The following is a 72,089-nucleotide window of genomic DNA, read 5'->3' on the forward strand; positions in this document are numbered from 1 at the left end:
TTAACAGTCACATGCTGTACTTTGTTAGTTAGGACTTCACTAGAAGCTTCAAACATCGAAACCATGACAGTGCCTGTAGCTCTTTTTACTGTTATTATCACATGTGTAAATCAGCATCAGTCTTACTCAGAACTTCATAACAAGAGAGATTTATTTATAGCACATCACAGTGATCCTGAGTCCAGACAGCACACTGCATTATGGCCGTAAATAAAAGCTTAACCAGTTACTTCACCATTCTCTGCAGGAGCGTGAGCTTAAGACTTAATCTGACCCGCAGAAAACTTAAAACTTAAACTCTGTCATACAGACATAGAAACGAAAAGCCATCCATGTACATTTGACCTGAAGTCTTATGTGACATTGTCAGTCATATGCAGTGCAATGTAAATTGTTACAATTAATACAGGGGATGGACAAAATATCCAGAACACCTCACAACAAGTTGATATGATGTTGAATCTTTTTCAAAGATCCATCAGAGATAATGATTTTACAAATATCATCAATGTCGATGAGACCTGAATGAGCTATAATAAAGGAATCTCTCACGATGACTCTACCCGTGCCGTCTGATGGAGATGATGAGATGGAGAGCATTTAATTTACCTAGTTAAACTTTTACTGAGCGCTCGTTTGTGTGAGGAAAGCCAGAGGGAGAGAGAAACAAAGAGATCATCAGCCCTCATCCATCTGTGCTTTACTAACTATGAATTGTGATACTCCTCCTGTGAACATGTCTCAGATGCACTCTCTTTATCCCTCTGTGAGGTAGGAGTGGTCAGAGAGTTTACTGTGTTTTTGCACTTGCTTAGTGGACTGATCCTGGTGAGGAGCACTGCGGAGTCATCCTGTTTAAGTGCATTTACAATCAAGCAAAAGGTGAGGGATCAAGGATCATCATTTGGAGGAATTACTCTTTGTTAAGTCCTGATCTGGAGGACTTATTCTTAGACCTCGGGCATCTAATCTCACTTGTCACACTTGGGTCGCGAGTTATTGAACATCAAGAAGCTCCAGGACAAGAAGAAACTACCTGACCACTTTTTAAAGCTTTGCATCCATGCAACCATCACTTTTTTCCCCAAATGCTTCCTCCTACCTGGGCCCACATGGGGAGCCCCCTCTGTCACGCACCGGCTTCATCATTCTCTCCATCATCATGGCCATTTTCACCGGTCCGGCCATCATACTCAACGCTACAGTCATAATTGTGTCTCTCATGCACAAGCAGCTGAGGCAGCCGCTCAACTACGCTCTGGTGAACATGGCTGTGGCTGACCTGGGCACAGCCATGACCGGGGGGGTGCTGTCCGTGGTCAACAACGCCCTGGGGTACTTCTCCCTGGGAAGGGCAGGCTGCGTGATGGAGGGCTTTGCAGTGTCCTTGTTCGGTGAGTTAAAAGAGGAGGAGCACAGTAAAGGTTATTAACTGCTCAAATTATTACTGAATTTCAGTACAACATGAATACTCTTCTTCATGTAAAATGTAGTGTCTTTTGTTATAAATGAATTTTTCATTAAACAATCATTTGATAGTGTTCACATCATTTTCATGAAATCATAGAACAATATTTGCACCTCCCTGCTTCTCCCCCCTGACTTTGCTTTCCCTCGCTTGTCTGCAGGCATCACATCTCTGTGCACAGTTGCTCTGATCGCAGTGGAGAGGATGTTTGTTGTGTGTAAGCCGTTGGGGCAGATAACCTTCCAAAAAAAGCACGCCGTTGGAGGTATTGCCTTATCATGGCTGTGGTCCCTCACATGGAACTTACCCCCCCTGTTCGGCTGGGGCAGGTATGAGCTGGAGGGTGTTGGGACGTCCTGCGCGCCGGACTGGCACGGACGAGACCCTCATAACGTCTCCTACATCCTGGCTTACTTTGCAGTGTGCTTTGCTGCTCCCTTTGCCGTTATCTTGGCATCTTACACGAAGCTGATGTGGACATTACACCAGGTGAGCATTTATACATTTGGCTTCATCACATGTCAAAAAACTTTTATTACTGTTACCCCCAAAAGTAAAATAATTTAATTTTCACAAAAAAAATATAAATTATAGAAAGGCAAAATAAATAAATGAATAAAATAAATAAAAAGAATAAGAATAAAAATAAAAATAGAATGAAAATGTGTGTAAATTTGCTTTCCTGTTAATCATCTCAGGACACCTCAGACTTATCTTTTAAATCTTTGGAGGCCACCTGACCCCTATTTGAGAACCACTAGACTAAACTAACTGGATATTTAAAATTAGCTCCACCTTGACCATCTACAACAGGAAAATCCTGCCCACTAGTTGCATCAGTACATTAGTCACACAGAGTATTTTTCTGCAGAATTAGTACATTATATATCTACATTTTAGGCACATTTAATGTTAATGCTTCTGTACTTGAATACATTATTCTACTTGTAATGGAGTATTTTTCACATTTGTTATACTGGCACTTTTTCTTAAATAGTATTTCTTCCAACACTGAGCACAGTGTACAGACATACAGTTTGTGCCTTTTGCTGGTAACCATGGTTCATCTGTAGTCTCTCATTTTCCCTTGATTCACTGTGCATGCAGGAGAAAGAAGTCACAAGGACAGATTAAGGGTCATGAAATGTAACAGTGGCTGTCTGACACTTTCGGACCAGAGACTTTGCAGCTGTGGTAATGAAAAGGCTAATGGACTTCTAACTGCTCACAGGTATCAAAGATGGCCTGTTTGGAAGGTGGTGCAGTAGCTAAAGGAGAGATGAAGGTGGCGTCCATGGTGGTCCTGATGGTCATGACATTTCTGATCAGTTGGTTGCCTTATGCTGGTCTGGCCATGCTGGTGGTCTATAACCCCGAGGTGGATATTCACCCACTGGTGGGCACAGTGCCAGTTTACCTGGCCAAGAGCAGCACTGTGTACAATCCTATCATCTACATCTACCTCAACAAACAGGTACTGTGACACTAGATGCAGATAATAACTGAATTTAAGTCAGATGTGATAAGGAAATGGTCGGAGCGAAGCTTGTTAACAACCAGCTTCAGATTTCTTTGCTGTTTTGGCACAGCAGCACCATCTAGTGGATTGATAGACCTGGTTTTAGGACACATGTACAGCACAGGAACATGCATTTCTGTTGGACTTGGGGCTAAAGACAAATTACTAAACAAACCAAATTTGAATGTAACAATAACTTTTAGTGTTTTGTTGCAAATATGATCACTTTAATGTGCAAATTTCATTTATTCATTATGTGCCTTTTTGTAAAACATTTCTTTATTCACACTGTACTTCAGCCCTCATCCTCAGTATTTAGGAGTACCATATAAACATTTAACAAGTACTTACAAGTATAACACATTCTAATGTATTTTTAAGCAGCTCTAAGGTCATTTTAAGTGTTTATTAATAAACAGCATTTGTCAACTGTGATAACTTCTCCCATAAAGACATATTTCATATTATCACAACTGTGTTAGAAATACATAAATAGAATATTTCTGCTCAAACCTACATTATAGTGCATTAAAAAGTATTTCTTAAATGTTTATAAATTGCTTATACACAGTAAATAAGGTGAAGAAAGTGTCACCATTTTTAAGTTATGAGTTAGTTATGTTTATTTGGCAATATCTTTAACATTATTGTTGAATATTAGTTTCACATTTATTTCCATATTATATAGCACGTATCATTTATATGATATATAAACAATGAACCTTTAAAGAGCTGCTGAATGTTGTCTGAATGTATATGTATATTGCAAACTTTTTCTGCACTGGCTCTTTTTTTTTTCTCTTCAGTTTCGTAAATTCGCAGTGCCCTTCCTGCTGTGTGGGAAAGAGCCCTCGCTGGAGGACGAGGTATCAGAGACGACTGTGGAGACGTCATCCAGCAGAGTGTCGCCCGCCTGAAATGTACACACACCTACAGCCAGTTTACACGTTTGTCACCTTTGACTGTTTGTGAGATGTACTGTGATTTTATTGCTATGAATATTCTTTTATGCCACAGATGAAGACATGGTGGTGAAAACAGAAGGCAAATAAATGAGAACAGTAATTCAGCATAAGTTTATTCAATGATGATCAATAGAAAATAAAATATCAGTATTGATTCAAATAAAGTCAAGGCTAAAATAAAATGAAAAATACAAAAAAATGTATTGATACAAAACCTAGAAGGTTATAGTAAAGCATTTGCTACTAAGAGAAATGATGTTTACTGAATAAAAACATTAAGGAGCAAATATCAAGACTTTCAAGTAGAGAACATTACCATGGGTCTTTCCATACTTTTGTACATATTTTACATTATCTTCTATTTTAATACAGCTTTCAGAACATTAATAGTTGTAATAGTAATTAGATTAATAACAATATGAAGAAAACTAATAGAAATGTTCAAATCAATATGTGTTTCTCTGTAAACTGGTACTTTACCGCTTTATTTTTTTTCTCTACCCGCGAACAGAGAAACAGTGCACCTTGAAAATATTTTTTCAATACTCTTTCATTCCCAGCATTGTAAGGTGAGGTGTAAATGACAAATATAGATTCCACTAAACCATACACACAGTCACAAAAAGTACAAAATTGTCTCACCTTAATACACAAATCTGTTTAGAAAAAGGAGAAACAAAAGCACTATACAGTTACTTGTGCAAAGACAAACAGCTATGTGCTAATATTTAAATACCATTGGTATAGACTGAACCAAATCATTATTTTCTTTTTTCAGGAATCCCTGACATGAGGTAAAAGTAAGTTCTTTTCATCTTTAGTTTAACACAACTTTTAAAAGTGTTTACAAAATAATGCATATCTTCAGTTCATCAGTACTGTAATTGCTACGAATAGTACAATGTGCCTGTTATGTGCATTGGTCCTTTTATGTGAGTCATCAACAAAAGGACTAGAACACATCTTTTTTTTTTTTTTTCTTTTTCTTTTTTTTACTCACAAACAATTCAAAGAGCCCTTTCAATGTGCACACAAAATGGAAAACCTACATTTTCATGACAGTATTCGGTTGAATTAGAGTACAGTACGCACTCGCCAACAAATCAAACACTCATGAACGACAGATCACGTTAACCCTAAATATCCTTGGTGCTAATTCAAACTCTCCATGGTAATGCCTGAAAAAGCCCACCTCAGTTTATTTAGTCCAGTGTCCGTATTGTAATCGACCAATAAATGAAAATCCCTAAAAAGATATTTTGTTGTCTTGTGTTCCAACTTGTGGGCTTCAGTTGCTCCTTTTTATGCATCATGGGATAGTTTTTTTTTTTCCCTTGTAGTCTCATTAATACATATGGGGGGAAAACACAAAGTCCAGGTTCAATCCTTACTAATCCCTTTCAAAGACTCCACTGGGACACTGTGACAGACAGGTAAGTTGAGACAATGATATGTTGTCACCGTTGCCTAACGAGGTATACTGTATGCAGGAACCAGGCAGGCTGAGAGAGAAAGGGGCGGGGGGTTAGTATTGCTTAGCCTCTCTCCAGCATCCTGACACCAGGACACCCTCGGTCCTTCCACCTACAACACACGTCGGACTGTTTCTGACCTTTGGATGTGTGCATGTGTCTCCTGCCGCCGCAGGCTCAGAGGCCTCACACACTACATGAAGGCTAAGATGTGATTGCCAAGATTCAGTACAAAGGTTTGATGGAATTACACCATGATCAACGAGGAGTATGTCATGGAAAATCCCAGCACAAGCTATGAGAAGTATGAATTTATCCCTGTTATTACCATCTGTCATTTTTTCCTTCTTTCAGCAGCAAAAAGGCATTTCAGTAGGGGCTGACGAAACCTAGGTTTGACTCTGAAACCAACTAAAAAAGCAGCATTGTTAATGCACTATGCATTTTAAATTCTTGTGCATGCCCTGCACAAAATATGCAAACAAATGTGTTCATCACATCTATTATAAAATTTCAGCACTGGATCCTTGAGGCCTGCTTTCTAAAAATGCTCCTTTAAAGGGGGCTTAACCTTATGCAACTGGTGTTGGTTTAATGAAGTAACACATATACTCCTATGCTAAGAAATCAAAGCCATTTGCATATCTTGTGCAGTAGTGTCGTCACACAAGCAGAACCTCTTAAAAATGCTGTTTTTATAGGCAAAATAAAGGGTGCATATGAGCAAAAAAATAAAAGGCAAATGAATATCAGAATAATTTACTTAATAAAATAATGCAAGTCTGCTTTTATAGCATAACAGGAGTCACAAGGGTCCATATTGCTGATCTTTTAAATGATACATAATTACAAAATATAGAATATCTCTTTACAAAGTTTCTTTTGTTATATAATACAATTTACAGCATATCAACTATGAAATATTAATCAGGCTATTCTAAAATTTTAAAATAACCTGCCTGCTAGTGCATTTATCACAAATGCTTTTGTCGCTTCAAAAGTACATATCTCAAGTTGAATGATGCTATAAGTAGGACGGTTAGTTCCTGCATAATCTGGTACAACTCTACTGGTGCTCTTCACTTTTTGACTCAGCTGTAGCGAACATTAAACGGTCTGTTCTAACAACAAAGGGATCAAGTTAGACTAACGACTACGGGAGGAGATATGCCTTTCTATGCTTGCATTGAAAACTTGCATGATATGCCAAACCTTAATAAAGTGACCGAGGTAATGACATCGTACATCTGATTGTCATCACCCTTAGAGACCCGCCTGAAAGAGTATCTCACACCTTTGCCAACTGGTCCATCTTACACTGGCATCAATGTCCTCATCTCTGATTGGCTGCAGGCTGAACCTGTATGTCACCTCCAGGTCAAGACCTTTGACAGTCAGTCCCTCTGTGCTCAGCAGGGATGGTATCTGGCTCTGTGCTGTGACCTCCTTTGCTGGCAGGTGGAGAACAATTAAATGAACGGGACTAGTGTGTCTCTCTTCTATATGCCTTTTCTCTTCAGTGTAAAAGGCACTTCTTTTGGTCAGAGCCAACAGATGCATTTCTTTTTTGAATTTTCACAAATTTAGTCTGACAGGGTTCTAATTTGCAGATTTCTCCAGCCACTGCTATAAAGTTGTGATGCAGATCATCTCGTCTGCCAGGTCTTCCTCATAGAGTGCTCTCGGTTCTGTCTCTGGCTCCTCGTCGCTGTAGCTGGCTGCCGTGTCCTGCAGTTCATAGTCCCTTGGAGTCAGAATGGGGAACACGTTGACCCCGTTGACGCTCGGGGCCATCCCTCCGTTCAGCAGGTGACTGGCTGCACTCTCCATCTCATCTATTGTCATCTCACACGCATCTGCTATCTCGTGCTTTGTGGCAGCGACAAACTTGGGGTCCTTGGCGTATCTCCCAAGACCTTCAGATATCAAAACCTGCTCGACAGATTGTGAGGAAAACATATGTTACTGTCGATCTCTGCAATCTTGTGCTACTTATCTTGCTTGTCACATTTTGCTTTGCAGCATAAATTCAAAAATGTGTCTGCGAGAGCAAAGTGTTTGGCCAAGCTGAACACTCACCGCTTCCACAAGGCTGGTGGCACTGCCTCTCTTCTGGTGGTACTGGTTATGGTACTCAGGTGGCACCTGCAGGTGGACAGGCGAGTATGTCCTCTGGGAGAACTCGGGGTCGTCCGTGTACCAGGAGCTCTTGCGCACCGACACTTGGCTGCTAGCAGCGCTCTCCCTGTGTGGGTGGTCCACACGGATGAGAGGGGTGTAGTATGGTGACTGGTCTTTACTGGCCGGGGTGGCAGGGGGAGTGGCCCAGGAGCGGGTGGAGCGGGTCGGGGAGAGGCGGTGGGCTCTGCTGGAGTCCAGGCCTGCTACAGCCATAACCTGATGAGCCAGGAGAGACATGTAAGCCACACAGCAGGCAGTTGTAGTACAGTGAAGTTGTACTGGTCTACGACTAACTACTACTACTACTACTACCGCTCCTGCAGGAGGACGTGTGCACATATATTAGAGGGAAATATGATGCATTTGTTACAATTTAGAGACTGAGGGAAGTAATAAAATAATTTCAAACAAGTCAAAAATGTGTTCAAAACAACGTAAAGGAGCAGACAGTAGACGTGAGACATGTGCCCGTGTTACCTGGTGCTGCATAAGGTGCAGTGGGAGAGCGGTACGCTGATGTGGAAGCTCATCCTGGCTACTTTGTCTGCGCAGACACTCAAAGTTGAAGGATGGCCTCCTGTTACCTGAACAAGTCAGGAGTGGACCAGTGAGTGACCTCATGCAGGAAACTTCGACAGCATGCAACACCGCAAAACACTCAAAGAATATGCAACTGGGTGAGAGGGTAAATCATACAGTGAGTGTTAAATGTATTGGTATGAGTGCATTCAGTAGAGTGACCTTTCGCTGACAAACAAAGCTGTTTTATGGCTACTTTTAACCAAAACTCTATAGTTTTCAGTAGCTTTAAAGCTAGCCTATCGCTAGTAGTTTTAAAAATCGCATTAATTTTATTATATATGTTGATATTTCTTCAATTCTTAAATATAATCATCTGCTTTTGCAAATGAAGCCTTCATATGTAAGTCATGCTGCAGGTTACAAAAAGGTAAGATACCTTGAGGCGTGGCGGGAAGCAGCCGTCTCTTTGGTGATCTCCGCGAATCTCGGTAGAGAGGCTGCTCGTCATCATCATAGTAACTGTCTGGGTGATGGTAACCTTTGGGAGTCTCATACTCCGTGTCACTGTTCTGATACCTGAAGACATATAGAAAAAAAAGCTATTTCTATATGTTTCCTATTCTGAGGAGAGAACAACTGCACATAAGATACATGAGCTGAAACGCAGGTCAGAAAGATTAACACCTGTCCCCTGACAGCATACTGTCGTCTTCATAAAACTCCTCCCCGCTGTAATACTCCCCAGAGAAGCGATCTTCATCAAACTCCTCCTCTCTGCGGATGGTGGGGTGGCGTCCATCCACTCCATGGGACCTGATGAGAGGTCAGGGCAAAGGGGTCAGAGCCTGCACACTGCTGCTGTTCAGAGGGGTAACTGGAATAGGGCCATGCACTGCCATGCAGACGCAAGCCTCCAGGGGGCAGCGATGCAACTGAACACCCTTATAAATATTAACCACAGCCAAACCAAGACAACAGGCAACAAGTCTCAGGTGGAGGAGCATCACTCTGTCATCCAATCATCTCCTCCACTTTGAGGTCCTTCATTAGATTAATTAAAACACAAATTGTTTCCGTTCAGGAATCGTGGAGTGAAATAAGCGTAGAACTAGCAGCGACGAGTCGTGCGATCTTAAAAAAACATTCTCAAACATTTGTTTGTTTTTGAGCGTCTGGGTCCTTCTTCAAAGCAAGCACGTCACTTTGACACATGCATAAAGCAGGGCTGCTCTCAGCAATATGCTGGCCACTAACATTTATGTTGTTTCTCCTTTTACTTTAAAGCATTGACACAACTGCATCACAACAGAGGCAGCTGGTAACCTGACGAATGACTGGCCAGCATATAGCACATAACACTGACTTATCAAGGATGCAACCATTCACCGATCCAAAACCAAGTCAAAATGAAACAAATAAATGTGAAAATAAAGTCCTTTTTTTTTTTTGCTGTTGAGACAGACAGCTGGAGCCAAACCTAGAAAAACAACATACCTAACATAGGTCTCATAGTAGCGCCTTCTGTCCAAGAAAGCAGAGGGATGGTTGAGAGAAAGCATTTTGGTTAGGAAGGAGAAAGGGAGGAGACAACACAGAGAAAAGGGCGGAGAAAGTGTGACATATATATCATACAGTATATGAATCATATACAGCATTCTCATATATATGTATGAGGAGGAGAGAGTGTGATGGCGGATGTTGACTCCAGTGTTGGCTGACAATTCCATTTTCTGTTTTTATGATAAGAACCAAACTAAAAATCATTTCTCTTTTGCAAAGTGGCAGCAATGAAATTGTCCTCCAAACTTATTGAGCACTAAAGAAAAACAGGCCCAACACTGGAGCGGCTGACTAAACAGAGCATGGGAAATCAGGAGATAAGGATACGATTGGTCACTTATGAAATTAACTGTCAGTATCAGAGCAGGCTTGTGATCCATTATGGAGTGAAGTGTTTACAATATAGGCTCATGAAGCGGGAAGGTTTGATAAGAAGCTGGCTCCTGCATGTGGGGAAAAATATTTATGCAACAGATATACATCCACAGGTCTTCTCATTGCTGCAAGCAGTCAATGTGTAGAAGCTAATACCAGTGTTTTTTTTTAAATTTCCTCAGTTATGTGCTGTCACACAACCTAAGATAGCTGCATGAAAGGAGAAGAGTGCAACAAGAAATGCATTTAAATAATTCTCCAATTGTTTTTGTTTTTTTCTGTGTGCTGAAGTTTCAGCCAAACAACTAAAGGGAAAAACAGCTTACTTGCTGTCAGATGTTATTATTGTGTGGTATTCTCTACATTTTATGAGGTATTTATATCTAAACTATGTATCTCTTCACAAAAATTATGAGAAAACCTCGCTTAACAGGAAAAAACACAGCCAAGTAGTCCTGGGTGTTAATTCAAAATAACCACTCATCATGTTTGCATAATATACAGCATGTATCTTGAATAATTTCTACATTTAGCAAGTTCAGGAACAAGCATACACCACCAAACATGTGCTCAGAGATCTCACTCCACATCTATTATTTGAACCATTTCTGCAGCAGATCAAAATGCCGATAATCAGCGTGTGGATACCTTTGACCTTGGGGTGTTCGGGGTTTGTCGTAGTCGTAGTAGGAGCTGCGAAGACCTGGGTAACCATTGGGAGGTGCGTGTTCATAGTAACGATGATGTCCTCCATTGGGCAGACTGGAGACGTTGGCATTGTTGAGGTTGATGTTGGTGGATTTGGGAGACTTGCCGTAGGAGTTGTGGTGGCGGTGGTGATGGTGGTGGTGGTGGTGATGGTGGTTGGGGTGGGACATTGCGTTGGCTCGAGACAGGCGTCCCACCGGCTGCTCCATATGGGCGTAGTGAGGTGGCGGCTGCACCTGCAGAGGTCGCTGCGTGGCATTGGTCTGATGGCCGTTGGATCGGCGATGACCACCGTTCATGAGATGGTTACCGAAGAGTCCGCCGTTACGCTGTGGAGGAAGGCTCAAAGTAAAACCACCAGGGCTTCTACTTGTTACAAAGCAACAGAATAAACATGCTATTGATGTTAAGTCTGGGCAAAAAGAAGTTCAGAAGCAGGTTTCATGGCACATGACGTGAGCAAAATGAATGTATTGTTTGTAGTTTGTTGAAATTGAAATGGCGGAAAAACAAAGGAAGCCAAAACGAACAAAAAGCTACATATTGTAGCAATATATAGAGACAGTACATGTACGGCATATTTAGCTGATTAATATTTCCTTTAGCTTTATTATATGCACATTAACATTGAAACACCAATAAGTAACTTTACAAGCACAATATTTGAATTTTGCCACAAACATTCCTCCTGTCATGTAGAATTAAATCAGTTACCCTATAAATTTCCTCGTCTTCCTCTGGAATAAAGTCTACTAGCTCGTCATCTTGCAGATCACATGATATCGCTCGGCGAATTTCGGGCCCAATATCATGCAGCGTGCGAAGGCCAGCCTGTAACCATGACAATAAGAGGGCTAAACGCTACAGCGGGGACCTTCATCTTACAACTCACAATGGGAAATCTGACATCACACAATCACAACCATCACACATACTGGGCATACACACACCTGTGCTGGAATATGCTGACATTTACAGTACTGACGGACTGTGAGAGATGAGAACGCACAGACAGACAAATGTGCTCTCCTGAAAGCGACCTGCTGTGAGTCTCACTCAGCTGAAATGTCTTGTGTAGCATCCAGCTGCGCTTTGTCTCACATATGCTACAGTGAGTTCGGCAAAGAACTACTTTTCTTGCTTTCCTTTGCTTTGTGGGTGTACTTAACCAAATTAGCACAACATACACAAAAACGTCTCTACAATGAACTGTAAGCTGGTCGTGTTTGCTGTCTGACAGTGATATATGGGGATATATTGTCGCCATATATCGTACATCATAAGGTAACAGAAATGGCGACAAGCTTTGCATGTGAATTTCATGAGTCGATGAGTGAATCGGGATGCACAGAAAACACGTGAAATGAAGGCTGGAGACGATGGCACACGCTTAACATCAACGTCTATGATACTTAAAGACGCAGAGACACGAATAACAAGTTCACACATCGGAAACATATAAACCACAGATTCATACTGTACACCAAGATCATGAACGTCCTGCTGGATCATAAACCATAACATTAGCACACTTAATGATATTTGAATGAAATGCACAAAGACACATTTTAAAGACTTGACTCAACAAAATTACAATGCTCATAAATCCACGTTTTCACACAATGCTGAACAATCTCTCTCCTCTCTCTCATAAATAACACACAAACACTGCGAGACTCACCTGCAAGGCGATCGCTGTGTTGTTCTGGGAGGGGTGAGCACCCACCAGGCCTTCCTCTTTACGTTTCTTGAATTTCCTAAAGTAGTCCTGTATCAGGAAGGTGGCATAGAACTTCCCCACGGTTACCTCATCATCTGAGTGAACAGACCACACAAATGCTTCCTGTGTCAGCAGGTCACTACACACAGCACCCTGGGAGAGAGAGGGAGAGGCTCTTCTCCTCCCTCGTCCATTCTCCTTAAAAAATGTGGGTCCATCACCTTAGGACTGCAGACAAGTGAGGCACGCTTCAACCCCAATCAGTCAAAATGATTTATATCAGAATTATATACATCCATCTTGATGGTGTATATACTGTACCTCAATCTGCACGACCTGAGATCCTTCGCTGTGTTTCAGAAAGAGCAGAAAATCAAATATTTGCTACAATATCTTCCTGTTGTGTTTGTGTATTTCTACATCCACAGAGCTTTAGATGATAAAAGCGAGATGTTCGACATTATATGTATGTTTGATTTTAAATTGGATGCATTCAGTTGGAGGATTACACGTTAAAACACTTAGACTGTGACCCATTAAAAGGGAGAGTAGTTGCTGCAGTAACTTCTCTGTCCCTTCTTCCTTAATGTTGGCATACTGATGAAGAGGACAGACTGAGCAGAGTTACGCTCAAAGAGACCACAAATAAACACACAGTATGATTAACAAACACTGCTACATTTCAATTGGCAGTGTGTAATTAGCAATGACATACAGGCTGCAAAACAGAGAGATTTATATAAGATTTATCATAAACAACTACCATTAATTTACCTTTGAGACACTTTCTTATTTTGTTCCAATTCTTTTTTAGATTTTTTTCTTGGGAGGCAGGCGATGTATGCACCAAATTATCTTTATAAATGTCTGACAATGCCATTTAATTTACTGCTTTAGCACATGCAAGCAAGCAGATCTACAGTATGCATCATACATGTCAGTATGTTTGCAGAAATTCACTTGTTTGTGCTCATGTATGCCTTTCTGTCATATGATGTGTGCTAGCCCATGAATACTGTATGCTGCATGTATTTTTGTCCCATTTTGGATTTTTTTTGGTTTTCTTTGAAGAGTGTTTGCAAGAGTGTGTGAGAATCATTCTGAAGCAGGGGTCTGAATCACTTTGAACAAGCACGCCGGGGACAGAGATCGGAGAGAGAGGCAACACTAGTTCCATGCCACCACCCTAAAACAGAACTGCTTCAGAATATTCTGAAGTGCCTTAGAGTTTTAGATACAGAGACATAAAAGTGTGAGAAGAATAAGCTGTGGAAGCTCAAGCAGTGAGAAAAGGACAGAGATTAAGGCGACAGAGAGAGTCAGAGAAATGAGAGAGACAGATAAAGGAGGAAATAGACAGAGAGATTAGTGAGAAAGACAGAGCATGCACTTGCACAGTGGTCTATATGGCCATGCAAGCCCAAAGCCCAGCGGACAGTCATTGGCCTCCATCAGCATCCAGGGCAGGAGGAGAGGAGTGTGGACCAAACACACATGGATAAGAAACACACTGCTGAGGGGGCAACCAGGAGAACATGAGCAGAGCAGAAACAGCACGATACAGCTTTACTTGTGTGTGAGAACTGATGTGTGTGAGTGAGTTCTTATTTAAGGATATAGTTATGAAAGAGCAGTTTGGAGCTTCCTGTAATTTTATGCAAACAGCATGTGGGCAGCATATGGTGTGTGTGTGATTCTGTGCAAGCTGCTCTAGCTCGGTTTTTGTGTGTCAAACTGTAACAGAAGGACTAGGAGGTGTATGTGATTTCATTGATAGACACGGGCCGATTCCACTAACCACCAGCAGGGGGCACCACTTGATCCAGCAGCTTCATGCTGGTTCTCTTCCAGATTTTCTTGATGACAGCTCGCAGCTCTTCATTGGCTTGCTCTAGATTACCTGCACCACAGGGGATCAAACGTCCCTCAGAAAGCAGCACTCCAGTTCACAGCCATTTTAAATCCATGCAGGCTCATAATTACAGGTAACAGAGAAAGTTCAGTGAATGCATCAGCAGAATATTATATGTGTTTTTTCTGGAGCAGTACAGTGAAGATCATACCTTCTGTTTTGATCTTCAGGGCAGTGCGCACCAGTGCAAACAAAGTGGCGTTAAACATGACTGTGCCGTCACTGTTCAGAGGCATGTTCATGGCTACCAGCCTCTGAAAGAAGAGAGCAGATAGAGGCCTTTAACACGGCAGAACAGGCCGGATCGATGATCAGTACTTCCGTGTGATAATGTGTATCCGTGTGTTAATAAGATAATAAAAGAAGGGAGGAGAAGAGACCTTGCAAGCGACTCTGTGAGGGCACAGTTTGCCGAAGCCGAGAGGAGGCTGGATACGACGAAGAAGTGTCACAACATCCAGATGTTTAATTCTGCCCCTGTATGAGACAAAAACAGATGTAAGACGCTAACTGCGAATGTACTCACTGACAAATGACAGCACAGAAACATAAACGTGGAACACTTCCCGATACTGTGTGTAATAAAGCACGTACTTCGCCTCTGGATCGTACTCTGACCAAATCCTCTTGAATTCATCGAGGTGGTGTGGACCAAGAATGGACCAATCACGTGTCAGATAGTCAAAGTTGTCCATGATGACGGCCACAAACAAATTGATAATCTGGAGGGGTTAGGGAAAATGGTTAAATTACATACATGTGCTTGGCATCGTCATATCAAACACAGTCACTCAACACATTACTACAGTGCTTTAGGCTGTGGCGGTTCTGGGGAGGGGCCAACAGGGGCCAGTGCCCCTGTAGCACTGATTCTGGACCCCCCCTGTGGCCCCCCCTCCGAACGTAGATTATACAGTAGCGCCGAGTCGCCGACGTCAAAGGTGGAACTAAGTGCGTGGCTTAACATTCTAGTCGGACCCTTTAGTGCGCTGCACCACTGAAAAAAAATGAGCGCGAACATGTGAAGCAGTCCGAAGATTACCACAACGACGAACGATCTTACACTGTCAAGGTAAGACTTCTGGTAAAGAAATGTTGTTTGCTAACTTTATGAATTATAATAGCATCCTGCCAGAACACCAGGTGTTAATGTCATCTTAAGGTGATTGTATGGTTCTAGCTGACGTTAGTTACTATCCTTAACGTACGTTATCAACAAAACCAAGCAAGCCCGCAACAGTAGGGTTGCTGAAGTGTAATTCCTCTTAATTGCTATTTGTCTGTAGTGAAAAATGAGTACAGTACAGCTCGTACAGCTCATTGAGCCATACAAAGAAGTTTTTTTTTGAGCTCTACAGACTCTGTAAAATAGCTGTCGCAATCCCAGTAAGCACTGCTGCTTGTGAACGGAGTTTTTCCACATTAAAGCTTGTGAAAACCTACCTCAGATCCACTATGAATGACGACAGATTAAGCAATCTGGGTGTACTTAGCATCGAGTCTAGGAGGGCAAAAGCACTGAATCTTGACTCATTTGTTGATCGGTTTGCCAGAAATCACCAAAACCACAGAATACAGTTGCTGTAATAGTAGGGCAGCTTAAGACTATCCCACAAGATCTGCAACTATATGAATCTCTTATCAGCACTTAATTCAGTAATACTGTGACTATTATACTGTTTTTCATCATCACTGTAACGTTATGACTGCAATGGTTTAACAAGTTTTATGAAAATAAAAAGTCAAATAAGATTTCGAATCTTTGTCTTTTTTGCCGCGGGTTTAATGTGCCCCTCTATCAAAACCCCTGGCCCCAGCCAGGCCCCCTCAGTGAAATTGGTCTAGAACCGCCACTGGCTTTAGGGATGCTGGTGTGCAGAAAGGTGTAGAAGCTAATATCAAACATTATAATGTAAATAACTAGTAGAAAACCAAATACTGTTTGATTTTTGCGTGTACCAAGAAGGCGCAGAGCATGTAGAAGGTGATGAAGTAAACTATTGCAAATCCACTGCCACATGTCATCTCCTCCCCGGGGTTGTAGTCAGACTCTGGGTCACAAAGTTTCCCTGGCATACAGGCCAACATGATCTCCTGCCACGCCTCTCCGGTGGCACATCTGCAGAACAGACAGCCATGACGGACACAGATGAATCACTCCACAAGAAACCCACAAAAACTAGAAAAACAGTGAGTCAGTTTCCTAAAATGCTGCACACCTGAAGAGAAGGAGCACAGCCTGAGGAAAGGTCTGGAAGTTGTTGTTTCTGTTGATGTGCGTGCCGTCCACCATGGCAACCTTTCCGAACACCTGAAGCACAAACATTACCCACGTGAATTTAATTGTTTAACCTCACCAATATGATTAAGATGGGGGAAAAATATTTTCTGTCTTTCTGTTTCTATTTAGCTCCCAACCTGCATGCCAATGACAGCGTAGATGAAGAACAGCATGGCTATCAGAAGAGCAACATATGGCAGAGCCTTCAGGCAAAAAGAGAGGAAAGAAAGTAGATTAACATGAGCGACTTTAATATTTCCCTCAGTCGCTGATCAAATGATTGTGCTACGCCTCACCTGGAAGGACTTGATGAAAGTCCAGAGCAGGGTGCGAATGCCCTCCCCTCTGCTGAGGAGCTTGACCAACCGCATGACTCGGAACAGACGAAAGAAGGTGATGGAGATGCGAGCGCTGTCCTCCGTGTTCTGTGGAGAAACAGCCAAGAGTCAGAGGACAGGAGAGCAGCAGTGCAGTGGGTAGTGAACACAGAGCATCTGGCTGTGCTTTACAGGATGATGAGGTCTGAACTGAGACCCAGGAGCCAGATACATATGGGCTGAAAGAGCAGCACTGCATCTTTTACATATGAAAAACTACATGTTAGAGCACTGAATTGGAGCAGAGATTAGTTCTCTGGTGACATCTATTAGATGTTCAAAGTGCAGTTTTTTTATACAGCATATACAAGGCTGTAGATTTTAGACAATTTTTGGTAAAAACATAACCAGAGTCTCTAAAGCAGTGTAGCTACAGCTGATATGTTTCTCTTAGTCTGCGTCCAAAGCACTGTCAGGAGCCCTGTCACTGTACAGACCTACAGGGGAGGAAGCAAGGAGGCAAGCATGCTGGAGAAAACCTTGCCATACTTGACAGGACACATCTGCACAAGCATGGCACCCTCAGTCCAGAGTCACTGCATGCGGAGTCACAGTGGGGCCAACCCGAACGGGTCAGCCAGGAGGTTCACAGGTCAGAGCTGGGTGACCTGATCCCAGGGGTCATCCATGGGTCGCTACCCCACGCAAGAATGGTGGCAGAGACCATGTAGCAGTGTCAACAGCACAAACGTGAGGAGCGGCCCTAAACCGCTCCCACCTAACAGGACACACAGCGTCACGTTTGAGTGACACACTCTCCTTAGAAATAACTCCAAACGTTTAGGAAAATGAAAAGTAAATTTTGTGGATATGCGCCAAATGGTCAAACAAAAGACATGGAAGAAAAGAACTACAGAGAATGGAGACCTTACCATGAGAAAATAAATGAAATAGAAATAAGCAGTAGATCGTAGGAGATGTAGACAACAGAAACATACTAAACAAGGAAATGCAGATCTAAATATGGCATGGCCCTAAGGGGGGTGGGGGCGCGGAGCATCTTACCCCCATCTCATCCACCTGAGGAGTCTCCGTTGGCTTTAAAATCAAAGACCTGTATTAATGACTTGCACAGAGCCGGCAGGTCTCACACACACTGGGCCAAACACGTGACATTACATTTGAAAAGTCTCAGTCAAGACGTAGACACAACAAAGTCACTACTCTTGTCGTTGACAGGACAAAACTGCCTTATCGGATCACTATGACAAAGACAGACATTCATGTATCACTGTCTATGTACACTTAGTATAATGACAGACATCAAACATTATCTTAACACTTTAAAAGACTGCCACACAACAGGTTTACAGCTTAACATTCTCCATGTACGACTTAACAATTGCATGTCAGACTGACGAACAACATGGAATTACTCAATTACTTAGCAACATGTAAGACTGGCACACAACTTTATCACTCCCCCGGTGTGATGGTCATTACTGATGGGATTGAATGGATTGTATGGTTGAGACGTCTTTGCTGAGATTTAGACAGTGTTAATGAGAAGTTAACTGACTGACGTAACAAATGTTATGAATTCATGTCATGATAAAAGCGCCGTCTGCTATTCTGACACAGCCTTGACTCACAGGCAATTATTTGTTTTAGACTTCGGATTCAGGCAAGTACACATCAACATATGAAAATCATACATCGTGTGCATCATTAACGGCACCCATCAAAGGACTGGAGTACACAAGACAGCTGCAATCTCACTCCCCTCTGGGTTGCAATGATTTGACGTAAACCAAGTATTTTGAAAACGATTAATTTTTTTCTGTGGTTGAAATGAAAATGCTTGAAAGGATCGAGGATCACAAAATTATTTGATAGCCGCTCACACAAACCCACACCCATACACAGTTTTTGTCTGCAATTCAGGTTATTAAGAATAAATCGTAGCAGTATTCAGTGAGCATTTGAACACAGAGAAAGTCCAGGTGCAAAATAAAATAGAAACATCAATCATAGTGGTGGTGGTGGTTAGGCAGGACCTGTATAATGATAATGCGATTTTTTGCAAAAAGAATGAGATTAACTCAGCACTCATATCAGAAGGCTCAGCACTGAAAACAAAGAGATACTCCAGACAGACATGGCTTCATTCAAATCCCTCAGCACAATACTTGACAAACCGTCAGTATGAAGTGCAGAATGAGCAGAAATGATAAAAATGTAGAACTGGCTTGAGGAGGTTCTTTAGGTAATCCTGGCCACAGCGCAGATGGAGCATGCGTTGGGCATTGCCACGTTGCTGGGGAAGCACTGCACGCACACGCAAGACATTTGGATGATGAGGAGCCATAGGTGAACTCATAGCAATGCAGCAACTCATGCATGTCAGTAGTGCCCTGCAACAAAACTGCCATAGCAGGGCGCTCTCACAGTCCGGTGCAGAAAGAGGTGAATGGACGACAGAAGAGGAGTCAGAAAGACAGAGAGGGAGAGGAGGAAACCAGAGAACAGAGACCAATACTCGGATAGAAAATAAAGCCAGACAGATTGAGTTGCACTGAAACAGGAGGAAGAGGAGGAGGAGGAGGAGGAGGAGGAGGAGGAGAGGCAGAGAGGTGCAAAGAGGGAGAGAGTAGAGCGTTACTGTTGGAGTGTTCATGCACCTGACTGGAGTCTACACACCTGCTCTACACATGAGCTCCATTCTGAGCTTTAAGAGCTCACTACAGGAAGACAGAACAAAACACAGAGACAATCACTCACAGAGACACAAACACAAGATCATCAAAGAACCTCAAACTCAGCTGCATTAAACCACCATCAGTGTGAATGTACAAAAATACGGACTAATTCAATGGCTTCTGATCCATTGATCAATTCTTACCTGCTGGAGACTGTTTAATTTGAGGACTGTAACTGAAGCCTAAGTTTTAGCCGCTGAGCAAGCGTCTGTTTCTATCAAGTTCACACCATGACTTATCTGTTTACCTAATATCGATGCATTAAATCAACCATCTGCAAAGCTGCACAACTACACAACTTTAAGGAAAGTAAAAGATGACATTTATCTCTTTTTGTTGAAAAACATCACCATTTTCGGCTTTTCAAGCACTGGTTGAGTTTCACAGATTCTATATTAATATTGTCCTTAATGTTGTGTAGGATGGACGTTTCCAAGCTCTGAGCTCCAGGGCCATTCTGTCTGGAGGTAAAGATCGAGGGGTATGGCAAGAGAGAAATGGCAAACTTCACAAGGCTCTATGGAAAAAACTGACCGGCGGGGAATGGAGCGGGTGGCCAAGCGCCATCTGTGAGAGGCGGGACATGGAAAGGATGTTAGGGAATGAGATGAATGACTGACGCCTCCAAGCATGCATTAGGAGAGGTCACAGTGGCCAGATGAGAAGCCAAACAATCACACAGCTCATGAGTGGAATGGCAAGCAAGCCATTAAATTAAAATGCAAGCCCGTTGTAGATCAGCTCTAACAAAAGATTAAATGATCAAAGTTCAATATCTGATCTGGAACAGCAGCAGTGACCACATGCAATGCAGACCACAAATAAATGGAAATGACAGATGGAAGGTGCCTCACAAGAACCACTATTAAAGCCCTTGTGAAATCAACATCATGTCCCCAACATTCACAACACACACATACATTCATACAGACAGCACACCTTAAAGTACAAACTGTACACACGTAAAACACACATGCATAACAACAATAACCACCACCGCATGTTTTAAACAAAGTTAGTGCTTGTTTATACACTCATGCAGACACACGATTTGGAACACAAACTGAGAAAACACAGAAAACATGAAATATAACTCCAGAAAAACAGCACTGCAGCTCAGACACGAGAGCACTCAGGAGGGGGAAGGTGGGGCAGGCTGAGTCGTTGGTACACTGCCCCTCTAACAAGCACCATCATCGCCATAAGCGTCCTTCAGAAGCATGAAATTTGGTCTCATAGCCTCACTGGTGTTTGTTTGTAGCTTGGACTAAAAATCTGACGATCTTTACCATTTTCATAGCAGTTAAACTCAACGCACAGCTCAACATTTTGACACCTTTGTTTAAGGTGTTTTTGTGAGGAGCCCAGCCATAAAGAGGGGAATGTTTTTGGAGTTGGTTGAGGAAGAAGTAATCCACTATTTATGGAGCCTTGACATGAATCATCTAAGTGACTGACTGACTTGAATCAACACTGAAATAAGCTTTCAATTAAAATTAAATCTATGTGTTGCTGCAAAATCTTTTTTTTTTTTTTTTTGACTCAATAAAACAGTTTATTTTTGAAGCCACTGTAAAGGGGTCCCGAAGATAAAGTTGTTATACACAACAGGTTACACACAGAAAACATTTTTGTTCATTGCCATACTTGCCTCTACAAGTTTCTATGGGAACAGAACGAACAAGAGTAAGAATTAGACAACCACATCATAAATCAGCCTGCTCTGAACCAAATACAGGCCACAGTTCACAAAGACACGTGACAGACTCCTGTTTTTGACACGCATGTCCAAGGGTTAACAATCAGCATGTTCATCAGAAAACTTTGTCATGATTCCTGCAACAGACGGCACTGCAACACATCGACGATAAAACATTGAGCAGCAGCAGAGATCCTACAAGACAGACCAGTCGATTAACTCAGTGTATTGTGGATGTAGCAGTAATAAGAACAGGACATCAATGAAGGTCAAACTGAAGCTTTGCAGAATGAGCCAATGGCACTTAAACAACCATCAATGCCACTGCAGAAAATAACGCATGCTCGGTATCACAGTAAATATGGAAGCTCTGAGCGGAAACACTAAGTCTAAAGGGTCATCGGATGATTAAAGGAATAAGAAAATTAGGTTTGTTTTTAATTTAATTTAATTGTTTTTAACAGAAAAAAATGGTTGGTTGATCTGCTCCCAACTCTTGTTAAGGCCAAGTAGACTGCTTCATTTTCAGGGTCCTCAAAACAAAACGGTTGGGAACCACTGCATCAAATCATAACAAATAATTCTGGCAGTTGCCATGTGGCTTTCCTGTAAGGCTTCAGTTCAACTTGGGAGGCAGAAAAAAGTAGTACTTACATTCACTTCAGTGATAGCGATATCGACGACGCTACCAACAACAATTAAGGCATCAAATGTGTTCCAAGCATCAGCGAAATAGTGCTGTTAATGCATGGAGTTACATGTGAGGGTAAAGATGGTAATGAAAGAGAGAGACCATGAAGATGATCAGGGAAGAGTGGAAGGTGAGGAGGGAACGAGCCAAAGGATTAGATGAAATGGCAGGGTCAGGGGAGGACAAAAAGAGAGAAAAAAGGAGATTAAGTGTTAAGAGAGATCAGACAAAAGGCCAGAAATCTGAGTCCTGCCAAGGAAACCTGCAGTAAGCGCCGAGGTGGCCTGAACAGAGAGAGGTCGGAGAGCAGCGGGCGGCTCAATGTAGCCGAGCTTACTTACATCGATCTCACTGAGAACAATGTCTACTATGCTGCCAATCACAACCAGGGCGTCGAACACATTCCAGGCATCCCCAAAATAGCCCTGAGTGAGGTGGAGCGAGTGGTGGGCGAGTGGGACGTGAGATCAGCACAAACAAGGAGTCTTTATTCTTACAATGAATTACATGTAGACTTATTCTGGTCATTGAAAACACACAGGGCTGCTTCAGGGCTTATGATCATAGGGCATCCGTTTATACAGACTGTTGTTGAGGATCTCTTAATGCTAATCTTACATGCAAAAGCTCTGCTGCCAAGATTACGACAGACAGACTATTTTAGTACAAAAAAAGAACAAAAGTCAGCACTGCACCCCACACTCTGTGTCTTACTAGCATCCTGTCCTTCTTCTCAACACACAGCTGTTGGACACGCAGCGCAGTTGAAAGGAAAATGGAAAAACGGTGACTGACTGAATCCACTGCTCCTTTCTCAAACATTCAAGCAATAGCAACATTTTGTGAAATCCACTTATTTGAACGTTGGATGAGAGCATTGATACCACTCTCACATCCGTCCACTAAATATGAAGCTACAGCAAGAAGGTGGTTAGCCTAGCTTAGCATGAAGACTGGGATCAGGCTGAGCTAGCTAGCCCGGCTTTGTCAAAAGGTAATCAAATCCATAAAGACAGCACATTGTGGTTTTACATGGTTCCATGCAGGACCAGTAATGTTCACCTATCACCGCCACAGAACCTCACTAATTAACACACTGTGACCTCCTGGAAAACATTTCACCTTTGGAGAGAGCCAGGCTCGCTGTTTCCCCTTGTCTTTGTTAAGCTAAGCTAACTGTAGTTTAATAAAAATCATTAGTGTTCTTGAAGTATTTCTTTAATACAGTAAATAAAACTGTATAAAACGTATGTCAAAGTAGAACATCTGTGTGTGGTTTTCAGTGTTGAGCCTCTATTTGAGTGAGTGGATGTTTGGTTGTCTGTGAAGACGTCTGTGGGGAGACTCACCCTGGGTTTGAAAGCGATGAGTTTGAGAACCATTTCCACAGTGAAGACAGCAGTGAAGACCATATTAAGAATATCCATTACATAGTTAAAGAGCGCTGACTGGCCGTAGTGCTACAACATGGAGATAAAGAGGAAAGGTTAAAGGAAACCAAAGAAAATGGAGCTGCTATTATTTTGATGTGACTTTACCACTAGATGGTATACCATTTATAAAAATAACATTTTTGGAGACCACTCATCTATACTGATGAACATATGTTTAAGTACATCATTGCCATTAGACCTATAACCTGTAAGTATATTTGATCTTCACTTTTGTGTCAAATTACAGTACTAATGCAGAATATCCTTGCAGCCAAGCGTAATCTCATTCTTTTGAACGGACCAAGAGTGTGACCTTTTACCTGCACAGCCAGGCAGAGTGTGTTGAGCATGATGAGCACAAACATGATGTACTCAAACCCAGTGGAGTTCACCACATACCAGAACTTGTACTGGTACGGGTTCTTAGGGATGTACCTCCTCAGTGGACGTGCCTTAAGAGCGTACTCCACACACTGACGCTGCACAGAAATACACAAAAGGACTTTTAATGCTCCCTTAAACACAGACCTGAATACAAACTAGACTATTTAAAGCAGCCACAATTAGCTTTTCTATGGAACAAGACATTTTCAGTGCTTAATGTAGCATATTATATCAGCACGTTTAAAAGTTCTCCTTAAGTTCTTTTTAGTTCTTGACCTAACAAACACACACGCACACACACACACACACACACACACACACACACACACACACACACACACACACACACACACACACACACACAGATTCTGTGAACCTGCTGACTCTGACCTGGTTCTTGTCCAGTTCACAGTTTTTGTACTCTTTCTCTCCTTGTTCCTGAAATGTGACGATCACAAAACCTACAAAGATGTTCATCATAAAGAAAGCAATGATGATGATGTAGATGATGAAGAAGATGGAAATCTCCACACGGTAGTTGTAAATGGGGCCGAGGTTCTCCCTGTTGGAGTCGATTGCCTTGTAAAGTAACCTGAGAAGAGCAGAAAACAGAAAGAGAGCATGTGACCCTGGTTCTCCACATTTTGTTTGGTTCTCTCAGTGCACTTTGAGTTTTGAGCTTTTATTTTCCAACCTTTTCATATGCTGCTGATAACACTGAGATCTGACTTTAACACAGGGATTAAGAAGTCTGAATCTTACGCAGGCCAGCCTTCAAAGGTGGACACAGTGAACAGAGCCATCATAGCCATGAGGACATTGTCGAAGTTGAAATCACTGTTGTGCCACACTCGTTTGTGGATGGTTGGCTGGTTCACATCTCCATCCTTATACAGAATGTAGGTGCCCCTATGAGATGACATGTTGCATGGAGGTTAAGACTGAAATAGGATGATAACCGCGAGTAGTTTTGCTGTGAAGGAACAAATCGACTAAAACTAACTTGCACTCCTCTGGGCTGGACTTGGCTTCATCAGTGCAGCGATAAAACTTTCCCTGCGGAGGAAAACCAAACATCAATGACACATACTTTAAAACTCTGGCTTCATGTGTGATCCTGAGTTTTTTCCTCCTCGCTGCTCTGACCTTAAACAGCTGCACCCCTATGCAGGCGAACATGAACTGGAGCAGGGTGGTGACAATCATGATGTTCCCGATAGTTCTGATGGCCACAAACACACACTGCACCACGTGCTGTAACGCAGACATACAAATGTTAACACATTGTGGTATCCACACTAATCAGTCTAAGATTGTGGTTATTATTGTGGACAAGCTGCAGCATGGCTGTGTGATGAGGTCTCACCTTCAGGCCTTTGGCTCGGTTGATGGCCCTCAGGGGTCGAAGAACACGAAGAACCCTCAGAATCTTCACCACCGAGATGGCCGAGGACCTGAACATCGAACACAAACGTAACTGAGAAATGATGTTTGCTTTGAACTTTTCCAGGAGCATAGGAACTGTTTCCGGAATTTTCCTTGCTTTTCAACTAGAAGCAACCAGTAACTAAATTTAGCTTTCTGCGGTAGTTCTTTAGGCCAAAAAGAGTTCCTGAATGGAGTTAGTACTTTCTGATGGCCCTGGAACTTGTGACTGCTATACCTTGTTTACAGCTCTATTCACACAACAAGAAAGTACTGGATGCTGCTAGAATCAATACCAGGACAAGAGTGGGCCATTTCCTGCAAAGTGTACTGAAAAAAACTGTGTTTTCGGCATCCTCACTAATCTCAAAAGAAAGAGATAAAGAGAGACTGAGTGGATGAAAGAGAGGGAGGGAGCAGTGATCAGGAGAACAAAGAGACAAAGTACTACACCACAGATAAACAACCATAACACACTCAGCAGATTGTCTACAATCGGAAGCAAAAGTTCTGTGGTTTTCTATCCCCTTCTCCACCTCGGCACACCTCCTTTGCATCAATTCATGACATCCAATCAAGCATCAGAGTGCTGCAAAGACTCTGCACCCATTTTTTTTTTAATCTACTACCAAGCTAATTTGCCTAAATTTCATGGTTTTCATGGTTTTTACTCACTGGATGCCAAAGGAAACGAGCGAAACTCCCACCACCAGCAGGTCCAGGAGGTTAAAGTAATTCCTGCAGAATGCTCCTTTATGAAGGAAGGCTCCGTATGTCGTCATCTGAAGAGAGGACAGAGGAAGTTAGAGGAGCAAATGGCAAAGAAAAAAACACGTATCTCATCCACACTGGACAAACACAAATACAGTTACACTCGCACTCCACACTTCAGAGGGCACAGTAACACAGACGGTACAAACATGTTAAGCAGGTGAAACGTTACTCTCACGTACAACACTCTCCACCTTGCACACGCGCACACGTCTCCACACTCTTTTAGATCACTCTGATTCGGGGTGGCGAGCTCAGAGCAGTGAGGCTAGATCTACCGTCGCCACCCCCACGGCCCTTAACTACATGAATGTAGTAGTAAGTCATTCATTTCACAATCTACTATGGGATGAGGCAATAAATCATGCATTTTGTTGCCATGATGTCAGGGATATTTACTACCTGCAAGAGCTCTATTATAGTGATTGGAAAGTTGAAATGGCCTTACTGTCACATTCATGTGGACCGTCATCTTAAAGCACATTCCATTATGTTCTTTAATAGTTCAGAATAAGGGGAAGCAGCTCCCAATTAAAACTTCAGAGTTCAGCAGGCAGAGAAGAAAAACCAGCCAAAATAACTCTTCTTCAAATAATAAAAGTAAAGGATTCATTTTCCGAGTGCATGTAAATGTGGAGCCTCGCAGGGAGACGGAGAGAGGCGAGTGCTAAGTACGAGCACTGGAGAATTTGGCGTAAAACAGCGATGGGCTTGGCAGATGTTTGCCACAAATGGCTCCAGCCACAACTCCACATTTCCATGCACTCAGTCAGGGAAAGCAGACTGAACCATGCTCGGCAGGAACATGGTTGGTTTTGCCCCCTCTTTTATGGATAATCTGAAGAGCAGTCAGTACGAGAGGCATGGAGTTAGCTTTGACTGGAGTTGACTTTTCGTCTTCGAACACCTCCCTGAAGGTGACCTCAAACCCAACTTCAGCCAATGCCTTGACAATGTTTGAACAGCCCATTAAATTGTGTTGCATTGCACGAGGGGTTGCATCATGTTTTACATATCTGCATCATCAAAATCATTTCAGCGATGACTGCCCGAATGACGTGACACCCATGTGAGTATAATGTAATGCTGATGTGATGTTTCCTTCCCCCAACATGAGTTCTTCGATTAGTGTAATTTGAGCAAATCTTGTGTTTGTGTTGCAGTGTGTGCAAAGAAGCAACTCCAATATTTAGCTTTTTTTAAAAGAGGTGCCATGAAGAAAAAGTAAATAAGAGAAAGGAAACAAACAAGCCAGGTTGTACTGAGTGGCAGGTGACACACAAGGAGAGAATGCAGCAAGGCTCTCGTTGTCATTTAAGGGGTTACCTTCAATATGATCTCAAATGTAAACATACTAGTGAAGACATAATCTGCATAGCCTAGGACCTGGAAGGCAACGAGACGTTTGGAGTGTTATTGGGGTGAGGTTAGTCACAGCACGGACACGGGACACAGGGCATTTACCTTCAAAACGATCTCAACAGTAAAGATAGCCGTGAAAGCATAGTCAAAGTAACCAAGTATCTGCAAAAAGCAACGTAGATGTTTAACAAAGACAGTTCATCGTGCAGCTTCATACATCATATGTAAGCAAGATGAATGAAAAAAAAAAATACAAAAAAACATTTGAAGCATTTTCTGGAGAGAGTTTGTTAAACACAAGTAAACACAGTACATTTTGATTACTTGCAAAAAGTATCCACTGATTAGTTCATGAAATGCAAGGTGACTTTACGCCATCATTTCTTCTGCAGCATATATCACAAATTAACTAAAATCAGTACAATGCACAGAAAATGAAACACAAAGATCCCTGAAGATCCCTGAATTTGTTGCTTTACAGCACTGTACCAGTGTTTTTCCCTGTTTAAGCTCAGAAACTCTAAATTGCATATCCTTAACATTACTGTCAAAAATAGTGCACCACAAGTTCAAACCTGGCAGACAGCAGGGGAGGTGTGCAGACGCCTTACACTAGCTTGACACAAAGTACATCACAGCTTACATAATCATATCCTTTTGTGTGGCAAACGAGCTAATGGAGTCAACATCTTTAAAAACTCTCCTTTATGGTGCATTTAAAGGAAATCTGACATCTGCGATTTGTGAGTCAGCTGCTGAAAAGCATTGCATTCATAAGCTCTGATGCTGGAAAAAACAATTCCGAGAGACAAACAACACTGTCAAAAAGATAATGTGAATTTGGTACTGTGGTTTCTTGGATTTAAAAGGTTGCTGTTGAGTAAGTAACCCCTAAATCAGGAAGGGTGGAACAGAAGAGCCTGAGCAGGGTCACCTGATGTCATCATTAACTTTGGACAGCCCATATCTTCAAGCATTCATCCAGGTGTCCTGACAGGAACAGTCTTTGTCCTGGTGATTACACTTGAATGTATGTTTTTGAAAATAAACTCGGAGTAATCTTTCTGAAATGTGTTGAACGGTGAGAATTGATGACATAGACGCAGTAAAAGGAAAAGAAACTCCAGATTTTCCCTTTGCCCTCTCTATATTGTAAAGGAGAACAGGAGCAGTGGACAAAAAGTCTCAGCAGAGAAATGACAAACTCTGTCACTTGTAGGAAGATTGGTAGAGTTCAGACTCACAGACACAATGAATAAATGCCTCTATCATGCCGGTAAAATGATATTATTGACATCTCTCTGAAAATAAATCAAATCCTTAAACAATGGTGCTGTGAGGAACTGATCTCATGAAGCTGTTTGTCTTGCTATATCAAATAATTTTAATTCATTTAAGTGTTACTGAAATATAAAAGTCAGGTGGTGTATGCCTTTGAAAACTGTCAATAACAATGTTAAGTATGCAAGTTAAAATAAATGGGCTGAAACATGCAAAAACACCAGTATGCTCATTTAAAGGTACAAAAGAATTATAACACACACAAAACTACACAGCAAAGTGATACAAAATAATGTCTCTTCACCCACTTATCTTTGCTAGTTAGAATCCAAAATCACATTTCTATTGAAGGTTTATACACTTACAATATTGCGAGCTGAGAGGTTTCGGATAGGATCCTCAGCAGCCAGTGAGACAGAGCTGAGCATGATGAACACCAGGATGAGGTTGGTGAATATGTGATGATTGATGAGTCTGTGGCAAAACACACGCAACCTGGAAGACAAAGGAAATACAAAATCACCAGAGAACATCAATGTGTTATGAACCTGTGCGTATACGTGCTGTGCAGTGTGCTTCATACGGGTTTGTGCTGCTGAAGATGAAGAAGGCACTTCCCTCTGGGATAGGCGTGATCTTCTCCTTCTTTACCAGCTCAGAGATGACTGGCCGAGGCCCTGATGGAACTTCTGGATCCTCCTCCTCCGCCGCAGTGTCGTCATTTTCCTCCTCTTCCTCCTTACAGACCAGCAGAAAAAGTGTCAGTGAAGAGTAAACTCCTCAATCTGTAGAGATAAGCTACTGTAAGATGCTCGAGGATACCTTGTCATCTTTCTCGTCATCCTTTTTGTCCCTGCAATGAACAGAGATAGACTTATTAATGATAAGGTTTGAACATACAACCGAGCATGCAAAGCTCTAACATTTAAAATGACATTTGTCATAGAAGGAGATAAAGCTGTCACCCTTTCTTATCTCCTTCGTCTGTGTTGAGAGACTCTGCATCTGCCAAGTTGTCCACAGCGATAGCCAAGAAGACGTTCAGGAGGATATCTGAGCAAAGTGTTCAGTGAAGGTCAACCCTCTCTGTAAAAGCACTGCATTTCAGGTTATACACATCCAATGATAAATGCAGGCTGCAGGCAATGTTTGTATCAGTGACACAGGATACAGTTTCCACAGATGAAGAGGATGATGAAGTAAAAGCACACGATCATCCCAGAAGACGAAGGGCCTCCGTATGCCATGATCCCATCATACATAACAGCGTTCCAGTCCTCTCCAGTCAGGATCTAAAATCCAACACCATAGTTACTTTGAGGGAGATGCATCAACAGCAGTGTGTCAAGCTTAATGATTATAGAGGGGATGTGGTGACAACATTTTTTCACACGGTACGACCCTCCCAGTCCCTGCTGAGCGGCCCCAATAAACCTGTTACAGCTGCTGCAAATGGGTGGAGACACTGGGAGATGAATGTGTTCGATGAAAGAAGGACAAAAGTCACATTTCCTGACACGTATATCTTAGACCCCCTTTACACCTCACACTAAAAATGTGTCTTGTATCATTTATGTAGGCCCAAAATAGCCACAAAAATAACAAAATTAAAAAAAAGATGGCAGCCATCCATGAAGCTGTGCTATTGTTTGGACTTCAGTTGCTTTTTGAAGCAGGGGAAGAAGCCATCTTCCACAGCTGGAATGCCGACGACTTAATTTCACGGTTGAGAAATCAAGCGCCCCCTGGTGGACAAACTATGTAATGGTGACCTCAAGCCTAGTTTGGCATTTCTGTGTTACAATTTTGCATCACTTATCGGCCGAAACTGATGTATCTGTAGTAAGTTAATGTCGACAGATATATCAACCAATACATCAGCCTGGCTGATTTCTCTCCTCTTTAACCTTCAACAGTCTGTAAAACCTCGTACCATGAATCCCTCTAAATCCATCTGTGCTAATGATTGTACAGCTTTTTTCTATTTATCTGTATTTTCTGTGTATTTTCCACCAACAAACAAACACTGAATGTTGTGATGGTGGTGTGCAGTTATAGCAGAATCTGAACTGCACATCAGACTGTACATAAATACCTGAAAGACAGTGAGAAGGGCTTGGGGAAAGTTGTCGAAGGTACTCCTCTTGGTCTGGGTCTCGTCAAAGTTGAACTTTCCACCAAACACCTGCATGCCCAGCAGGGAGAAGATGATGATGAAGAGAAAGAGCAACAGCAGCAGGGAGGCGATGGACTTCATGGAGTTGAGCAGAGATGCCACCAGGTTACTGAGAGACTGCCAGTGACTATAAAGAAAGACGGAGCAGAAGAGGGAAGGAGAGACAGGTGATTCATTGAACACTACCCATACACTCGACACGCTCACACAAACGCAGCACGAGAGCAGTCTTACCGCGTGACCTTGAAGATCCTCAGCAGGCGGACACAGCGGAACACAGAGATACCGAGGGGAGACATGATCTCCAGCTCGACCAGAATGGTTTCAGTGATTCCTCCGCACACCACAAAGCAGTCAAAGCGGTTGAACAGTGAAACAAAGTAGGCCTGCAGCCCGAGACTGTACATCTTCACCAACATTTCACACGTGAACAGGGCGAGCAGCACCTTGTTTGCCACATCTGAAAAACAGATAAATAACATTAAAATACACAAATGGTGTTGTACTTTAGTACAATATGAGGTGCTTTATGCTACTTTATAGTTTTACTCTACTTGGAGGTTAACATTGTTAATATTAATACAAAATATAAACCAACTTAAAGATTATGATACATTATTATTGCTTTATAACAAGCTTTACATCAAACTAATGTGAGCACTAATGCATCAGTGACTATCATCTAATAGTAAAAGATATATGTTTCTGAAATTGACTTAGGAGACTTCTGACTTCTGAAAAAGTTGTTATATTAAGCATATTTTGATGCTAATACTTTTATACTTTTACTTAAGTACGATATTGAATGCAGAACTTTTCTTGTAACAGAGCATTTCTACAATGTAGCATTGCTCCTCTTACACAGACGATATACATAATACATTTTTATCAGTATTCATGAGAAAACAGTGGAAATGCTCAAAGAATCCATCATCATGACATGCAATATTAAGAAATCCTTTAAAGTTTTGTTTCTCCTTGGCTCATGGTTGAAACTGACACCTAAATTCATTGAAATCTGTTCACTAATGAAAGAGACAAATGAAGCAATTAATCAAAATGTGTTTGTTTTTTTTTAAAGACTTTGATGTGTGCTGTAGTGCCGTTCGTACCCTGCACTTGTGTCAGCCACAGAGGCTGGTTGTAGTGCTCTGATGATATGGTGAGAGTGTTGAGGAACACCAGGATGATGACCAGCCAATAGAAAGGCACCGATTTGACAGCCAGCCGGCACTTCCTGCGGCAGAACCTGTTCCAGCGGCGCCAGCGCCGACTGCAGGAGGAGAGTGCAACGTCAGTGCGAATAGTAACGCTAGTGTCACTCACTTTGCCTATAAAACGATGCAGAAGAACACAGCATTGGATCACATAGATTATAGTGTCTAAACAATAGAATACATACATCTCCTGAGTGTTTCTTTAAGAGAATCACTACGGCTTCCATGAATAATAAGGATGCAGAGGAGTGAGCGAGAACGGCCACAAGGGAACTGCATCAATACATTTTTGCAAGTCACACAGTACAGTAAATGAGCTAAAAAATACTGCGTAAGACTATTCTCCAAAAATATCTTACGGTACATGCTGACTTTATAAAAGCTGTTGATTTATCATCCCTGGAACAGTCTCATTAAAATGCAGCCAAAAAAAAAAAAAAAAAAAGAAAGCCAAGCACTTACAAATAAAAATCTGTATAATCTGATGCAGGTACGAACCCTATAGGAATAAGCTATATGCACCATGCAGAGACACAGACCCACAAATATACTGACCTGAACTTTGACTTTGAAATTTTTTGACTGAAAGAAAGAAGAAGTAGCCAAAGTTTACAAAATGCAGGTTGTAGCTGAGATGTGTAAGGAGCATTGACTGGTTAGTGGGGTTAATGATGACAAAATCAGAAGTGTCCAACTGTAGAAGCAGCAGCATTGCAGGGTAGGAAGACAATAGAAACATGTGAGCTGCTTTAACCGTTTGACCGTTTGTCTTTTACTACAAACCAGATAAGAAAGTAAGACTCAGAGGATGAAATGTGGCGACGGCTGTTTGTGCTGAGAGCCGACGATGTGAGAGACTGACAGACTGAACTCTGCAGCGACGGTCACACCAGAAGGGACAGCAATCTGATGTACTGAAATTTCAAGTAATAACATAATAATTGTCGTGCAAAGTGCTGTACGTTCTCACCACAGAGGTCCACAGCACGGCGTCTTTTCATCCTCCCCGTTCTGATTCTCCGTGTTCACGGATTCTGTTTCGCTGGCTGGAACGCTCGCTGCAGCGGCAAATAGAGCAGACATTTACCAAAAGACAATAATGATCACGTGCACTTTGCAGTGGCACAAGTTTCTTCAGGTGAAACACAGCGCAGTGTATCCCAGTGAAGGGGGGAAGAAGTGTGAAAATAAATAAACTGGAGACCCCCTGCATCACATCAGAGCAATTCTGACAGGCATTTCTTCAAAACAAGAAAAGAAGATACCCAAAAGGTGAAGGTTTAAAAGGATTACACTCATACACTATCACAACTATTGTGTTATGATTTTTAAAAAAAGAAAACTGTTGTCTTTTTCTCCTCCAAAGTCCCAATGCAGCTACAAAACTTTCGACCTCACAGAAAGGAAGGAGCTAAGCGCTGTGGCTCTGCATCACTGTCATCATTAGTATCGTTTACCAAGTGCTGAAAGGGAGCTGACACGGGACAGGCGAGTGGACAGCTGCTCTACGAGGGCTGACTGATGCAGACAATGAGGAGCAGGGGGAAGAAGGGAGCAGGCCGAGGAGGACAGAGCTCTTAAAGCTGTCTCTGAAATGCTACACTCAGAGTACTGGCAGCGCTTTGGAACGACTGTGCGCGCAGACAGATGATGATTAACTGTGTGAAATGTCTCAGTGCTTTAACTGCTATGAAGGAGCGCGGTGTGCGCTGCTGCTTAGCTTACGAAGACGTGTTGGCTTTGATTCCTGAGTGGTCGGACAGCTCTGAAAATAGTGCTGACTGCTGGAGTAGTGATCTGGGTTTAGCCCTGTTTCCTATATTCATACTGAGCCCCTGCTTTTGAAATGGGACATGGGAAGGAAGCGAGGCGTGCCTGCTATCAAATGCAGCTGTATTTCTGTTCCGTATCAGACTCTTATAATGGGCAAATTATAGGCTTTTTTAGTAGGAGCCAGTAGACTGCAGAAAAAGAACAAAACGGGGGAAAAAAAGAGAATACAAGAACTGAAAAAGGCTGTGAGGCTCAAACAAGACGGGTTAAACACAATAGTAAAGCACAAAGTGATGAGGTATTACATTAGGCTGCACACATTAATGCACAGAGACGCACGCACACACACACACAGACTCACTCAACTGGAATTTCGAGGCCACTGCTGCTCACCTTTTTGATCAATTTCCTGGTTTTAAGTCAATCTATGCACCAATAACATATTTTGTGAAGAAAAGACCAATGATTCTTCACTCTTCATTCTTCAAATTGATCCATTCATTTGCGTGTTTGTGTGTTTTTTGCTCACAAGAAGGAATGCAAGGCTGCAGCATGTTGATTAAAAACAACAATGAGAATCCTCTGGCACTTTGACGTACATGTTGCAATGATTTAGAGCATTTTTCTTATTTGTGTTTAGGTTATTTGACGTTTCCTTTCACTTTCACTCTGTAAGGTATGTTTTTTATCTATGGCATATGTTTTATACTCATAGTACTTCATGTATTTTAACATGTTCTCTGGTCCTGTTGCACTATGAGCTCACTGGGGTAAGTTCTTGACAACGTTTGTAGAAACAATACAGCTAACTCTTAATTTGAGCATCAAACACTCACAGTCACTGACACACACACACACACACACACACACACACACACACACACACACACACACACACACACACACACACACACACACACACACGTAAGAGCTAGAAAACACTGGAGGGAAAACCACAGGATTTACCATGAGTGTCGGACGACTGGCTGAACCACCCAAACCTTCCTTTCTTCTTCTCAGTAAGGTCAGCCAGAGTCACCCCTTCATGTGTAATGCATGCAAGTACATGCATTCAGACACAACAGCACAGCAGAGGGACATGGGGAGGGGCGGGGGGGGGGGCGAGAATGGGCTGCTATCAAAATGGGTCAGAGCAGACAAGCACCACAGGACAACAACAGTATTCAAAAATATCAATATCCAACAATGACAAGAGCAGCAGGAGCCACAGGGGCTGCAGACACTGAGGAGGGCAGAAGAACAACACAGAGAGCTGTTAGTCACTGGAAGCGCCTGCAGGTGACGAGGCCCTGTACTAACATGTTACGGTGCAAATTGACGTATTTGCATGTTAACATGTTGGTAGGGGCTCATGTATCGTAGACAGACACCAAAAGCCAGCATGGATGTCGAAGAAAAGCAGTATGGACCTGCTTCGTCGTAACACAGCACCTCCACAGCTTTAACTACGAGCCTCTCACTAAATGTTTGCTGTAATGACAACTGGACTAAACGTCTTTATACACAAAGGAAAAGACAGGTGGGAGAGACAAAAGTAAATGGACAGAGTACATTAAACATGAGGGGAGATCGTAATGAGCAGACCAGAGATCCTACACTCAGACTATTAGGCGAAGCAGCCGCAGTTTCTCTGTTCTGTGTCGTGAGTGCTGCTTATATAAAGAGGATTTGGATTATGAGTTTTTCTACTGCTCAAGTAATATATGTTTTGTTTTTTTTTTTTTTTACCTTTTACTCTTCTCTGAGAAATTCTTGTGGTGCTCACAGCATGCTCCACTTCCATCAGTGACATACATTGGGCGTGAAGATAAAAACTGTGTGTACAGCTCTGCGTCAAAACCCCTTTCATGTGTTCACATTGATCTCTTACCTCTGAGTTAATATGTCTGCATGTAGGTATGTACCTAAGGGTTCATGTGTGCATTACATCTGCGTATGAACAAGAACGTCTCATTGACTGCAACACAAATATTGTCAATATTTTTGCATCATTATGGGAAAATTCCACCATCAATCGCTATTAAACTGTCAATCTACCATGTTCAATACATCCTGAGTAATTTTGCAATTACTGTCGCGTAACTGACCTTTACTTCATGGCCACGTTTGATCAACCTGCTTCGTCTACTTCTGCTTCAGTTAGTGATTTCCAATGTTTTCCAGAAATCTCAATCAGACCCACAGAAGATTTGCACAAATTGCTTTATGGACTACTGATCCTACTGTTGGCTTAGAAGGCTGACCTCTCCTCTTCGTGCTGCCTTATTGTTAAAAGTTGATGCAAAATTGTCGGGAAATTTTGATGTTTTAGATTGTTGGCTCGTTTTTCTTTATTAATCGCCTCTGTATCTGTGCCAGATATGTCTCATGATTGACGAGTTATGTGGGACAATAAGAAAAATAGAGCTCTTTACCCCCAAATGAACACATAAATGCAAGGAAAAGCACCCATTCTGTTTTAAACAGTGCTATGGGATAAATATTTCTCTCCTCCAGAGAGAAAAGATCTTGTAGCTAATCCGCTGTGTTCTCTTTTTTTAAAAACTCCCACTATGACACATTATAGATTTTTGGAGTTCAACCTCTTTCATATCTTGATTATATAAACACAGGCCTAATTATAGTTGCAGAAATCACAACCCCCTCAAGCCAACAATAGTGCTCACTGCTGGATACTTTTCTTAATGTGGCAGGCACAGATTCGATCATTTTGCTGTATCAAAGGGTGCATGTGATGCCAGCGCAGCACTACTCTTAACTGCACGGCGGTGGGAGTGGGAGACGGTGCTTACGGTTGCGCTTGCTCTCCTCATCGGCCTCATCCTCATTGTCGGGGTCGATGTCTTCAGCCTGAGTGATCCAGTCCAAGTAACCCTTCAGATCCTCCTCCAGCTGCTGCTTCTCACGCAGCTTCTGGAAGTCCCCGCGAGCTTTGGCCTTCTCTCGCTCCTTGGAGAACTCTCTGGGTTTGCAGAAACACACGAGGAGAAAACACACAAACACATTGAAATATAAAGGAGGGCATAAATGACCAAAAACACACAGAAAGAGAAACTTACGCTCACAGCATACAACGAACAGATTTTTTCACACGAAATGGAAATAATACAAAATAACCTCACACAATAGGACATCTGTCACGAGCCTGAATAAAAACATCCTGTGTGTGTATTTCCTGTGTATCCTCTTTGTCATTGCGTCCTACATATTCACATGCTTCAATCACAGCCTCTCAGTGCCTCGTGTTTTTGTGAACCCTAGCCACTGGAGGGAGATGTACACCTCTGAAAGACAACAGCGCTATATTTAGAGCCGACAGTACAGTAGCTCATCCTTCAGGCGAGCATCTTAATCATACACAAAAGGCAATTTAGGTAGACAGATGGTTTCAAGAGACATGCAACATTTGCGCAGCGTCTAAATTCATAGATCATATACAAGAACGACTGTGGAAAGTACAATACGTATTCAAGAGACAGGAGGTAAATATATTCAGTGCACGGTGGGATATGGTCATTACTGAGAAAAAAATGTGTTTTATCTGTGATAAGGAAAAGGTTACAGCACAAAAACAAAGACACTTGATGGTGAGAGGGCAATTTGTAAAGCTGCATTTAGAAAGTCAATGCAGATAATAAAATATGTCGATTTAAAGGAGCCGACAGGACTGCAAGACCGTGTGAGTTGATGATTGGGTTAACCTTGTTGGCTTTTTTCTTAAAACCAGGCTTTGCTTGCTGGTCAACCATCCAGAGTTAATTCTGGTGTAATACCCCACCCCCACTCCACAGAGCTGGGAAAGCAAAGTGGGGTTTGAGAGAGCTTAGGAGCGCAGAGGGAGTGAAGGGCGAGGAATAAGATTAATTTCTCTCTCAGGAGGTTGGGTGGGTTGAGGATGGGGTGGTAGAGGAAACGCTCACTTTGCAGTTGCCGTGGAAAGGACGTGACAGTTTGACGCCAACAGAGGTCAGAGAACACCTGAGAGAGAATATACATTTATCTCGAACGCAGAACAGCCAATTGTGGGTTTAATGTCTCAATATTTTTGTATAAAGATTGTCAGGATCTGTGCTTTTAAGTGGCTTACATCCCAGCAATCTGCAGTGAATATACTCATTTAAACACTACTTCGAAAACATAGTAATTGCAGTAATTCCACACGTCACTGCATACAAGCTTTGCACACTGCAGACCAAAACCACCGCACAAGTTGCCTCTTACCCACTTAGCACACCCAACACAAGGTTTAACACGAAAAAGGAGCCCAGTATGATCAGGCTAACAAAATAAATCCAAGGCGTTTCCCATCCGATGGCGTCGTTGACCTACAGGAGCCAAAAACAGCCGGTTAACGGGCAGAAACACATACAAAAACAGAGAACCTCCGGCCTGAAACCAAGCAGGAGGTCTCTGTCTGCAAAGAGAGGAGGGTGCTTACCCGCTCAACACACCCAAAACCAGGTTAAGCACGAAAAAGGAGCCGAAGATCACAAGACTGACAAAGTACACCCATGGAAGCTCAAAGCCCATAGCATCGTTCATCTGGAGGAACAAGCATCACCACAGAGGAAGGGGAGGAGTGGGAAGAGAGGAAGAAAAGAGCGAAAGAAACTATTAAAGGCAGAAACTGTCAGAAAAGAAGAGCAGCACAAAAGTTAGACAAAAAGAAAAACAGAGATCTTGTAGGAATACTAAAATGCCAAGACTGCATCGTGTTGTTATTGTGAGTTGTTGAATACATTCAATCATTTAGTCAATCAATCATATCAGAGTGATAAGAGCTGCTCGAGGAAATTATCAGCAGCTTCATCATCCAAACGTCAGTCACATTATAGCTGTGCGTCTGATCTGAGGAGACATCTAAGCTGAAGGCGTGTGACGGTCCCAGGAGACCAAACTGGGAGGGCAGAGCGAGAGTGCTCACCCAGTACAGCACGTCTGTCCAGCCCTCCATGGTGATGCACTGAAACACTGTCAGCATGGCAAACAGGAAGTTGTCAAAGTTGGTGATGCCACCGTTGGGACCTTGCCAGCCTTCCCTGCACTCGCTGCCGTTGATGGGGCATTGGCGCCCGTGCCCTGAGATCGCACATGGAGCTGGTTCCTCCTCTGCTATCCCATCTACACAGAGAGAGGGAAAAAAACTGTTTGTGATCATCAAAATGTGCTAAAAATGACTGAATTTGAAGTAATACATGATTTGAAAGGATTCTAAAACTAGATCCTCAGCAGCTTCATCAGGCCCCAGTCACCTTATATCTGGCCTGCAAATGACTTTCTTTACTTTCTCCCATTTTGATTTTAGAGTAGGGATTGGTTTTCTATCAAATACTACGAAATCAGTTGATAAAAATGGCATTTTGTTTCACATTTAGCATTTATGCTACGTTTAACTGTGGAACCTGTCAGCATGAACACTAGCTAGCACCTTACACTGTCTGAAGCTGAAGGAAAGAAAGGTTGACCTGGAGGACAAACAGTTTCGTGAATCGTGACTGCCTCCATTCTCATGTACGAGGAGAAAGCTGCTGTTCCTCCTGAAAACATTCTCAGTTGCTGTTACTCTGATAAACATGCAGAGCAGTGCCATGTATGAGGGGGGAAGGGGAACAACAAACACTGATATTTATTATTTTTTTAAGCAGCCCCCGAGAGAGCAACCTGGCCAGTAGCCACCAGGTAATTTGATGAGACTTGCCATCAAATAAACAGTCATCATCTTTCTTATGTCTAAATTGTTGACTGGAAATACACAGATCCTATTTTATTCCCCATTTGAGACAAAGAGATTTAAATACAATCCTGTTAACCTGTACTAATGGTACTACTACTACTACTAATAATAATAAAGTACAGCAGTTTTAAAATCAGGCTACTTTGTACACTAAAAAAGTGCTTGTTACAGTAGTGAAAATAGCTGACTTGGTATTATATGTAAAGCAGGAAATGAAGAGGACGTTACCTGTGCCAGGAATATAGCAGGTTGCGTGCATTTTACCGATGAAAAGCTCCAGGCCGATAATAGCATAGATGATGATGACAAACAAGACCAGGAGGGCAATGTGAAGGAGAGGGACCATGGCTTTAATGATGGAGTTCAACACCACCTGTAAACCTAAGCAAGGAGGAAAATAAACACATTATATGACACTTGGTTGTAAAGGTGTGCGTGTGAATGCCCGGTGAGAAAATACAGCTGCAAACGTCAGCTGCTACCAGTCTCTAACCCTGTTCTTACAACAAACATTAACTCCTGTGTCCAGTCGAGTGGTTATCCCTGCACGATCCTGACTGTCCAAATATAGTTAAAGATGCAGGTAAGTGGGCAACACCCACACTCAGTTAATGAGTAATCATGATTATTTTACATCTGTTGGACATACAGTATATAAGTCATGATGGCTCACATAATGACAGACTGATGACAAAATATAATTCACTATAAATTTCTTAATTAAACACAGATGTGTGTAAAGTAGCCTGCTGATGCCAGACTCATATTTCAGTACATCCAGAACCGCATATAGTTCATAAATGTGCCAGAAGTGTTTACTCTGAGTATGTTTGCTTTTATCGCACCCAGAGCTCATGTCTCCAGGGCACTGATGTAGATGTTGCATAGATGTTTTTGAAAAACAGTCCTCAGGGACGGCACACAGACCATCTGGACTCGTCATGTGTAACCCTCCAACATATTATTCACTGGGACTAATAAGGGCTGAGACCGTTATACAACATATGCAGAAAGTAAGTGTTAAATCGAATGTACCAGGGTGTGCTGGGTTAGCATGGGTTAGCATGGGCTAGCATGGGTGTTGGTATGTGGAGCTCAGCAGTTGGCGCTACTTACTGGGTACTCCTGAGACCAGCCGCAGGGGTCGCAGCACACGGAAGGCTCGAAGGGCTTTAACATCAAATCCACCTGGCTTACCCCCATGCCCGTGCATTGACGGATGGCTACTTTCTCCGTCGCCTTCTACCTTCTCCTCTTTGGTCAAAAGCTCCAAGACAACACTGAAGAGTCTGTCAGAAACAACGAAGATCATCATCATTCTGGTAGTTGGCAGCGTTAGGTTATAAAGAGTCCATCACGTTGAGCCTGCACGCTCCATATGTGTTAGTAAGTCATGATACTGACCACTTTATTCAAACAATAACTCAATCACTTCAAAAATGGCCTTAAAAGTCAAAATCTATCATTTATGGTCAGATTTATCGTATGTGGCATTTATAACTCTTTTTGAGCTGAGAGTGCTTCTATTCTGCCTCAAAGTACAATTTAACTGTGAAACTATAACATAATATGTGTCATCAGTTTACTTTACAGCCACCCACAAACCATACTGACATCACCAGGGTACAGTTAGAATAATAAGTCTACACGCACTGTATATTGAACACAATGCACCATTAATGTTAATAGATGGTTTATAAGCTGGTCACTGCAGACTGGTTATTACTTTTCAATATAAAGCCAGAGGCAAAGCTGAGAGTCACCTCATCCCTCTGCCTCAATGCCCAGTTACAACTATGCAAACCGTCCATATGTATACAGCAGATGAATGCAACACAAGAAGTGTTTCCTACTGTAATCCCAAAGTGAAATCAGCAGTGAACGAATGTTTCACCATGAGAGAGGACACTCCATTACAGTCAGTCAGACATTCCTCACCTAGCCATGAGGGGAAATCATGTCGACACATCACATCAAAGCTGTGGACCAAAACCAGTGAATGAAGCTGCCGTTAGGGGCTGGAAGGAGCTCTGAGGGCCGATAAGCGCAGTCTGCTCAGACTTATGTTATACTGAGTCACAGCTGTAAGACTGACCGCCTGCCACTGGGGTTTCATTACTCATCCAGTCGTGTTCAAAAGAAAACCATCTTTCCCATATCGAAAGCTTTTTACTGAAAAAACCTGAGGAGAACCACCTTCATGAAAGCAGTTTTTCACCAGTCAAGCTGGATAAACTCGATGTGTCTCCTCCTCGAAGGAATCGCACAACTGGTTTTAACTGTTTGAGCTCATTTACTACAAATCACATGTTCTTTACAGTCATTCTTCAAACCATGCTGCTGTGTTTCAGAAATGTGGACGTGATGTGCCGTATAAAAATTAATTAGCAGACGCCTGAAACTCTTCCAACTCAAAATATATAAAACTGTGCAACATATATTCCAAAATGTTCATGCATTTGTTGAGGTGAACCTGCTAAGAAACATATTTACATATCCAGCAGCCACAAGGCAACATTTGCATTCATTTGTACTCGTGTCTCTGGCTACCTGCTGAATGTAAATCACTATCTTTATGGCTCTGTTTTGGTCTCCACCGACTCCCTGAGGGAAATAACTGGCACCTCAGCTGCTAAATGCTCCAACTTTGTCTGTGAGCTAAAACAATGAGCTGAAGGACACTAAAACACCCCCTAAAGCTGAGGGGGACTGCTGATGGGGGTGATAATTCAAAACAAATGTACCCTTTCATTTTACACATGCCCATTTAACCCACTGTTAATTCAAAAATATTTATCAGTGCAGCTTTAAGAATACATTATTTGCAGTTTAAGAGCTTTAAACACTGGCAAAAGTCCCCTATGTCATAATTATTCACCTCTAACTACCCTCAGAATTGTGTCTGAAATTCACCAAATGTTCTTTTCCATGACCTTACTGTTACCTTTTTCTTTGTTGCAAAGCTAATTTACATTTCTGACACCCACGTCCTTCTAATAACAATGATCTTTTTAATACATTTCCCCCCGCTTGTTTTTGACTTTTTTGACTTCATCAGATAAAAGAAAAGAGGCTTTTTACTGTAACATTGTACCTTCTGAACCTTAGATATTTTTCTTGCATTTCAACACTTGACGGAATGAAAAAATACATTCCAGCCCTCAACAGAGAACAGCTGAATTTTTTTGCGACCATAACCTTTTTGTAACCTCTATTAAATCATGACGTCTATACATACGAGACATATTGAACATATTGAAGTGAACTGAACTTTCACCTTCAACGAAAATTTACTATATAGCCCTCGCAGATCAATATTGACGCAGCTATATTTTGACATCAGAGGCTGGCAGTATTATTTTAGTGTGGCAGTTCAGTGATTTAGCAGCAACAGTCACTCTTCATAGCAGGAGCAGCCGTCTTTGCATTTGACTGCATGGCAGATCAACCCTGCATGCTGCATACAGACAGAGATCTGACCCAGCTACCCACTGGACTGTGTGTGTTAGAGGAGAGAAAGAGGGAGGAGAGAGAGAGGAAGGAAGAAAAGAGGAGCTGCGATAAGGATGAAGATAACGCGAGGAGAGTGTGCAGGAGATAGGAATGAGGGCAGAGTGAGGTGGGGAAGTGTAAAGCATGAAGTACAACCATTTGAGAGATCAAAATGGAAGGGAGAAGCATAAGAACGAGCTGCGGAGACAAAGCAGAGCAGGATGAGAGAGTGTGAGCAAAAGACAAGACACTGAGAGGAGAGGAGAGGGAAATATGGGAGGGAGTGTTGGAGAAGAGATGAAGTATGGAGAGATGGTGACTCACTCCAGTGGTGGTAAAGCTCTGATTTATTCTCTGTGTCTTTTCTGGGTCATATATTGTGGGTGTATGAGGGTCTCGATTAGCACTTGGCCGCTTGGAGCAGAGGCTTAAGCAACTTTAACTTTAACACTGACAGCCTCTCTCAGAAACACTGTAAACTGCAACTGTCAAACTGAGATCAAAGTGCAAATCCAGACCCCAAACTGAAATAACAAAACCTCATGACGCGGTCTGTTTGGATCAGCTGACGAGATGCCCACTAGAGCAGGTCTAATCAAATGCATCATACACTATGTTTAAGTCAAATAAATCAATTGAAATAACTGAACCACAGGACTCACCCAATGACGACAATGACAAAATCCAGCATGTTCCAACCGTTTCGCACGTACGCGTTCTGGTGCATCACCAAACCATAAGCGATAATCTTCAGGAAGGTCTCAATTGTGAAAATGATGAGGAAGGCATACTCAACTGTTTCCTGCAGACACACAGAGAAAAACACAACAATAGATCTTCAATAGGAAGTAATTCTGATGGATTATCAGTAACGCTTCATAGGTTCACATATTCCACATTAACTAGCTGCTCATTAGCATGCATATTAGTAGCATATAGGCTCTTTACTATGCACTATAAATTACTTATCAATGCCTATTCAGCACGACAATACTCTACAGCTACTAGTCCATTAACTAAGAGTTCTCCCTCAATACCCTCCTCATTACAGCCTACTGATAGTAAGTAAGGAAGTTTTTGTATTTACGATCTCTATAACCTAAACCTAACCCTTAATAACCCTCAGAATAAGGCATTAATTATTTCTTTATATAATGACTAATAAAGAGCCAATATGCTGCTAATACACATGTTAACAAGAAACTAATGGTGAATATATGTACATTAACATAACGTTACTGTAAAAAAGGATGAGCATGGCATTAATACAGTGTGTTGGGCGGACACACACACACAGTTACAAACGGATAAATGAATGATGCGAACATTTCAATCCAGCTCTGTAACACTGAGGAATGTTTCCAATGGAGTAAAGACAAAGACAAACTTTTTGTGGAAACAACAAGGACGACGAATAAATCCAGGACCCTATTAGGTAACTTTATTTTACTCCCCACGACTGTTAGCAGGCCGTAAGCCAAAGCTTTACCTATTTCTCCTATCCATGACAAAATATGATGTTTTCTTTTCATAACTAATGTCAGAATGTGATCAATAAACAAAAACCAAGTTAAAATGTGAGAGATGGCTGCAGTGAAGAAACCATGAACAAATGTGATGTTTCTGAATGTGCTATTCAAGCTTGTTGAGCCTAAGAATAAGAGGATGACTGTATATGATCTAGTTTACCAGTGTTGCATGTTGATTTTCTTTAACATTTGAAAGTCCAGTCAGTTCAAAAGGTAAAAACACTCATTCGGTTGTACTGCGTCTCTCTGAAGAACAGAACAACATTGCTTAACCAGAGCAGCAACGTCTCACCTTGACCTCATTCTGATCTGATCTGGTCTCACACTTTCACAACACTTGTCTCAGCACATATTCACAGAACATGATGAAAACCATGACAAGATGAGAAACCTTGACTAGGTGCACAAGAACGTTTGGAGTTTTGAGGTAAGAAAAGTAAGAACATCAGTGTTTTCATTTAGTATCATGTAACTTCAAATTAAGGCTGAAGAGACCAGAAGCTGTTTGACTTTATGATTTATGACGACCCAAACCAACCAGGCAAGAACATAAAAAGACTGGACAGCTGACCACTGATATGCATGAACCTCCTTCTTCAGTAGTTTGCACTCGTAATCCAAGAAGATGAAAGCAAAACCTTTTGTCATTTGCTTGCAATATTAATTGATAATATGTGAGGTTAAGGTATAACGTTGCTTGGCTTTGCACAGGCACAGACCATAAATCTTTAGCAACTCAGCTAAAGTCAATATGGAAAGGCACAAACAAGGAGAAGATGGTACTAAAAATGTTAAAACAATGAGGCTGAACAACCAGTCCGAGAGCTGCATGCATCTGAGGGAGGTTAAAAAGGGACACTTTGAATAAAATGACTGTTTTTAGAGGGCATGTACAGATTAGACCCAGTGATGTAACTCAGCATTGAGCCTTCCTGCGGTTGTTTCAAAGACAGGCAGAACACAGGAACATCGAGGTTGAGGTCGATTGCGAGCAAAGCGGACCACAGAGGCACACATAGCTCGATAAAGGTGGCATGTGCATGTTAGTGCAGTGAAATGTGTGAGGTGCCGGAGGTGGACGCACCACAGGGTGACTCAGCTGTTCAGGACAGTCCTGGGACCTCTCTGGAGATATGAAACCAGAGCGAGGCCCTCTTCATCCTTTATGCATGAGGCAGGTCAACGTAAACTCTGCTCTCCGGCTGGTACTCATACTATCTGTCTGTCAATATAACAGTCATTTAACTTTTCACACAGGATGCCCATTAGGTTCTTATAATACACAATACAGACAAAAGCTAAAAGCCACACACACACACATATATATTATTATATATATAATAACCTCCTCCGCCTGAGGGAGTCCTTAATCCCCTGCTCTGTGTTCTCTGCAGACACCATAAATGCAAGAGCACTGTGGGCTGCGGGGCTCGTTTTCCCAACAGTTTACTGCAGATTGTGAGAAGCACTTAGCCCACAATAAGAGACATGGGCCTCTTTGTTACTGAAGTAAAAGGTTGAGTTAAGCTTACGGCTGCTGCCTCCCTGACAGAGCAAGCTCAGGCCACAGGGAGCAGAGAGAACAGAGCGATGCATGCGAGGATGGAAGGAAAGTGATGACAAGAGAACATTTTTAGAGACTTTAACAGGCCAAGCGACCAATAGTGAAGTGCCACTGCAGTAAAATGAGGCTTCAGTTAAGTGGTTAACAAGTACAAGTAAACAAAAATCATACAGCATCTTTGCTTATATGTCTGCAAACGTCATGTACCGCGACTTGGAGACATTTTCATGTGAATTTAGAATAAAAATATAATACTTTCTCATGTGTGGTTCACAGCAGTAATTGTGTAATAATTGTAAAGCTACTGAAACCAGCAAGTAATACGTTGTCAGAACAGTTATTAGCTCTCCACGGCACTGCAAATTTATGCAAATTACCACTTCCTGGTTCGTGAAAGCATGTTAAATATAATAGCAAATGATAACCATTCCCTCTCAATTAACCAGCAATTTATTCAATCATCAGCATATTAAAGAGCGAGCAGAAATAGAAAGAGGGAGAGAGAAAGAGAAAAAAGAGAGTGAGGAAAGAGGCCTTTAGGGATGACCATAAATATCTCTGACTCATCTCAGTTTATTTGTGCTGTAAAGAGACTTACTGTAGTATGTTTCCTTTTCTCATACAGTATAGGCATATTATCAACAATTAATATGTTCACTTCACTTGCTGCTACTCTCTTAAGTATACATCACAACATGGTAGCATGTTTATACGCTAAAAAGCACGCTAACTGCACATGATAAACATAAAAGCACAATACCACACGGCATAATACATGTTCCCCCTCAACCCCCACAGCCATGCAGGCCCTCCTCTGCCACAGTGTGAGTGCTCATGTCTACAGGCACGACTCAGCTCATCTCACACACTCACAGAGCTCAGATCACCATATGACAAAGGATGCTAACTCGCTGAACCGTGCACTCTCCAACATAATTCGCCATATGACCGAGCCGTGCGGACAGCGGCGATGTAAACCTATTAAGAATTCAGATGGTCCTGCGTGCAATTCACATGAGGATCAGTGTGTCTTCCTCCAGACTACACACACAAAATCACCAATTAAAATTCATGCATACTAATAAAGAGTGGAAATGGAGTCATAAAAATACAATAACGCAGCTTGTCTTGCAATTACAGCCCCATTGTTCATGCATTATCTTTTATTATCTAAATAAAGACTGTTTTAAATTGCAGCCACCTGAAGTGAGACAAACAGTTATAGAATGCACAATTTAAAGGAATAGAGTGGCATTTTGGAGAATACGCTTGTAGCCTGAAGACCATTAGCTTAGCTTAGCATAAAGAATGGAAGCAGAGGAAACAACTAGCCTGGCTCTGCCCAGAGGTAATAACGGCTCTGATCATCACTAATTACCACATTAAATTATATGTTATAGATTATGTATCTATCATTTTCACATTTTTACATTTCTGTATGAATTAATCAAGATTTAGAGCTTTGGATGTGCTGGTAGTAGGATTTTTTTCATTTTATGGACAGTGATTCCAGTTTTTGTGCTAAGCTAAGGTAAATGGCTGCGGCGTTAGCTTCAAGTTTAGTATACAAGCATATGAGTGCCATTTTCCAAAATGTCAAACTGTTCTTTTACTATGAGATGCAAAAAAAAGAGACAACCATAAAGTATGAATAGAATATCACATTAAAGAGACAACAGAGTCAAGAGTCAAGCTTGAGTTCATTTAAAGGCGTCAAAAACAGAACATATGATAATATTGAACATGTAGGACTGTTTCAAAACTTTTCATTAACAACAAAAGGTGAGGCAACTTATAAAAAAATGGATCATTTGTCATTCATTCATTTTTGTGTCACTCCATATTGCCTCCCCCAAGGGACTTGGAGCCACTGCAAAGGTCTCATAGATATCAATAAATTAAATGTACAATCAACCAGGCAGGGCAGTCAACCAGCCTGAAGGTCTGTAAATCTTAATGCTTTATGTTAAGAAGGCATGAATACTTCGGCCATAAAACGTCTGCATATTCCTTCACTGGCATGACAGTAAAATGGAAAAGACAGAATGACTGTTAACGAAATGGAAATTAATTACTGCAGGAGTTTTTTTTTTTTTTTTCTTCTTCTTCTTCTTTTTACTTGCTTGTTAAAGCAACCTTGACCTAGTTTCTTTCTCTAGTTTGGAGGGAAATCAGGTCAAGATGGCAAATACTGGCCAGAAACCATGACATAAAGAGAATTTCTGCATTCTTTCTCACAAATGACTCAAAATGAATGCTAATAAATTTCTCAAGCGAATTGATGAACAGACGTATTGTTGCAGCTCTAATATATTATGAATTCTCTACCAAAAACATGGTAATTGTCTGTGTGATCACGTGACCACCTGAGTGTTACTACATGTGCGTGTATGAAAAGCCACATCTGAGCGTGTGGTGGCGAGCCCACAGTCACATGAGTCACAGTGACATCAACCATGTTTGATATCTGTGTGCGACCGGAGCGCTTACAAGCAGAACACAACAGACTACAAGCAATAATACCAATGTCAGTGCAAGCCATATATGGTGCAGCAGAGAGTACAAATACGATACATACGCAGCGCAGTGAGACGACACAGCAGCCAACACATGACTGTAAACCAGCCAAAGCTCAGGTATCAGCCATGGGACAGTTTAAGAGCAGATATCTTCTAAGTGCCACTGAAACGATAAAATATCATTTTGCATCTGATTCTGCACATAATGAGCGGACATATATTGTGTAGGACTTCCCACACCACTCTCCTGCTCCATCTCCCTCCCCCATGCTCTCTCCATCTTTCACTAACGCTCTTTCCATCCCTTCCCCTGTCTGTATGGATCAGTCAGTGCCATCCAGCCAAGCCAGGGGGGGTGAGGGCAGCCAGCATTTAGTGCTTCTTCATCGCCTACTCCTGCAGGTTTGCACAGTAAATAAGTGTGCCTGAGTGTGCGGTCTATACAGGCATGCCTGTTCGAGTGTGTTACGTATGGGGTCTGTGTTCATCTTGTGCATCTTTGAATCAGGCCTGCTGCATCACCAGCTGATCCTACGTGCAGTAATTTCACATTTTATCACAGTTTATTTTGATAATTTCCTGCTATTTCTCCTCAGGAACGTGTGTGTGTGTAAATTGATTTTCTTGTTCAGATGTGTTTAATACAAAACTACTGACGAAATTCAACTATAAAACAGGAACAACAGTGATGAAATATCATGTTTCTACTTGAATGCATTCAACTGAAATACAGCAACTGAGTCACAAAATAAAACACAATGTACTGCACATCTGTTCTTTATCGCTCTGCGTATCTGGGCCCATGTGTTTGTCTGTACAGTATAGAAATGTGTCTTTGTGCGTAGTGTGTGTGTGCACAGTTTGTGTGTGTGTGTGTGTGTGTGTACTGTGGGGGTGGGAAGGAGTTGTGTGAGGATGTGGATGTCACTCTGCCAAGGAAAACACTTCAAGTGCAGGTCATCTTAAGTATACCCACACTACCATGTGAGCGTCTCCACAAAGAAAAGAAAACATCACACTGAATATTTGTTGCATAAGCTTGGCGATGTATTACTTAGTTTTTCCCTAAAGTTGCACGACCCACACAGAGGTGAAGGCCAACGCAGTCGCTGAATCGAGTTTGTAAAATGCTGCAGTTGTCGTGTACGATACAGCACGACCTGTGCAGAGCAGCCGTGTGTCTGTCAGCCAAAAGGAGTCAATCTGGAAAAAGCTTTTCAAAGTTTAGACAGCGACGTGTGGACTGAGCTTGTTAGAAAAACATCAAGGCTTCTCTCGGTTCACTTTCAGTGTGCCAGTGTATGCATGTGCCAAAATAGTGAATGTGCAACCTGAATGCTGCAAGACCTGACAGGGAATAAAACATGTATTCTCATTTCAGTCGAGCCCACACACTCCCGTCTCTCTCACAAATATACACACACACACTCACAATGAAAATATCAAATGTAAAGACTTATAATCCTCCCTTCATCCCCTTCTTGTTTCTGTTTCATGGTTCATTATTTGCATAGCGCACTGTGCCTGTGAATGTTGGTGCTCCATTTCTGCACAGTGAGTCTGTAAGAACACACTTCAGTGCTTGCAGATGTGCGTCCATGTGAGGAAGCACATATTCTGACATACAGTAGCTGTCATGGAAACTCAAACAGTGGCTGGACTCAGGAAATTCAAGTAAGATCCCAAAAAGCCAAACTTCAGCTCCTCAGCTCCAAACTGCACGTCAACCAATCAGCTTGGCTCTTCCGTTTTACTGAAATTTCACCTTTGTAGCTTTTGGCTCAAGCAGCCATTGGACGAGGCTTCACTTAAGTGCTCGATTACTGACTCCATGCAGTTGTAGTGATGTGATGTTATTATAACATCAGCACAACATGATTAGGAAAGGACAATCAAAGAATCCAAGAACTTCAAATGTGCAGGTGTCCACATCGCTCTGTCTGCCTTTGAGACCTCTCTTTATTATTCAGTCCTCCCATTTTGATCTGGTGTCATCTCCGGTTATCATGCCTCGCATGTTAAATTCATCTCTCTCACCCTGTCGAGATCAGTCTTCCTCATCTACACAAACCCACACTTAGACACACACACACACCCACACACTACACACACATTGTGAAAGTCAGCCGAGTAAAAATACAATCATAGTTTATTCTTATTTGTAAGTGATATGATAAACTGTAGAAACGTGGTCCATTTCCAATATAATAGTGTTCTCTCTCTCTCTCTCTCTCTCTCTCTCTCTCTATATATATATATATATATATATATATATGAAACAACCAATACATGTTTTTAACACCATGCAATGACCCAACCAGTCTGTCAGACGTCAAACCAAAGGAAACAAAAGACGAGAGAAAAACAAAAGAACACTGGAGTCAAGGTTTCTGTGAGTGCTTACTCACAAGTCTTCAACAACAAATTTTCAAGGTGAACTGACTAAACTCGACCACCATCATCACTGAAGGAAGCAGCAGCTTTTCGCCGTGAAGCTTCCCTCGTAGGTGAAAGCGAGCGATGCTGTCTGCTCAGCCCTGACACACAGTGTGTTACTTTCTCATTAAATATGTACAGCACTTGGAGAGTGTAGACTAGTTATGTACTGAATGTGACAGATTAGACCACAAACAGACAGAATACACTACTGAGCTAAAAACAGCATTCATGCCCTGTTAAAGTTTCAGTAAACTACTGAGTAAGTGTGTGATACAGCAGGTACACACTAAAAAAAGCGATTTCACAACAGCTTTGGTAACATCCTGCATCTATTTTTACATTTAGTGTCTACTTATATAATTTGCCTTTACATATTATAATGTTATATTTTATATTTTTTAATTGTCTCAGCAACAGATTGGAGTTGTAATTTCGCTGTCATAGAGAGATAACTAAGGTCTCTTGAATATTTTGAGTCTTGTGTGGGTTTGATGAAAAGTCCAAAAATGTCAAATGTTAACTGGAAAACACCATTACACAACATTTACTGAAAATGAACTACACTGAGAGTGAGGATTATAAAACAGAGCATAAAGAAACCATCATCATAGGCATTATTTCCAGAGGCTGAGGGAAAAATCATGAATTCATAAATCGCCTGTCGTTCCCCTTTAAGAAGCCCCGTTTGACGCACGCACTGTGAACATGCTCTGCTGCTGTACTTCATCATGGCTGCACTTTCACACACTATCCACACTGACTCCAGCTTTACCCTCCCTTTCTCTGCCTCTCCCTCACACTTGCACACACGCACAAACAAACACACTGACACACACATGCAGAAATACACATTCAAGATAACAAGCAGGGACAGTGCTAGCGTGAGCCACAAATGAGCAGTTACGTTAAGTGACTAAACACATACTTCTACCATCATCTCTATGGGACTCCACAGTCCAGACGTTGCCGCTTGTGCCAGCCATTGCACACACACACACACACACACACACACACACACACACACGCACAGCCAACTGCTTCATCCATCACACACATACACATTTACACTCTTCTTTAGATGTGCAGCCAAAACACTGGCACATGAACCTTAGCAGCACTCCACATATGGAAATACATGTCATCAACTCCTCCAGCATCGACTTGAATCACAGAGTACGATTACTACATCAAAACAAAGACTGTGGCCAACAGCAACATTAGGAACTTTACATTCTATGAAGGTACAATAAGGTGACAACGAGCTTGAGGAGAACTACATATGAGAAACAGTGCAGAAGAAGTCAGATGTATAATGTCACTGGTGTGACCGTGGTTTGTCTGTGAGTAGGCTTTAATTCCTATTGATGTAAAATACTATCGAATGTCAGGTCGACAAAAAAAAACACTTTGCATTGTGCATCTGTTGTGCATCTGCTAATCTTTGACAAGAACCACTGCAATGTGGTAGATGCCTCTCAGAGGCTGGTTGTCACACTGAAGCACTTGGTGACTGTGATCAGTCAGGCATTGGCTGCGAGTCACTGATTTGGCACTGTGATGGTTGTTGGTATGTATTTACATCACAAATGACTTAGCTGGTAGTTGCTCGTTTCGTGGCTGTGTATGTGCATTTCACGCCTGTAACAGAGTTGCATACAAACACAACATACATTCACAGCACTTTGCTGCAGCGTGGCTGTTGTCTTGTTGTGCAACCGGCCTGAGAGTTCGTCGAAGCTGGTGTTAAATTGTGCGTGCGTGAACTGACTGTCGATGTAAGCTTTAGGGGATAACTGATGATAGATCTGTGTGATGAGTTAATCTGCTGTGTATTTGAACCTGTGACAGGAACTTCTGCTGCCTGCTGGCCTACAGATGGTGCTGCTGAACTATGGCCAGTATACCTTCAAATACAGGAGTGTGCCATAAAGCTAAGCATTATCTTAGAAAAACAACATTAAATGTGTCTTGCAACACAGGAATAACCAAGACGAGCATATGGTCCATGACTCTGGAGGAAGACTTTGCTGTTCTTATGCATGAGTTCTATTCACTCTTAAAAGCAGTATTTCGTGAGGTTTGCAAGAATGCCGATTAATGACATTAATGTAACATATTTCTTCAAAGCCTGTAATCTCAATAAAATATGCTGCTAAGAGCTGTGCTGTCTGTACAAAGCACGGTAACATTACATTACATTACATTACATTACTGGGAGATGACAAGCATGTAACTGTCATTACTGTAAACAAGCTTCACTTGTTAATCTTAAACAAGGAGGACAGTTGTTCACAATGACCATCTCCCACTTGGTGCATGTGATTTCTTTCTTGTAAAGCACTTGCAGCTGCAATTCCTGTGTGACAGGTGCTATACAAATAAAGCCTATTATCATTATTATTATTATCATAATCATTAAATAAGCTACTTAATACCACCAGGCACCAACATGAGCAGCATGTTTGTTTGCGTTCATCCGTCCCTTTGTCTTCCTGCATTAGCAGCAATACCCATATATTTTTTTCAATCATTCATGAAAAATATTTTGGCAAAATGATTCATGTGTTAAAAATGCTTACATCCTCAAATATAACAGTATCCAAATGCGAAGCTGATTCCAAAGTGTGAGTTCTCTGCCGGCATCAAAATGACCTCTCAATTGGCTCGTGAGCGAACATTTCAGCCTTTACATGTTTGTGTCCTTTTGTCCCCAGTAAAATAAATAGCTCTGCGGCCCCAGAGTTATGCAATGACAGTGGTACGGGCAAACACTACATGATACCAAACGCAATTCGCTGCGTGTTGCCTTACGAAGGATGAGATGTATGAATCATATTCACCATGAAAAGGTCATTGTTTTGCTCAGCTACCTTCAGCAGGAGCTGCCTGGGGTGTTGAGTCTCAGATAGATAAGTCAGAAATGACCTTAAAGCAAAGGCAGGAGGGTTGCAGACTATTTGTCTGTCCCCTAGACAAGGTGGGTGTGGAGGAGACACAGTCACGTGCAGCATGGGTTGTGTGTGCGCTTCTTACTATTGCAGTCAAATGACTAAACATAGGAAGAGCAGCAAAGAAGAGCGCTAAGCAGGAGAGGGATGAAAGAAATGACTGTAACTTCCTGACAGGGTTTGTGGTCTTACGTATGTGTGTGTACGTGTGCGCTCGCTACATCCTGTTACTCACTTGTGCCTCCTGGTGGTAGCAGGACCCCAATCTTTTGCCCTGTGCTCTGCCTGAGGAGGAAATTGCTTTCTATTTATAATGAGCTGCTGCATTTAACCAAGCCTTACTAACAAGACGGGCAGACTCATGGTATCAAGGCCTCCATGACTTTGCAGCATTGCCCTGTTCTCACTCACAGCAGCTCTGCACCACCTAGGCACTGTGTGCACACAGTGTAGCACAAGCAAACAAGCAGATTCAGTACTTTTACCTTTCAGCGGTTCATGTTAACTGACAGTGCACTAAGTGAACTGTCTACACACCTACAAGCCTACAAGCCAGCTTGTCTGTATTGCAGGGTTTCAGTGTCTCTTTGCGTTGAAAGCTACACCGCTTCTGAACGTGTCACCGAGTCAAAAACCTGCTTGTAGCCCTGTGATATAATTTGATCCTCGCTTTACACATCAGGCCTCTCAGCGCCCCAACTCAGGTTTCATATCAGCCCTCAGTCCACCTGTGAGGCTGCGGAGCAGAGCGGTGTGAAATGGCAATCTTCACTACAGCTTTACCTGCTGGCTTCTATAGCGAAACTAGCTCAGCATTTTTCTCTCTGGAGCTCCTCCTGTGACCACAGCATGAATGCTGTGGAACAACAAGGCCAAGCCGGCACACCTGCCCTACAAAATATTCTATTGTTCAACCTCTGCTGAAAACGGAAAGAGTGCATTATTCACCCTCTGGTATCTGATTTAATGTTGACGCTGCAGAATTAAGCCAAAGTCTTGTGCAAGCAATGTGAAACGCTTGACAAGGATCAGTATCAGGATCAGCAAAAACATCATACAGTGCAGTGCAACCATCCACACATGCACAGACGAGCCTTTGTCCTGACTAGACTGAAAAGAAGCTACTTTACGCTAAATCATTTTATATCTAATCATCAGCATGTCTTCTCATCTCAGCTTAATGATCTTGTTCACGAAGCATGTAAGCCGCATCAACAATGCTGCTCAGACCTGGACCATCTGCTAGGCAGTGCACAAAATGTAGCATTCTGGTTCATTCTTACTGGCTACATGCATAAATCCAATCTGACACTTGTGCTTAGAGGAGAGCCGTACAAGGTCCATTAGAAAAAAGTGACAAATACTACAGAGCGATGCCCTGACAGGTCCAGACATAATGAAGACATCATTACAGAGTGTCAAACTAGCCATCACATGATTACACTTAGAGCTTTGGTTTGCATTATAAAGGCTGAGATGAGACGCGGAGGGTGGCTTCAGTCCTAGCAAGCTTAGTTATTTAGTTTGATGCCATTTGGTCATCATTAGAGTAAACACGGAAACGCTCCCAGATCTTCCTCTCTGCCAGACACCCTCGGATGTGATCTGAACACGTGTGAAGGTGAAGCTCTGGACATATGAACAGAAATTCTGACAGCGCTCCAAATTTATTAAAGCTCCACGATGGTTGTGTCTGTAAAAAGACCTGAGGTTTCGACACTACCCCAAAAGTTAGCGGTTTGAAATAAGCACCTGTCAACACTACACACACAGTCCATTATCGGTCTGGGGCACACATTACTGAGTGGCATCTGTCACTGAGGGCTGTTTAGCTCCAAACACCGTGGAGCCGCTGTTCAGCTGAAATCTTCTTTTAACACTTAAATAAAGCTCACATTTATGCTCTGTGGGAAAATATTTATCTGGTACATTGCAGCATTTTGTCACACATTGTAGTCAACCAAAACAGAGATGTAGCAATGTGACTTTGTCTTCCCTGAGACTGATTCTGACACACGAACAGAGGGAACCAACTGATAACAAGACGACGATGAGAGACGTATTTGGTCCCTAATTTAAAATCAGTGAAGCTCTCTGTAAACAGAATTAAACAACAACTAAGTGTATATATAACAATGTATGTTTACTTTTGAGTAAATTTTGGGTAACATTAACTATTGGGAACAGCTGATATCAACTCTGGTCTGAAGGCCTGTGACATTAAAATCTTCATATTAAAACACATTTGGCGAGAAGCAGAAAGAGAAAAGAGACAGCGATGATTTGATATCAGCGGTAGCTTTACACGTCAAAATTAGCTTAGCACAGAATATGAATAAAAACAAAATGTGGATCGGTCTTGTCTGTACCTGATTCACTTACTCAGGTCATTGTGAGCGCCGATACCAATCCAACAGATTGATGTGACCATAAAGACACACAAAAAGAGGGCTGGGGTGTATGTAAAAGAATTTGTACTCTCAGATCTATAAGAGTAGTCTTTCAACTGTGTCGTTGCTGTATTTATAGTCACATTAGGGGAGCACATAGCTTTCTTCACAGCCCAACCAGCAACACATTTTTCTAGATATTTGTTTTGTAAGTGTGTCCATTGACTTCCAGTTGACACTATTAGGACAACTCTTTCAAACTTCACTCCCAAACTAACCCTGACAACATACTGTATTGCATGTACTTTAATACTGTATCAGATGCTGTAACATCCCAGATGGCCCACTTTCCTCTCATGCACCACCGCTGTGTAAACAAACACCCTGAGGTCACCCTCCAGGAGGTCAAACTGAGAGGCAGTACACCTCACTTGTCTAAAGTTGTCCAGACACACTTTCAACCAAAGCTGTGGCTTATCTTTGCGCAGCGGGTTCAGCAGTGTAGCAGACAGAGAAACACTCCTGTCGGTCTTTTACAGCGGGCTGGTAACCTTTCCCTCACATGTTCCTGCTCTCACACGAAGCTTTCAAGAACATTCAAATGTCTGCAGACACGCCGTATAAGCTGCTCATGAATCATTGAGCACCACCAGCTAAATTCTGCTCATGTAAGGACCACATTCTGCGTGTTTGTCTGGCTTTCGGAGAGTGCACTCATCCTCAGCTGTGGAACAATGCTTACAACACTACATCACCCATAATTCATCACATAGACATAAATGCACAAGGTGCACAGAGTGGTGCAATGACGAGGAATTCTAAAAATAGAAAGCTGAATAAAACCTCTGTATGGGGAAACTATGACATGATAAAGCACCAATGAGGATAGTTGCCAAAGTGTTTCTTTGTGTAGGCACAGCAGATACTTCAAATCTGCATGATAAAGCACTACACTGACGACACAATCTGCATGCAACATCTCACTATTACTGCAAAACCTCTGACTATATCTTCATGTGGAAAGAGTGATACAATCAAACTTTCCCAACTGAAAGAGGATTATGAAGTCATAATGCATTTTTAATGTATCTTGAAACAACTATACAAATAAAGCAGAAGACCACAGACACAAGAGGAGGTAGTCTTCCATTCGTTTTCCCTTTATCACAAACACAGCACATGCCTTTTTTTATATTCATAACAAAGCAAATATTTGTCTATTTTACACAAAACAGCCCTTAATTCAAGCCAGACAGTAAGAGGTTTTAACAATGTGACAGGTAAATAGCAGAATGACACACCAGTCACTGAATTAATAAATGGATTATAATGATGTATACAGACTACTCACCAGGTCGTGGTTTGTGGAGTTGGAATCATCTTCAGGGAAGGGGACATAGACAGCTAAGGCCATACAGTTGGCAAAAATAGCAATTAATATAAAGATATCAAATGGCCTGAGGAAAGAAAGTTAAGGAAGAGACGGAAGAAAATGATGGAACATACAAAGAAGAACTATAATCTAAACAAGTTCAGATTGTCCCTGAGCCTGAGTCTACGATGGACTACGATGGACTTTTGAATCATACAGGTATGGTTTTGTTTGGTTATCTGTGGTATAACTTAACTGCTATTTAAGCCATGTAATTCTTTTTGTTTGATTGTGTATTAGATCACTGGTTCCCAGCCTGGGGGTTTAAGAGTTCACCGGACACATTTAAGAGGTCACAGTATTATTCAGCAGTTATTGGATAACAGTCTGAAAAGACCTAATCACCCTTGGATGACCTGCTTTGAATCCACAGACATACAGTATGTCACCTTGGAAAAGGGATCAAAAGTAGACAAGTTTTTTTTTAAGGGATAAAAAGTCAAAAAAGGTTGGGAACATCTGTACTGCACTGATGTTATCACTGCTTCATCTCAGCAGCCTGCTGGGTGAAAGTCCTGTGTATGTGTGAGCCATCCACCCCAACTTCCTCCACCTGTGGACTCTCTTGCTCTTTATACTATCCCACCTGACTTCCTCCATTGCTCTCGTCTTAATTACTACACCCACTAGAGAAGGCAGCCTAACGATAAATGTAAATATGGGTCGTAATAACCTGCTTGCATGGACGACCTATACAGCTGTTTTTCTGGTGAGGACAGGCTGTAAATGCAGAACAATTTGGGACTCCTCATACGGCCACAGCTGCATTTCCAAAAGTGTAGTGGTATTAAATCCCCAATGACATTTTTCCAACAAAAACACAAAGGTGGATTAAGAAATGTATCTTTGTGATTCACATTCGACAATCTCCTTTGTAACATCTGATGGCTTTTGTGATGAGAGCATCTGCTTAAGCAACAAACCCAGCAGACTGTCACACAGCTGTGTTGCACCAGTGTTGAGTCCCTGTCTGTACATACCCAACCAAAATTTTAGGATTCAGTGACTTTCACCTCATTTTTTGTGTGAGAAACTTGTTTCTGCACCTCAGTTTAACTGGGACCCAGAAGAAAGATTTAACAAGTATATCAACTACATGGGCTTATCTATACAATACTGTACAATGGTTCTTAAAAACACTTTGCATCATCCTCCAGCTGGCATTTATTACAGCTATAAATAACACACTGACTTGTGGAATTCAAAAACAGGTACGCAATATCTAAGCCAAGAGAAAGGAGGTCTTTTTTCTATTATTTTTGTACCCTTTAAGTGCCTGTGTCTGATTACACAATATGAAATCACCTCTGTGAGCACGGTATGAAATCACCTGATGTGGCAGTCACATAATTACCACAGCTAGGGTCCAGCAGAGGTACACACACACACACACACACACAGGAGCTGTGAACAAGCAGGGCTGCAACTAATGATCATTTTCATTATTGAATAATGCACCAATTATTTTCACAACTAATCAATTACTCGTTTTACTCTATTAAAGGTCAGAAAATAGTGAAAATTGTCCGTCACAGTTTCCCAGGTGACTCTTCTGACTGACAATCCAAAACCTAAAGATTTTCAGTTGACAGACAAACAAAAATTCTCACATTTAACCAGAGAATGTTTTGCATTTTACATTATTAATTGATTATCAAAATAGTTGCCAATCAATTATCTATCAATCGACTAATCAATTACTCAGCCAATCACTTCAGCTCTATGAACAAATAATGATGTTCAAACCTCAGCGCTCAGCCACCACCACCACCACATAAAGCCAATGTAAAGGATACTTCCACTCCACCAGGCTGATGCAGGCCCTGCGTATGGGGTTGTTGAGGTTGAGGCAGAACAGAGCCCTCGGTGGCCTGCTGTTGGCGTTGCTGCCCTGTTTCTTGCTTTTGGCATACTGCTGCCGCTTCTTCTGTGCCAACGCACCTACCGGAATGGTAGTGGACGTTGGGGCTGGCAGGGCGGGAGGAGCGGGTGGCGCCGCGGGGGCTGGAGCTGGGGCTGCGGCAGGGGCAGGGGTGGAGGCGGGAGGGGCCTCTGGGGCCGCGGGGGCTGGGTCTGGGGCGGGCCCGTTGGCGCTCATGGTGCGGGCGTGGCTCTGTGAGGAGCATCCAGCAGCATGGATCTGCCAGGGTAGACAGGGAGGCTAAAGAAGGGCAGAGCAGTCTGACCAATGAGCTGGCACGTCACCAGGGGGAGCGACTCTGGTGCTGCTGGCATAATTTGCCTCTGAGAAGGAGAAAGAGGTGAGAAGAGACGTCATCAGTGCATTCCCAACTTTTTCGATAATTGATATTCCCTTTAAGCGAGAGCACATGACACCTGTCCTCAAATCACTACACTGATGAGCGTACTGCTCTGGAGTAGACTGTAAGGTTCTTCTGCTTGTCTGTTAAGCTCTGAATGGCCTTGCCCCATCATAAATATTAAACCTGCTTAAAAGCTACTCTCAGGTCATCTGGTTCTGATGTTCTCAATCGTTCTCGAGTCACTTCAACATCCTGCCGCCTTGAACAGGTTTCCTGAGGAGACATTTCCAGTCTAAAATTTCTTTTAAAAATCATCTTGAAATATTTTTTTCTGTTGCCTTTCCTCCTCTTCCTCCTCCTCTTCCTTTGCTTTTGTAACTGAATCTACACAGTATGTGAGTCTTCCTGTGTGCTTGCTGTGAATGGTCGTTATCATCATTAACAATCTTATTAGATACTTCTTTCCCTCTTCTTGTTCTGTCTCTTTCTTTTCCACTTAAACTTCACGTAACACTGCATATGAAATGTGCTATATAAATAAAGCTTGCCTTGCTTTAATCCAATGTGTTTTCTTTGTCCAAGATAAGTACTGACAATGCAGCTCAAACTCTAATATTTCTGCTTTTAGAGCCATCTGTTGTGCTGCAGAGGTGCACTGAACAGGTATGCCGTACAGTAGGCGCTCTAAATGGTCTCAAAGGCATTCAGTGAAGCAGGAAGGTGTCGGGCTAACCCATATAGGTATATACAGCTAAAAATACTGTTTTAGGTGACATGAAAACTTTGCAGTTTAGCTTAGACATAACTGGCATTATGAGAGCAAGGGCATTAAATCACACAAAAAGTGTCAAAGATGGCAGAGTGAAGTCTTGGACAGCTTATTGAACTGCACGTGTCTCTTAAGGAAACTATTTGTTCCCTCAAACATGCCGAATGAGATGAATCCATAACCAAATGTGAACTGTATCCTGGCGTATGCTTCAAACAATGATAATAATGAAATGTGCAACTGAAGCCGAGGTCCTTTCAAAAGCACACGAAGCATGGCAGGTTGGACAGGCTCTTATGTTGCCATCAAGAGTCTAAATTTAGTACAACAATGCAAAATGTCTTGAACCTGAACATATTCTCCGAGTAAAAACATGAAGGCTCAACCAAAACACACACACACACACACACACACACACACACACACACACACACACACACAAAGCTGTAAAATCAGAGCTGCCACTCTCAGACATCACTTGGTCACATCAGTTGTGTAAGTCCTTGAACTGCGAGCAGGCCCCACAGAGGAAGAAGCAGAAAAGGTCACACTGCAGAGATGCTCTGAGAAGAATTACTCTTCTTATTGCATAGAAAAAATGTGATATGAGTGGCACTGTGATGTAACACTGCACATCTTGTGGAGGATTCAGGCTGCCAGCTTTACATCTCCTTTGTGCTACGATGCTGCCTTCATGTAGCCGAGGCTAGTGCAACCTCACTATGTGAACAATGCGTATTAAATGCGCTGATTTTGGAATATTAATTTCCACTGCTGCATCGACAGCGTCGACCGTGCACCCGTGATCAACGTGAACACTTACATTTCCATGAGCGATTCGTGACAAAATAACCAACATCAAGCGTCCTCACATTTCTCCTTGGACACCACAAAGGTAGGATGTGGTGAAATCCCCCCCAAAAATGATGTGAAATGACAGCCTGACTCCGGGCGCTCGTAGGCAAAATTGAGCAACGCACAGCCGTCAGATGATCCTCGCTGCTCAGCAGAAACAGCTGGCACCGTTATTACATCAAACCTCAATCAGCCGGGCTCTGACACTCAGGGCTAATATAGTGGACAGTCCACATGAGCAGAGCCCACCACGGCTTGGAGAAAAGGGATCAGCCCTGACCATGCGCTGGTAAAATAGGTTTAAATGTATTGCTAATGACAAGGCGATGAATCTCCTCTGAAGCCACAAGACATGACAGCGTCGAGAGGAAAGTGGCCATTAATAAGTGCGGTCCTCTGCCAATAAAGAAAAAGGCATCATCATTGCCCGCATGCAGGAAAACGCTGCTATGCTAAGAGGCTAACTTCAGTTAGTGGAGCAGAAACCGCACCGTGCAGTACCTTTTCTGAAGACTTTCTAATTCAGCCGCGGTCCTCTCCGCTCGCTAACACGGGTCCAGAGCTTCGGAGGGCGAAAAACGCAGGTCCGGTCACAAACGGCGGGTTAAAATTCATCAGCTCCGGGAGCAGGAGGGACACATACAGCCTGTGCATTAATTAAGCTCTTCCATGGTGATCGCGGAGAGCTGGAGACAGGAGAGTGCGCACCAGACAACAGAGCATCCTCGTCCGCTGCCTGCTTATCGTCACGGCGCCAGTGAACAGTGAAACGAGTGCACATCAGAGAGCAAGCTCTCCTCCTTCTGGCCCCGACCCTCCTGCTGCACAACACCCTGCTGGCACCAAAACGGTGCCACGGCCTGTCCCCGGTGTTACCTGCTCGTGGTTCCTCAGTAGAGGCTGACACCTTTCAAACAGGGTGTCACATGCAGCAGCCATTAATCACGTGAAGGTCACTGTGAGATGGTTCTGCTCAGAAGTCTGGGCTCTCCTGTGTTTGCTGTTTGGGGGCAACAGCTGTGCTACTTAAGATGGCAAATAGTGAACTGCAGGCTTACTGCAGAACTAATCTTGGGAATATGAAAGGGCTCAGAAAGTGCAGCTAATGGCTTTGTTTTGGTTCACGAGTCAGTGACATACTAATGCTTTATACATCATTTATGACTCATTTATTACAACAAATTCTGGGTTGTCAAGTAGTGAGAATTCCCATCTGCAGCTGTTTTTCAGCCGTGTTTGTAAATAATGCAGTTATTAATGTTGCTAATCCTTTAATAACTCCCTATGTGTTTCTCACCTTCTGCTAAGCCATGTGGATAGAACTGTTAATAGGTCATTAATAAAGGTCTTTAATCAGCAAATCTGTGGTTCTAAGTGTAAATAAGCTGATTTTCTGTAGCACATTTTTCTTAGAAATAACTGATGAAATGGTGTGAGGGCTGGTCACATCCTGTTCTTGTTGGGGTATAAGCTGTAAATCCCTTTATAAAGGGTCCCATTATTAGAATGTGGTAGTAAACATGACTGAAATCCAAATCATTAAAGATCAAATAAAATCTTGCAGGACAGCAGTCACACTCTTGATGTTCAGACTCTTGCCACAAAATTTGCACAATAGGTAAATAAAAATAAGTGCTGCTCCTCAAATTCCCAGCCCCATTTTGATGGCCTTATTGAACTGTACAACATGGTGGACTAAGACAGGAAACAGCACAGGGCCCCTCATTAATGATGAGCCTTTGGGGGTTTTTTGGACCAAACTTGCTTGAAATATTCTAAATGTAATTTGTTGTTGTTGTTGTTGTTGTTGTTGTTGTTCTGAGAAATTATACAAAATTTCAAATCAATAATATCAAATATGAGACCTGGGTGTTATTGAAGATTATGTGGAATCATCACCGTTAAATCACAATTATTGGTTATCATCTTCACAAATTGTCAGATCTTCATAGAGTGCTCCATAGGCCATCTGTGGCTCCAAAATAGTTACGTATTGTCTCCCTACATGTAGCCAGTAATAAGCCCTTTTGAATTATGAGAGCTGTATATGTGAAATGATCCCATCATGGCTGCAGTCATTTGAAGAGTGAGGCAGATTTGGCAATGTCTGCTTTAAACCGACAGGACTGGGAGATGGTGATGGTCATTTCTTGCTGGCAGAGAGTGGAGGCTCAGCAAATCACACTCCCTGATGAAAGCACTATTTAATCCCTCAACTCCCAACAACAGGTTTTCTGTTTATCACTCCACTCATACTCCACACTGCTGCACTTCACTCTATAGACAATGTGGTGAATGCTCCCAGTGAGCTGCATTATGCAGTTTAAAGAGACATCTAAAGGTGGTGTGAATGTGTGGCCTACAAAGTGAAGGAGAAAGAGCAGACTACCCTTTGCAGTGGTACCAGCATGGGTGGTGAGTCTCTGTAGGTTCATCACTAAGAGTTGCACATTGTTTTCACATTGTCATTTGATGCATTGTTCTTATAAAAAAATATCAGTTATAGCTGCTTTAAGAACATCCATTCTGTGTATAATGAAGGTCCACGTGTCATTCAAATGAGGTACCCAATTGCAAATCTTTGCTATAATGATATTCATGTCCCTCCTGCCAAAGTCAGTGATAAAATGTGTCGTTTCCTCTGACAATATGTTGCCCTCCTTCAAACTGCTCCCTTTTGAACTACGTTTCCCATTTGCCTCCAGTGTTCGTGATGAGAAAGTAAGTCAACACCACTCTGCTTGATCTAGTTGTAACACACGTACCTCTCTCCTGTTACAGCTGTTCTTCATAAGCAAGCCGATTCTGGAATATTCCAGATGCAAATGAATAAAACGCTATCCCCTTACTTTTCTACATACATATAGGATGAATGTGAGACTCTTTTATGTTCAGAAATAATGTATTTTGTTTCATAACAGCTTTTTCTCTTTGAGTCTGACGGAGATTAAAATATCTCTATTAACTTCATTTCAGAGAGTGCTTTCCATAAAATACTGCTAATAACACAGTGTCACTGTCAGTACTGTTAAGGTCTATATCACTGTAAAAGAATAAATTATGACTCATTAAATTCTGATCTCATAGATGTCATTCATTTTGTGGGGTTCGTAACCTCTTCAGCCAATACTCTTGGCATTGTCCTAAAAGCTGCTTATTTGTAAGTAAAAATGCAGTCTGGTAAATGCAACAGCATTATAGGACACTTGCACATCTGTCACGCATACAGCTACACATTAATCCCACCCTTATGAAAAACTAATGACCAAATGATAGCTTTGACCCTTAGAGGACCCTTTAAAACTCTTCTCTGGACGTTTTTTCCAGTCACTTTTTGTGTTATCAAGCCTATTTAGTAACATAAGCCCTGATGAAACAGCAACAATTTTAAAAGTGTAAGTACTTCAAATGGTTTTTCTAGAGAGTACCACCATAGTACAGCAGAAACACAAAACATGACAGCACAGAAATGTTTAAGTTGCAGGTTGCTCAAATATCAGTGACCACAGTTCAGCACTACTGAGCTGTTACTGTCAGTGTTGTGAAAATCCTACCTGTCAGAGTGGAACAGCTGAGCCGAGGCCTCTGTTTCACCTACATGTCCCAGCTGACAACAAAGAGCAGAAAGCGGTCATCTTCTTCGTGGCGGGCTGGTCAGTGAGTGAGCTGCAGCAGCGTTTGCTGAGAGGTGGAGAGTGACTGGGACAGGAGGCAGGGACGAGGCTCATCGGATCACCTTACCTGTCTGCCCAGGATAATGGTTTCTTCTTGAATCGTCTTGAATTATTCACCTATGGATGAGGTGGTGTGTGTGTGTATGTGTGTGTGTGTGTGTGTGTGTGTGTGTGTGTGTGTGTATGTGTGTGTGTGTGTGTGTGTGTGTGCGCACATGTATTACTCACATTGTGGGGACTTTATGGGGGACAAAACACAAGCTGCCAGGACGTAAATAGTTCAGTTTTAGGGTGAAGACTTTGGTTAAGGTTATTATAAGATTATGTTAATTTTATGGTAAAAGTTAGTGTCAAGCAAGTAGTGGTTATGGTTAGAGTAGGTCAATGTAAGTCAAGGTAATGTCCTCTGAAGTGATGGAATAATGACTCTGTGTGTGTGTGTGTGTGTGTGTGTGTGTGTGTGTGTGTATGTGTGTGACACATCTCAAACAACGTACTTTAAAAAGGAACAGTGATTACATATGGTCCCCTCGCGAACACTAGCCAGCCTGTATTATGCGCCTCTAAAGCTCACGGATTAACACCTTATATCTTGTGTGTTGAATCGGTACACATGGTTTCTTTGCTTCGTCTATGTGTGAGATGCAGTGACAATAAGATCGCAGGAAGTCATTGTACCTGGCTAAGAAAGAGTTCCAGCACAGAACCACTTGTAAAACTACAGCTTTGGCATCATTTTCCCACTTTTTTCCAGTCTTTATGCTAAGCTAAGCTAATAGCTCAAGCTCCATGTATATTGCAGAAATCTTCTCATAACTCTTGAATATAACAGCAAATAAGTATACCCAAAATAAATTACTCTTTAATGATTTTTCATGTGTTGACAACCTTCCCAGCTGGGACATTTGAGCTGGCTATCACTTTACCCTGATTTAAACACGGTATTTGCAGTTCTTGATTGGAGACATATCACTACTGTTTCTTCCCCAACCTCGCTCTTAAGAAATGCTCTCTTCTTTCTATTTTTTCTCTCCTTTCTCCTGTTGTTCTTGACCTGGATTCCTATGTACTGATGATTTCCGCACAAAGACTGCCGTATGGTCGTGAGGATGGTGGAAATAACAGTTACATGTTTCAGTGTTCATTCACCTGGAATAGCTGATGTTCATGTATGCCTGTGTGTTTGTGGCTTTTGTGAGAGTGTGTTCAAACTGTCTGTCTTCCCCTTCCAACACACACAAACCCTGTGTGTAATCCCCAGTTGGAAAGCGCAATGCAGTTCATTTTCACTGAAAATAGAGTAAAAACACAGAGAGAGGGTGCAGTGGCCCCCAGGGACCACTGATGCCATTTGGTTTAGCACAGCAGTCTACCCCCACCTCCGATTTGATCTGCTTCTTTACCTCCTGCGCCACCAAACTCTCCCAACCAAAACTGACCTCATTCAAATATGGTGATTCACTTTGAAACTGTATAATTCGTCAGCAGGAGTTTTAAACTTCTCTGATTTCACAGTATTAGATAAAGGAACATTATAGTCCTAATTTCCCAATAAGTTCTTTTCACTATTTTCTGTGTAATTTTTCCAAAGATGCTTATGAAGATACTTTGTCTGATTGCAATCCCTGAGTAGGAAATCAAATGTAACAGATAAACAAATATAATTCTGCACAAAGCAGGTCTTTGGCTCTTAACTCGGCTGTGGTGAAGGTCCTGCGTAAATGTTGTGTTTGAATAACCTCTGCAGGGATTATAATGTGTTGACTCAATAAAAACGTGTTTAGTTTACAGATGCAATTTACGGCAAACAGCTGTTATGTTTTTCCATCTCTTTGTAAACGCACTTAGCTTTTACTCTACGTCCTTGATCCATCAGCCTCGCCCTCCCTCTCACCCTCTCCCTTCCTCTCTTACTGCAGCTCTTTTTAAATCAGATTGCAATAAATCTATGGGAGCGCTTCACTCATAAGCTGTAAAACTGCCATTTTCTTCCTAGTGCTGTTCTCATTTAATCTCAGTCTCATTCAGCATTTCTGTAGCTTCACTTGCTGTATATCTTTTTTCCTTTTCAATCATTTCTCAGTAATGAAGGTTTGGGATATTTGCAAAGAGTCTGAATATTAGCACATGCGACTTGATGTCTGATTTCCTGGCCTGACCAGGCATATGAAACCTGGTTAGAAGGCACTGATGCAAAAGCACTGATGCAACAATCAGTGCTTTTGCATGTTTATGAGAGCTGTGTGTATATTCACGTGTGTGTGTGTGTGTGTGTGTGTGTGTGTGTGTATGTGTGTGTGTGTGTGTGTGTGAGAGAGAGAGAGAGAGAGAGAGAGAGAGAGAGAGAGAGAGAGAGCGAGAGAGAGGCAGTGTGTTGTTGGAGCTGCTTGAAGGAGAGCAGTAGTGATGGAGCCTGAAAGCCCTGCAGCGCAGCTGTTCTCCCAGTGCATCGTCAACTTCACTGCTGAGCCCACAACACACGCTCAGCCTTAACCCCTGCTCGCACACTCTACTCTTCTCTCTGAATCTCTTTGTTGTCTCTCCTTTTTCTCTTCATCCACCTTCTCTGCTTATCTGAAGCTCTCCATCTGAATCTTTATATCTCTCATCCTTAATCCACTTTACTTCAATTACCTCACTGATTCCACCTCTATGCCATGGCCACATCTCTCTCAGTCATTTCCACTTCTTTTTATCCTGTGTGTGACCAGAGTTTCCAGGATGAACACCCAGTCCAGCTGTGAACAGCTGTATGACTCTGGAGATAACTCAATCATAAGTCTTATGGTCTTGTCTCGTGCACTGTCAGGGGGTGGGGCCTTTGGGTGATAGACAACTCTCACACAGAAGGGCAAGCACTGTGTCATCATGGTGACTGCAGAGCGATTTAAGGAAATGGAGTGATAAGAGCAGAGTGGAAGAGGCTCAAGCCCGAAGGAGCGACTGGCATTAAAGCAGCGTTCCAAGATTCATGGATGTGTGTGTGTAAGACTCTATGCATATGAGTGTGAGAATATTCCTGAGCTCATTTATGCGTCTAAGTGTGCACGTGTGCACATGTCAGCATGCCCGAGTGCATATGCACACATGTAGGCCTGTGCATGTGTGTTGTGTATCTGCATTTGTGCTGCTTCTAGAATCCCATTAATTATTCAAGCCCGACAATGCTGAGTATATTTCTATTTACCTGAACTCTGCGCTGTGTTGGAGGAGCCACACACATGCTCTGTGTTATATTAAGGCATTGTTTCAAAAGTGGTTGCTTTGCTCCTCTTTTTCTGCCAGAGAGATTAAAAATAGAAACATTCATGCTCTCTGAATGTACTTTCCCTCCAGGAAGTGTGCAGTTGTGGGTGTCTGACATTGGCTGCACACCATCACGTGGCGTCTTCTTCCCAGGCTACTATTGGCTGGCACCTGTGGGGCTCTGTGAAGAAAAGCTTTTCTGACAGGACCCAGGAGCCCAGAGGAGTTGCTGAAAACTGGGAGAAGGACAAAGTCGGTGGAACCAGGAGAGCAGTGGGGGTGCTCGAGAGATGGCATCACCATGGCTGTGAGCGTGGAGGTGCTGGGACGTGACCTCCCAGCAACAGCAAAGGGCAGGAATCCACAGAGAAGATCACATGGCTGAAGAGGTGCAGAGGGAAATGAATGAGGGACAGGAGAGGACGATGATTTGCAGCAATGACACTCAGAGAGCACGTGTCACCATCGTATAAGTTCAGCTGACACTTAAAATTGTCCTGTCGTCCTATCGCACTGTTACCAAAAACCTCACATCTGTCCACATGTGTTTTAATTCAATAAGACACACTATTGATTGATTTCATAAATGATGAATAGGTCATATATTTAGTATTAGTAGCATATTGGCTCTTAATAACTCATTATAAAGCACTTATTAATGCCCAGTCTTGGGGTTAGGGTTAGGCTGTTAAGATTGCAATTCATATGTAACAGCTTCCTTACTCACCATCAATGAACAGTAATTAGGCGGTTGGTGAGGGTAAAGTTTTAGGTGTTGGCCTGGTATTTGTAGAATATGGTCATGCACAATAAGGCATTAATAGTCAATAAAGAGTCAATATGCTACTAATATGTATGCTAATCAGCAGCTAGTTAAAGCTGAATATGTGTACCTTAATATAAAGTGTTACCAATGAGTTAAAAATGTAAATATTATTTATTATTAAATATGTTATGTGTCTAATGCATCTACATCAGTTACAGGCTAATAAAGTGATTGGAACAATCCTGTAAACCATCATTCACAGAGGCTGTCATCCTACATTTATGGGCAGACAGTGTCCTCTGGTGTTTGATGTCAGGAATACAACTGGCCTGGAATGAAAGGATGCCCAAAATGGAGTAATGAAACATAGCGAATGATCCTGCAACACATGCAGGATAATGTCTTTTATTTCCATACATGCCTCACTGATCTCCTGTCACCTGCCATGTCAAGCGAAAAAGAGAAGGTGATGATTGATATGTTCTAATAAAACAGATCTCAAAACCTTATAAGACATATCAGAATGTGTTATGTGTTCATTGCAATGTGCTCACAGCTCCCCAACAAGAATGACATTGTACATGATTTCACCCCTCTCCTCCTTCCAGTGGAAGATTCTGGACTGTACCACATCAGCAGCTGCAGCCTGAAACAACTCTAATCTGTTTCGAAATAATCCTGTCTTTGATGGACAGTTTGAAACGTATGCCTTCAAAAAAACATCGAATTCATCAAATGATTCTAGATGCAAAAATGTTGTTTATAGTTTTCATTTGGCTCATATTTTATTGATTCTCTTCAGATCACATGTTAGATACAGCAGGTGACCACAGGAAACAGGTCAAATGTACCATCAAAGATTATCCTCTAGATGGCAGGCCGACTCTCTCCACAATGATAATCCTGCCAGATGCATGTTTGACCAAAGGCTGCAAATCAAACACGACATGATGGCAAACAGTTTTAAAAAATATTCAATTATTTATCAAAATAATGTGTTTTGCATTCACACTATACAATTTAAATACACGAAAATATATTATGGCGAATGGTAAAAAGGTTAAATGTGTACTGGGTGTAGCATAATGCTCCTGTGCTGCATTTATCTGTACAATTAGAAACTGAATTTCACATCGTGGAAATGAACCATTTCAAAGAGGAATCATCAGCTCTTACAGATAAAACAGTTTGAGTGTTTAATCACTGTAATACAATGTAAAACCTAGTATGAATAAGCTCTCGGCGGCGAGGTCCAGGCAAGCCTGTGCATCTGCTCCACGAGGTCCGGGCTAAAGAACACAGTGTCCCCAGTCTGTGTCCGAGTCATCTGACTCACTGAGCATCATGATGTGAGACAGACGGCAGCAAGAGGCCAAAGAGGAGATCACGACTGGGGAGAGATGTTCCATTTTAACCGTCTCAGAAGTAAATCCCCAACTTAAAAGACGTCACCAATCTTCCTATTTTCTCTTTGTCTCTCTGTCTCTTATACACTGTATTACTCTGCCTTAAATAAGAGCAGCATTGCCAAGGCAGCTTGCACAAGGTTAAGTATGTAACATGTATGTGTGTAAGTATGTTAATTCAGAACGTGAGGAAAAAAGGTTGTTTTTTGTTTTTTTTTTAAATCGCTGCACATTATTACACCATAAATACTTACAGGCCTCACACTATACAAAATATACTATACAGTACTAAGCAAATACATTACTATACTACATAATATAAATAATAAAGAATAAAAAGAATATATATGATCTACTGTTCATCTTTCGCTCTCTTGCATTCTTGTATTTTGATGCTTAAATTATTTTAATCAGGACGGAGAAAGACAGACATAAAGCTGATCATGATTATTACAGTATGATGAATGATGTGGAAAAGTTCACTGTCAGTATCTGGTGTCATAAAACAGGGTGACCTGGTCTTTAGACTCCTAGACTCAACATATGTATTTATTTTTTATTTATCTATTTGTGTTTCCCCTGTGTTGTTTTCTTGTATTGATTCTTGTGGAATATGAATTCATGTTAGGATTTGTGGATGATGATTTGATTATTTCAAATCATATCAAATCAAACTTTATTTATATAGCACTTTTCATAAAAATAAAATAAAATGCAAGTGCTTTACAACAGTTAAAAACATTGTAAAGGAAAAACAGAAAAACAGAGAAAACCCTTCCCTCCCACCCTCCATATATACATACCCCCCTCCCCACAACCACACACACACACACACACTCTCTCTCTCTCTCTCTTTTGTTCGCTTTCCCTGTTTTTCTCTTTCTTTTACTTACTATGAATACTATTACTATAATTCTCCTTTTGTCACTCGCATCCATCATCTTTATCTCCTGCTAAATTAGGGCCTGTTCAAACACGAGCTTTGACAATAAGAATGAGCTGTTTATCTTGAGTAAATAACAAAGAATAATCAACCATCAAGTTCTGAATTAAATTAAACAGTTTAGACA

At 42.0% G+C, this 72,089-nt stretch overlaps 2 protein-coding genes across 5 annotated transcripts; one reads left to right on the top strand and one right to left on the bottom strand.

Moving 5' to 3' along the window:
• Positions 1-1,063: 1,063 nt before the first annotated feature.
• Positions 1,064-4,006, top strand: LOC143338202 (parapinopsin-like). The gene is made up of 4 exons (XM_076758437.1): positions 1,064-1,394; positions 1,629-1,957; positions 2,700-2,942; positions 3,794-4,006. The coding sequence occupies exons 1-4, from the start codon at positions 1,064-1,066 to the stop codon at positions 3,902-3,904; spliced, it is 1,014 nt and encodes a 337-aa protein (XP_076614552.1). The 3' UTR covers positions 3,905-4,006.
• Positions 4,007-4,044: 38 nt separating this feature from the next.
• On the bottom strand, positions 4,045-60,276 carry cacna1da (calcium channel, voltage-dependent, L type, alpha 1D subunit, a). 4 transcript variants are annotated; one of them, XM_076758402.1, is made up of 46 exons: positions 59,836-60,276; positions 57,959-58,064; positions 43,881-44,020; positions 40,843-41,015; positions 39,955-40,107; positions 38,917-39,113; positions 38,431-38,534; positions 36,785-36,954; positions 33,169-33,256; positions 32,754-32,780; positions 32,094-32,254; positions 31,216-31,441; positions 30,901-31,108; positions 29,977-30,097; positions 29,771-29,858; positions 29,628-29,658; positions 29,389-29,543; positions 29,171-29,300; positions 27,627-27,686; positions 27,489-27,548; positions 26,067-26,173; positions 25,333-25,420; positions 25,113-25,220; positions 24,970-25,022; positions 24,729-24,875; positions 24,357-24,558; positions 23,903-24,061; positions 23,499-23,609; positions 22,113-22,196; positions 16,980-17,108; positions 16,821-16,886; positions 16,622-16,713; positions 16,362-16,521; positions 14,997-15,124; positions 14,783-14,879; positions 14,554-14,656; positions 14,289-14,390; positions 12,452-12,585; positions 11,485-11,601; positions 10,711-11,099; positions 9,622-9,648; positions 8,812-8,940; positions 8,564-8,703; positions 8,083-8,189; positions 7,504-7,821; positions 4,045-7,356 (listed from the first exon to the last, which is right to left on the bottom strand). In XM_076758402.1, exons 1-46 carry the CDS (start codon positions 60,135-60,137, stop codon positions 7,051-7,053), a joined length of 6,303 nt encoding a protein of 2,100 aa, XP_076614517.1. In that variant the 5' UTR covers positions 60,138-60,276; the 3' UTR covers positions 4,045-7,050. The 4 variants fall into 4 exon arrangements, with proteins under 4 accessions (XP_076614517.1, XP_076614540.1, XP_076614532.1 ...); XM_076758409.1 differs by having other exon boundaries at positions 4,917-7,356; positions 9,622-9,645; XM_076758425.1 differs by lacking the exon at positions 27,627-27,686.
• Between the last annotated feature and the right edge of the window lie 11,813 nt (positions 60,277-72,089).

This window comes from Chaetodon auriga, chromosome 2 (genome assembly GCF_051107435.1).
Source record: "Chaetodon auriga isolate fChaAug3 chromosome 2, fChaAug3.hap1, whole genome shotgun sequence".
Taxonomy (NCBI): Eukaryota; Metazoa; Chordata; class Actinopteri; order Chaetodontiformes; family Chaetodontidae; genus Chaetodon; species Chaetodon auriga.

Coding starts and splice junctions, on each gene's coding strand:
- cacna1da (XM_076758402.1), bottom strand. CDS start 60,137: ATGAGCGCCAACGGGCCCGCCCCAGACCCAGCCCCCGCGGCCCCAGAG. Junction 25,421..26,066: donor CTCGTTTCCTTTGGCATCCA/GTGAGTAAAAAC, acceptor TTCGATGTTCAG/GTCCTCGGCCATCTCGGTGG. Junction 24,559..24,728: donor ACCTTTGAAGGCTGGCCTGC/GTAAGATTCAGA, acceptor TGCTCTTCTCAG/GTTACTTTACAAGGCAATCG.
- LOC143338202 (XM_076758437.1), top strand. CDS start 1,064: ATGCAACCATCACTTTTTTCCCCAAATGCTTCCTCCTACCTGGGCCCA. Junction 1,958..2,699: donor TGATGTGGACATTACACCAG/GTGAGCATTTAT, acceptor AACTGCTCACAG/GTATCAAAGATGGCCTGTTT. Junction 2,943..3,793: donor ACATCTACCTCAACAAACAG/GTACTGTGACAC, acceptor TTTTCTCTTCAG/TTTCGTAAATTCGCAGTGCC.